Source organism: Meles meles, chromosome 1, assembly GCF_922984935.1.
Source record: "Meles meles chromosome 1, mMelMel3.1 paternal haplotype, whole genome shotgun sequence".
Classification (NCBI taxonomy): domain Eukaryota; kingdom Metazoa; phylum Chordata; class Mammalia; order Carnivora; family Mustelidae; genus Meles; species Meles meles.
This window is the reverse complement of record NC_060066.1, coordinates 22,059,683-22,131,771: the sequence shown is the minus strand read 5'-3', so window position 1 is coordinate 22,131,771 and position 72,089 is coordinate 22,059,683. Positions and strand designations below refer to the sequence as shown.

Here is a 72,089-nt window from a genome sequence, read left to right as displayed (position 1 = left end):
AGGGATTAGGGAGAGTGCAAATGGGAGGCCTGAATTATTTATGAAAACTGTTAACAGCAAGTACGGTTGCCAAGGGAATGAGGCAGTGTGGCCTCAGGTAGATAGCGTACTGCCAGAACTCCAACTTCTTTTTCTTTGATTCTTTTGCTAATTCTAGTGATCTTTTCAAACTTCCCTTTTTGGTGATAGATCCCTAAAGACGTGTGTGTGTGTGTGTGTGTGTAATGTGGCAGAAAAACCTGCAAACACCTTCAATAAACCTGAAACACAGCAGCTTACAAATTAGAGCTCAGGCAGGAGGAGAAGCTGTTTTCTGGATTGAGAGTAGGAAAAAAAAGAGTAGAAAAAAATACTGGGGGGACCTCTGTTCAAAGAAATGCCAAGGGACGCCTGGGTGGCTCAGTGGATTAAGCGACTGCCTTCGGATCAGGTCATGATCCCGGGGTCCTCGGATCAAGCCCCGCATTGGACTCCTTGGGGAGCCTGCTTCTCCCTCTCCCTCTACCTGCTACTCTGCCTGCTTGTACTCTCTCTCTGTCAAGTAAATAAATAAAATCTTTTTAAAAATGTCAAATGATTATATCTATATGCTTGTTTTCATAGCTTTGATGTCACCCCATGTGACACTCATGTCCCTTAGAAGAAAGTGAGAAATAAAACAGGCCTCATCAGGCAAAGGATGATTCCCCTTTGGCCTCGGTCTCTCTACTGCAAAATCAAAGTAAGAATGCAAATATAAGGATTGCTTTCTTCCTTACAGGGATATTTTGAAGATGCAAAATTATCACAACAAACTCAAAAATTATGTACTGATCTTAGTATAGTGTAAGCAGAGACATACTTTCAAAATGCAAGTCCGAGCATATCATACATCTCCAGGTTTGGAACATTTTAATGATTCCTGTTTCGCGGGGGTTAAAGATGAAAGTCTCCATTCCAGCCCAGGCCAGGCAGGCCCTGCTTGATCTAGCTCCACCTGAACTCCTCTGAGCTCTCCTTCCTCCAGCAGCACTCGCCCTCCTTCAGTTCCTCACGAGCACTGTCTTCTCTAGGGCTGCAGGGCTGCTCACTGCACAGGATCCCTGATCTGTTCATATAGCATGCTTTTGCCCTCGGACATACTTCTATCGCTCCTCTTCTTGGTAATAATTGTCACCTTATTAGTTCACATTTCTTTGCATGATCTTATGTTTAATGCCTCTCTCCCCACACAACTCTAAACCCTGCCTTTGTTCACCATTTCAACTCCAGAACCCAGCAGTGTTCCTGGTGCATGGTAGGTATTTAATGTGTAGTAAACAAAGGGGGAGAAAAGACAGACAGATGGGAGACAATATTCATGAAAGGATGAAAAAATGAGGGGCGCCTGGATGGCCTAGTTGGTTATGTGTCCAATTCTTGATTTTGGCTCCGGTTATGATCTCAGGGTCATGGGATCGAGCCCCATACTGGGCTCTAAGCTCAGCGCAGAGTCGGCTTGTGATTCTTTCTCTCTCTCTCCTTCTACCTTCCCTCCACACTTGCTCTCGCACACACACTCTCTCTCTCTTAAATAAATAAATAAAATCATTTTTTTTTTAAGATTTTATTTATTTATTTGACAGAGAGAGAGATCACAAGTAGGCAGAGAGGCAGGCAGAGAGAGAGGGGGAAGCAGGCTCCCTGCTGAGCAGAGAACCTGATGCGGGGCTTGATCCCAGGACCCTGAGATCATGACCTAAGCCGAAGGCAGAGGCATTAACCCACTGAGCCACCCAGGCGCTCCATGAAATCATTTTTAAAAAGTAAAGCATTAAAAAAATGAAAGAAAGCAAGGAAAGAAAGAGAGAAAAGAAAGGAAGAAACATCTAATTGGAGAAGAAACAAGGCGGTAAGGTAAGTGATCATTTGATATAAAACAAATTGAGGGGCACCTGGGTGGTTCAGTGGTTTAAAGCCTCTGCCTTCGGCTCAGGTCATGGTCCCGGGGTCCAGGGATGGAGTCCCACATTGGGCTCTCTGCTCCACGGGGAGCCTGCTTCCTTCTCTCTCTTTGCCTGCCTCTCTGCCTACTTGTGGTCTCTGTCTGTCAAATGAATAAATAAAATCTTTTAAAAAAATAAATAAAGAAAAAAGAAAACAAAAACAAAAACAAAAAACCCAAATTGACCAGCACAGCTAAAACTATTTGTTAGTCTTACAGAGGCATTTTTGTTTCTTTTATCTTTGCCAAGGTATCATCCTGCCCTTCCCTAAAGGCCCCCTCCACCAGGCATGCCTACTCTACTCCCCTAGTCTACAAGCACAGTCTTGTTACCGTGTTGTTACTGAAAACCCTGGCATGGATCAACATGAAACAGGTCCTGAATACAGTCAATGAGAGACAGTTTTCCGTAGACTAATCTGGCATTCATTGCATGATGTTGGAACCTCACTGACACATGAATTAGGAGGATCTGTTGTTGTAAAACAGTCAATTCTTTGATGTAAATTATCCCCTATATGACTGGCAAATAGGAAACAATGTTCTTATAATTCAAAAGTAAGGCTGGTTTTTATACATTGTTTCCTAGTCGCTTAATGTTTTAAGGTTATCCAGAGCAAGCTTTGTCACAATTAAAGAAAAAACATAGACGGAAATCTTTAGAAAAAGGCTTTAAAAAATTGACAAAAGCACTTCCCTTTAGTGCTTCAAGAGTATCTTTACACGTGCAGGGATGTTAAGCTCGCTGGCAAAGCTGCCAACACAGTTAAAGAAGCTGCAAAAACATTACTCCTTGAATTAAAACGATACGGATTAATGAAAAAGGCCATACATTAGATCAGATTTTTAGTTTTGGTAAAACTTATTCATATTGGAAAAACTTATTCATATTGGAAAATCCGTATCTTTTTTAAAAATTTTTTTTAAATTTCTTTTCAGAGTTCCAGAATTCATTGTTTATGCACCATATCACATCTTGAATCTCGGATTTAAAGCTTCTAGTGACCAATTAACTTTAAATCAGGTGCGAATGCCGTTAGCGGGTTAACAACGCCTATATATGTAAAAATTTTTAATAGTAATTGTTTTGTTTCCTTAGTGCTCTGCAAATTCCACAGTTTCGAGTGGTCTCTCCTCATTTTATTTTCCCCGTGGGCCCTGTTATTTTTAGTGTTCAATTTTGCAGAATGTAGGGTTTTTCAATAGCGCAGACACTGGCATTATAGCAGAAACACTCATATCTCTGTTTTATGCCACTGTCTCTGGCTACAAAAGAACAACGATTTTGTCTGGCTAGCCGATTATGTTGGGAAAATTTGAAAGCAAAGAAAATATGTGTTGTTTCAATATTAGAACCGATTCTATAAAGGCTAGTCCGGTGGGAATTTAGGACTTCCTCTGGCTCTCAATGAAGATATAACTCTTGTCTTGTTGGCGTAAGATGTTCTCCAAGCACCTCCATACATCTCACTGGAGTCAATATTGTCTCCCAAATCCCTTACTTGGGTCTGTCACAATTACAAATCTTTTCAGGAAAACTGCATAATCTCTTCTCTGTTTCAGAATTAAAATCCTAATATCCCCAAGGCTCTGGACTTCAGACCTCCTGCTCTCCTTCTCTGTTTCTTCTTACTGTTCTGTGGCCCGTGTATGCACATTATGTGTATATATATGCATCTAAGTGCACGTGTATGTATGTATATGTGTATGTACATGTAGGTGTATATGTGTATCCTCTGTAAGACATATACACACAAACATACACATATCTCCTATATATACGTGCATGTATAAATATACACTGCTATAAATACAGACATATATACATATATGTGTGTGTGTGTGTATACAGATATACACACAAATACATATATATAACCTACAGAGGTATGCATATTAGGCCCTAACATGACCTTGCCTCACAGAGATATCTATGCATAGACATCTGTTCACTTGGGGAAGTGTGTTGTTTTTTTCTCCAACTGTTGAGCAAAATTATCCAAGGGTGGATATACACCAGCTTATGCAAATATGGCATAAAAGTCATTAGCCTTGGGTTCCTTCTTAGAGAAGACGATTCCCTTCACAGCACACATACACGTTAATACAATAAAGCCCATGATGTTCATGCAGTGGTAGAATAAAGAAGGAAACCTCTGGAAAAACAGCTTCAAACTCTGGCTTTCTCTTTTTGTGCGACCTTGGGCAAGCTGCTGAGCTTCTGTGAGCCTCCATTTCTCCATCTCTAAAGAGGGATAATATTAAAACCACAATAAGAGAGGATTATTGTGAAAATAAAGTAAACAACATGATGAAAGTGACTTCCTTCTAGTGCCTGGCACCTCGTAGGTATTCAGTTAATGTCTGATAGCTGTATGATCCACAATTGCTATAGAGCAAATATCAGACTGCCTTCCAGGAATGCAGAGATGGAAAAAGGACAGTCTGACACTGAACGAGTGCAAATTCTGATAGCAGATACTGGCAAGTAAATAAACAAAGTCAAACTACTGTGATTGAAGGACACGTGAAGACAAGGGGCCCTCAGGAGGATCATCTAAACCAGACTCAGAAGGTCAAAGGTTTTCCTGCAAAGTCATGCTTGAGCTGGACCTTGGAGACCATGTTGACATAAGCTAGGTGAAGAATGAGGTCAATGTTCTTCTGGGCACAGGAACATGTCCAAAGACGGGGAGACAACGGAGAGCGCAGGACAAGTTCAAAGAAATGCAGCTCAGCAGCAGCAATCCACCTAAAAGATTAATAAATTGGGCAGTACAGGATCTTGGTGCTTATGGCCTCATCTATTCTGTTTTATAATCACCTAGGTGTTCATCTTTCTCAGCTAGGACACAGTGTATCCCATGAGGGCAGGGACACTGGCTATCTTGTCCAGTGTTGGATCTCGAAAAGAAAAAAAAGCACAGTAACTAGACTATAGAGGAACACAATAAATATTTGAAGAAATAAACGAATGTTCCTCACCCCATCTATTTATCTTAAAATATGAAAGCACGGACTTCAAGAGCTTAATCCACTTGGCTAAAAGACACATAGTAGACCTGATCTCCAACTCTGAACTACTGTCATCCTTCTGCCAGGTCTCCTTGACGACCACTTCCAAGGCAAGTGGGTAAGAACTGCTGTTGGACCACATCAGAAATGAGGGAGAACAAGCCATTTAATAGCATTTAGCACAGCTCTCAGCATTTAACCAGCCTGAAATCTCTGAATTAAGAATGCAAATTAATCTTTTCTCAGGTAATCACGTAATTGAGTATTGGAGCATAGGAACACATAAATTGTAAAATTTGTAAATTCTACTCTGGCAACTACAGAGAATTAATACACTTCTTAAAGGTAAGCAGTTTTTTGGTCAAAGGATACAAATTTTCAGCAATGAAATGACTAAGTCATGGGGATCACATGGTGACTGTAGTTAATAATACTGTATTGTATACTAGAAATTTGCTAAAAGAATAGATAGATCTTATGTTCTCACCACTACTACCAAAAGAAAAAGCACACAAAAACTGTGTGAGGTGATAGATGTGTTAATTAAGTTGATTGTAGTAATGTGATTTCACAATGTGTGTGTGTGTCCATATATATGTATATACATATATATGGACACACACACACAATATACAATGTGATATATTATCACATTATACACCTTAAATATATACAATTTTTATTTGTCAGTTATATTTCAATAAAGCTAGGGAGGAGTAAGCAGTTTTTTCTCCCTTCCAAATGATTCAAGACCTTTCACTGAAAAATCTTATTAGATGAGCATCACAAGAGTAATAACCCAGGAGTGGGAGGCAAAGCCATTAAAGTAGAAGTTTCTAGAAACACAGAGTTAAGCCAACAGAGAGAAATAAGCATGAATTCATCTTTAATGTCTAAAGTAGCCCTTAGTATATCCAGATAGAAATAAGACTTTGGCATGCAGACTGTTGCAGGTAGGTAGTATTTATATGGTCCCCTGGACTAATCAGTGTCCTGACTTCAGAAGTCATTTGGCATCAAACCTGTTTTTTTAAGATTTTATTTATTTATTTGAGAGACAGAGAATGAGAGAGGGAGAGAGAATGAGACGGGGGAGGGCCAGAGGGAGAAGCAGATTCCTCACTGAGCAGGGAGCCTGATGTGGGACTCGATCCTAGGACTCCAGGATCATAGCTGGAGCAGAAGGCAGTTGCTTAACCTACTGAGCCACCCAGGCACCGTGGAATCAAACCTGCTAAAAGTGCATATTGTTGTACACAGTGTTCTTCATCAATATGAGAAAATGATTATTTGAGGACTGAACTCTATATCTGAGAATGAGAATATATTTGACTATAGAAGTAACCTAAATATAGTTATATAAGCTATAAATAATATTTAGAATTCCAAGTCTTCCTCATTAGAAATAAGCCTCACATGTCCAAAGGGAATATTTTTCTTTCTGTTTTTTCAGGATTTCTCACTTTTTATTGACACTCTGCTTTGGATTTTGAACCATTTTCTTCTCATTTCATCCTCTCCTGACATGGCCATCTGCATTGATCAAGATCTGCTATGATTGTGCCTCTCAAAGTCCATACTTTTTTTTTCCAGCGTAACAGTATTCATTGTTTTTGCACCACACCGAGTGCTCCATGCAATACGTGCCCTCCCTATTACCCACCACCTGGTTCCCCCAACCTCCCACCCCCCGCCCCTTCAAAACTCTTCAGATTGTTTTTCAGAGTCCATAGTCTCTCATGGTTCATCTCCCCTTCCAATTTCCCTCAACTCCCTTCTCCTCTCCATCTCCCCATGTCCTCCATGTTTTTTATTATGCTCCACAAATAAGTGAAACCATATGATACTTGACTCTCTCTGCTTGACTTATTTCACTCAGCATAATCTCCTCCAGTCCCATCCACGTTGCTACAAAAGTTGGGTATTCATCCTTTCTGATGGAGGCATAATACTCCATTGTGTATATGGACCACATCTTCCTTATCCATTCATCCGTTGAAGGGCATCTTGGTTCTTTCCACAGTTTGGCGACCGTAGCCATTGCTGCAATAAACATTGGGGTACAGATGACTCTTCTTTTCACTACATCTGTATCTTTGGGGTAAATACCCAGCAGTGCAATTGCAGGGTCATAGGGAAGCTCTATTTTTAATTTCTTGAGGAATCTCCACACTGTTCTCCAAAGTGGCTGCACCAACTTGCAAAGTCCATACTTTTTAAGTATAGAATGATCATCAGGTCTTTGCTCAACGTGCCAGTACCACTAGTTCTCTGGAACTCTAACAATTTCAGGAGATGTGAGCTTCCCTGAAAAACTGGATGAAAGCAGGGATTTATTAGGTGGGGCAGAGGTGGAAAGACACAGAAAAGAAAAAAGCCAAGACAATGGTGATCACAGGCACAAATTAAGAGAGGCAGGCACAGATGTCTTGAAGGCCTGGATGGAAGTGGGAAAAAGGAGGAAGCATACCCACAGCTGAGCACAAGGGAGAATGTGGCAATGAGAGGGATGCCTGAATTTAGTGTGGTTCATGGTTTGAGGGGACAAGAAGCAAGGCTGCTGCTTGTTGATCACTCTTGAAATAGGACCTGGAGAACTTGGTAATGCCTTCTCTTGCTAGGTAATCAAACAGATGTCAATGTCAATACTTCTCAAAACTCTAATAAGCTTGACTACATAAAAAACTAATGATGTAATATATGTTGGTTAATTGAACTTAACACACAAAAAAAGTTGCCCCCCCAAAAGATCACCAACAACAACTGTAATAAGCTTGAGTCTAAGACTTCAAAATCCTTTGGCATAATGGTGGTAGCACGTGGAAACACAGAAATTCTAAAAAGGAATATTTGTTTCATCAAATATGATTCAAAATGGAAGACAACTTCACATGTTAATCAAGACCCTTGACTAGGTACAAACTCAGATGTCCTTACTTGTTGCCTTTGAGATTAGGCAAGTTAGTTAACCTCTCTAATTGTCAGTTCCCTCATCCACAAAAGTAGAACAACCAAACCTATCTAGCTATTCAGTTATTCGACAAATATTTATTGAGGGCCTACTATGTTCCAAGCATAGTTCTAGGCACTGGAAAGCACAACAAAGAGCAAGATTTAGAAAAATCCAGACCCTCATGGAGCTTCCATTCTAGTGTGCTGTGGGAATTGGGCTGATAGAAGTAAAGAAATTAGCACTTTCCCTGGCACATTTGGTATATTATGATAAACAATATGTCCTGCAGAAATGCCTCTTGCCAGCTTCTTATTTCTTAGAAATCTGATATGTGGGGTGTGTGTATGTGTGTGTGTGTGTGCGCGCGTGCACGCGCATACGGTATATCTTCCAGCTTTCTGTTCTGTGTGAGGCATCTCTGTCCCTGCCCAGCTGCCTCTGTGCTTTCTCCCCACTGTGGCAATATCTTCAAATCCTTGCTACATCTAGACACTTGCCAATAGCACTCAGATGTGCTACAGTCTCTCTCATTAAAACAACAGAAACAGCATAAAAACAGTAAAAACTTCCTTGACTCACACATGCCCCTCAAGCTCCTGACCCCTGTATCTCTCCCTGTAACAGCAACTGTCATCCAAAGAATAACTTTGCCAATAGCCTTCACTTCCACACATTTCATTCACTCTCAGATGATTCCATTCTGGCATCTGTTTCCATCACCCAAATAGCCTGCTCTTGCTTGGGTCACAGCTGACCTCCCTCCATGTTCCTAAATCCAGTGAAACTTTTCTAATCCTTCCAAATCTTAGGCAGTTTCTCATCAGCTCCCTCCGGCTGGAAATATTCTCTGTCCTTGGATCCACAAGTATATGTTCTTCTAATTCTCCTCTGACCTTTGCAACAACTCAATATTAGACCCCTTTGGAAACTTCTCACATGCCCTCTACATTTTAAATGTTGAAATTCTCTTTGGTCTTGGTCCTCTTTGTATCTTCACTCTTGCTCATCATCACCTTATTTGCATGTTACTTCACTATCATTTACCATCTCACCCTCTCTTCATAACTTCAAGTACAATTAATATTCTGTGTGTCCTTCCAAGACCTTCTTTGGGGCTCTAGATGCATGCAACCAGCTTCCCATCCTAGATCTCCACTGGACTGTCTCACTAGAATCTCAAATTGAATATGCCCCAACTTGCACTTCTTTTCTTCCTAAACACCCATCTGCATTTCGAATATGTTCCTCCTCCATTCTTCAACACCATTCGGCCTGTTGCTCCTGCCAGGAACATGGGGGCCATACTTGGCACCTTCCTGTTCCTTAGTCCCATGGACAGCCCATCACTGAGTCCTGTCCCTGCTACCCCTTAGTTACACCGTGCAACTGTTCACTTCTCAAAATCTCCACTCCGTCCCCCAAATCAAGCCGCCATCATTTCCAAAGAACTTCCTGATGATTCTACTTTATTTACTCTTATTCTGTTCCAATCTATTTTCTACCCAGGAGCCACAGTATTAAAATTAATATCTGATTATTTCATAGTCCTACTTAACATGTTTTTAGGATTTTTTTAATGTATTTATTTGAGAGGGAAAGAGAAAGCACAAGTGGGGGATAGGGGCAGAGGGAGATGGAGAAGCAGTCTCTCTGCTGAGCAGGGAGCCTTATGTAGGACCTGATCCCAGGACCCTGAGATCATGACCTGAGCTGAAGGCAGATGCTTAACCAACTGAGCCACCCAGGGGCCCCAACATTTTAAAGATACGGTACATCTCTTATGAATACCAAAAGTCTTCATATGATTCTTGAAGCCCTAAACAATCCAATTTACTAGACATACTAAAACCTACAAAGAATTTTTGTCCATGTATATGAGATAGGCAAATAAATTTTTTTTTCCCTTTGCAAAACTTGGTATGAGCATCATGTCCTTATTTCAGAGTCAGGATTCAAGAAACAGAGGCTGCAGTTTCTGGAAGAAGAAATAATACAGACAAGATATTTATATCATTTAAATGCTTTGTTCTGACTTTAATGGGAATGCTTACAAAGTCTCACTAGAAAATAATCATGTTTTCTGTGAAAATATATTCTTTCCCTTTAATCTTACAAACTTTAAAATCCACAGGTCAGTAACTGTGTACACGGTCATCCATACGCACACAAGTGAAAACACACACACACACACACACACACACACATCACAGCGTGAATCCAAACCCTACTGGAATTCATTTTTTTTATATATTGAGTATCTGTTCTTAGCTCTTCACCTGTATTTCAGTAAGGGCTTAACAACTCTAACACAATAATAAAGTCTTAATCATCTTGATAGGCCATGATGCTGGAGAATATCAACGGATTCCCACTCCAACCATCTCTCTTTTCCTCACTCCTACTTTTCTCAAAGAAACCATGCTCTATGACATGAGACAGATGAAATCCTCTCCAAGAGTTGTCACAGAGATTTTCTGGGCTCTACTTTTCCTTAATATACAGATCAATCTCGGTGGGAAAATGCCCTTTGCATCTTCACCAATAGAGTCCCAAAAGGCGCAGTCAGGTCTGCTCAACAAGCTTGTGTAAAAAGTTGTTCTTCATTCATACTGTTTCCCTCGGTGTTGATCAATGTGCCTGATGAGACACCCACAAATTCTCCCTTTTGTCCCTTTCCACATTATCATTCTGTCTGTCTCAAAATAAATGTCATGTTTGCTGGTTCATTTGCTGGATGTCAATCTCTGTCCTTCGAAACTGATTGTTTCAGAGAACGACCACCCTATTGTTTACATTTTAGTGCCTCTTACCAATCTGCACATTTGTCCAGATGCTGAGGCTCAGCTGGGCAGAATATTTACCTACTGACTCGGGTGTTTGGGAACAAAAAAAAGACCTAGTTTACAAACAAGTCTTTATGTTGAAGATATATTCCTGTTGTACAAAATCTATTTAAATAAATCCGTTTCTGAAGAGTGGTAAACCACTGACACCATTTATCCTACATGATGGTGTTTCCCAATGGGCCAGAGAGGTTTCAATTATCTTGGAGGGGGACCATTCAGAAGTGACATGATCTATACTAAGTTAGCCTATATTGTCTTTATAGCCGTCATAATGGGGCTATGTTGCGGTGTAATAAAAGTGGCTGGCATTAAAATGACTTGTATGCGCAAACTCCATCTCAAATTCCTGAGACCACCAGAATCTACTCCAGTGCGACACCAATCAAACCACCTGAGACACACTGATTGCATACTGTGCACACATACCACACATACACATACAACTCACAATTAAACATCTGCCCATTAACACACAAACTCATAAGCACTTTCCCTATATCAAGTAACAGTGATAGGATGATAATAAGAAAATTCTATTTCATCGTAGGTCTTTCCTGTCTTTAGTTACAAATTATTCCAAAGAGCAGATGACTTTCTAATGATGGACAAGAGAAAGTGAAGGAAAGCTCCAGGTGAAATGGTGGATGGAACCCTAGGAAAAAAGGGCAAGGTAATATCCAAAGTCACAGACAGACTTGCAAACGATCAGGAAGAATTAGAACACAGTGGTCACTACAAGGAAACATGTGTTTCACAGGATTAGCTGGAGGATGTGGTTCAAAATCAGGAAGGAAAGCCCATGTTGTCCTTTTGGCTTGATGGTTATGTAATGGTGGGGAGTCCTAACAGGAGTCAAACTGGTCAAGAAATACGGATGCTTTATAAAGTCCAAGTACAACACATATGTTTGTAACCTAATTGTTTGTAAGGAATGTAATATGTGTGGCCATCCTGCTGTCTTTAGGTTTACAAAAGGAGTGCCCACTGCACTCTGGGCTCACTCCTGAGCTTGGAAGAAACTAGTATTAGTCACGCACATGTAGTAAGTAATGAGGCTCTATTGTCAGGTTGCAAAGGAACGTGGCCTCACACAGGGTGTCAGTCACCAAACCCCTTCTGAAGACCAACACAGAACCTGTTAACCTGCTTCTAGAATATACAGGCCTGGCTCCTGGCCTACTGTTCCCCTGCTCCCTGAAGTGTTTTTTGTTTTTTGTTTTTAATTTATTTATTTATTTATTTTCAGCATAACAGTACTCATTGTTTTTGCACCACACCCAGTGCTCCATGCAATACGTGCCCTCCCTAATAACCACCAAATTGTTCTTTCGGAAGCTCACCAATGCCCGTAAGGCATCCTGGATTAGCTGGCAGGTCAGCAAGCAGGCTGCAAGGGTTGCTCACTGGGTTTCCTTTTCTGTTTTACTTCCTCTTAGGGGAAAAACAAGCAAACAAACAAAACAACCCAAAGAGGGAGGCCCGGAGGACTGTAGTAAGGGGACTTATAGTTTAAGCACAGGTGTGAGTCTTAAGTAAACAAGTAAAAAGCATATATAGATAAAATTAGCACTGAAAAATATCTTTCTTATAGATATCAAAGTTTGAAAATGACTAATCCCTACTAAAGAAAGAAAGAAAAGAGAACTCTAAAGTTACATGTCAAGGCATAAAAGGCATTATGTTTTGAGGATCATTATAAAATTCCTAGTTTAAGTGAGAGATCAATAGAGACTTTTAAAATATTCCCCTTTATGAAATATTTTGTCCCATTCTATTTTAAAGTCAAGTCTAGGGTGCCTGGATGGCTCAGTGGGTTAAGTAACTGTCTTCATCTCAGGTCATGATCCCAGAGTCCTGGGATCGAGTCCCGCATCGGGCTCCCAGCTCTATGGGGAGTCTGCTTCTCCCTTTGACCTTCTACCCTCTCATGCTTTCTCTCACTCTCTCTCGAATAAACAAATAAAATCTTAAAAAAAAAAAAAAGTGAAATCTAAAACCTTACATTAAGACAGTAGAGTGTAGGGGCGCCTGAGTGGCTCAGTGGTTAAGCCTCTGCCTTCAGTTCAGGTCATGATCTCAGGGTCCTGGGATCGAGCCCCACATCGGGCTCTGCTCAGCAGGGAGCCTGCTTCCTCCTCTCTCTCTCTGCCTGCCTCTTTGCCTACTTGTATTCTCTATCTGTTAAATAAATAAATAAAATCTTTAAAAAAAAAAAAAAAAGACAGTAGAGTGTAGATTTGCTGTTTGAGGGCTTGGGTGGAGAGAGCTAGCCATGAAATGCAAGTCAGAGCGGACGTCACTGGCATGAAGAAGATGTTGAGGTTGACTTAATGTCCTTCCCTTACAACTCCACTGGACACAACAATGGTCCCCAAAGGTCTATAATGGGGGACATTTCAATTCCCTTTATTCTTTCTGTGGTTTCTTACTCTGTATCACTCAAGTCAAAAGGATTCCCCCCCAAATGACAAATTGAAGTCAGTAGCCTTGCCCTTATTCTCAGAGAGAAAGCTCCTAGCTCCAGTGAATCTATTTAACTCTTTCCTTGGTGGGGAGGATATTCAAGGTTATGCAGAGCTTTTTCAGTGCTTTCTCTTCTTCCCATCTCCCTCTGAGATGCCTTGATACACATACGAGTGCACGCGGACACAGGCACGTGCCCGGACACGCGCATGCACATGTGCGCGCACACACACAGCACTGAACTGAGAAGACCAGAGCGTAAAGACCAGCTTCATGCTCCCAAGAGGTAAGGTGGTATTTCTTTTCCTTTGCATGAATGCAGGATTGCTTGGGGTGTAAAGATTAAGCACTGACCGGTAATTAGACACTAGAGTTTAATAAATGTTATGTGATGACGGTGGCAATTATGCTTTCCCCCGGAAGACCATTCAGAACACCAACCCCCGGAAGACCATTCAGAACACCAACCCTCGGAAGACCATTCAGAACACCAACCCTCGGAAGACCATTCAGAACACCAACCCTCCTAAAACTCATGGAGGGATATCAGTTCCAGATGTGAAGTTCCAATCACGGGCACTTTTTTTTTTTTTCTCATGACACGTCTCTGACTGATTTTTTCGCCTTTGTCATCATTGCATTGGCCTTTTAAGAAGGGGTAAACATTCTCAAATTAACTAACTTTCAATAAGGAAAAGAACTTATATACACAATTGTTCTTTTCCATCATTAATCTAATGGAAATAGTGCTGTTGGAGTAAGAGAGGAAATTGCAATCACCGACTCTTCTCAGCTGCTCATTCTTCCTGTGTTTAAAAATAAAACTTTTCCTCCCAGCAAATGTTCTTTACAAAGATATAAGTTGCAGGGTAGGGTTATCTCATGACTTCAAGTAAGTTTTGTCATTCCAAGAAAACACTCTGCGAAGTTTCCAAAAGTGAAGCCAAGCGAAAAGATATAAAGCAGTTCAGATATGACCAAGACAGTTTCTTCCCCTCCTGGCTAACCTTTTATTAAAAACCACACACTTTTATTTCAACATTCTGAGCAGATCCTAGACAACTATGTGCATACAAGTCCCAGAGCAGACATAAAAACCAGATGGGAAAGAGATTTACAAGAACCAATCTCAAAAGAATATTTGCAAGCAGAATGTCAGCTCAACATTGATTTCAGCAATGTACTTTGATTTACAATACAGATGTCTTTTCAGAATTTTCATTTCTCCTTATGTATGAACAAAGTGCAAGGAGGATATAGTCCCAGCTGCTCACTTCAAATGTTCCAACCCCAAACAACAACAACAAAATTATCATTTACTTTTATTCCCTGGGAAGTTCAGATTTTTTTTTAGCAGACTTTATAGGCAAATTATTAAATCAAGCAAGCAGTTGCCCCTATGCTTATGAATATTTTTCTGAGGATACCACCTTGTCCTATCTCCAGGATCGTAACAAGGTAGAGAAAACATAAAGTATTTCTTTTGCTATTCTCTTATTATACAACAACAGTATAGTGAGATTCATTATGGTGGGGATCTTGGGCGCTGTGCTAGGTACTAAAGATTAAAAAAAAGAAGAAAAGAAAAGAAAAGAAAAACCACAAAAATCTCCAAGAGTTCAGAGTCCTTGAGTCCTTGGAAGAATTTTTTTTAATACAATGTGTTGTGAAATTCACAACGAATTACTTGGACACATGAAGGAAGCACCTAACTTTATCAGAAAAGTCTAGGTAAGAAGGAAATGATGTGAGTAATGAGACAGAACTGTCGTCAGTAGGTAACTATAACGAAACTTGACCCTCTAAGGACAGAGGGTTTCTCATCTTCTTTGGTCACAATAAACAAAATAAATTCTTTAACAGTTCAATATGAGAATCATCAGCACACATTTACCGAGCCAATTATATAATGATTTCTCCTTGATAAGGATCACTCACTGCATGGAAAAATGCCTGAAGTACACTTTGGTAGTCCACATAACGAGCTGCCTCTGATTTTTTTTCAATGTCCGAAAAATTATAATATTTCATTTCCACACTGTTCCAGGGAGCTTGATATTTCTACCATATGTGAGTATAATGACTACCTTCAACCAAGATGTACTGAGTTCCTACTGATGTGACTGGATTTGTAACACGGGAAAGGAGAAATGTGGTTAGGAGCAGATACTGATTAGAGCTCAATACAGTAAGTATGTACACACATTCTGGCAGCCCTGTGATCACACAATCTAATTAATTTTTGGAGTATTGTGTGCATCAACTGGCTTATGTTGACTTTGACTGTGCCTTTTATGCAAAAATACTCAAATTTCACTGACACCATTGAACGATAAGCTAGAAATACCTGCTCACTCAAAAAAGAAAGCCACAAAAAACCCTCCAAGATGAAATTTCACTTTTTCTCTTTCTTTGCAAATGGAGAACTGGGTTTAGAAAAATAACACCAGTTAAGGAGCGCCTGGGTGGCTCAGTGGTTAAGTCTCTGCCTTTGGCTCAGATCATGATCTCGGGATCTTGGGATCCAGCCCCGCTTCGGGCTCCCTGCTCAGTGGGGAGCCTGCTTCCTCCTCTCTCTCTGCCTGCCTCTCTGCCTACTTGTGATCTCTCTCTGTCAAATAAATAAATAAAATCTTAAAAAAAAAAAAAAGAAAAAGAACACCAGTTAAAACAAGCAAACAAACAAACAAACAAAAATTGGTGTGCTTCTATTATGTGAAAAGATAACATTCTCCATTTAGGCCAAATGTTACTTGGTTAGCTGCTCCTCATGATAAAGCTATGACACGTAGTATGTCTCTACATTAATGATATTAATTCCACATAGGATACTCATTCACAGATATCATTACAAAGTCAGTCTGAAAACATCTATCTCATGGCTTCAAAGCCTTATCTCCTATACTAGGTTTTACAGTTTGCAAGGTACTTTTGCCTTCTTTATTTCATGAAATGTTTGGAACAAACCTTTGAGGTAGGTAATGTGTTCATAGACCCATTTTTGGATAAAGAAACATCTTCAAAATGCTTCTGTAACTTAATAAAGGTTACACAGCTAGTAATGAATATTCATAACAGTGAACTCTAGACCTCACCAGAATGGTTGAACATGGCCTATATAGTTTGTGCTAATTATCTGGTCTTATTTTATTCCAGTTTGTGGAAAATATGCAGTCCAAGTATGACAAAAGCAGTCACTCAGAATTAACTAGACTATCTGATTAACCCCAAGGCCCTAAAACAGTGTTAACTGAGTTTTTATTTTATTTTTTTTTTTAGAAAGATAGCCCAAATTTGTAAACTTTCTTAAAGAAAACACAGGGACCCTAGGGTAGAACTTTTGGGATGTAAATCTCCAGCTCTTTCTTGAAAGCAATAATTCATGAAAAGGTGCATTTGATGAAAAATTGGACAAGGACCTTGAAGGCATGTGATTATAGTCAGTTTATGCTCCCAGCTTCCAAAAGCATATCCTGGGCAGCCGATGGGATTTGAGAGTGACTAGTCGCTGCGGAGAGTTTTTCTTTTTCTCTGCAGTTCAGCCTCTTTGGACTGATGAATGGGTTTCCTGGCAGCTTTTCTGAACGACATTATTCAATGCTCTGTTGGTTTAATCTGCCAGTGCTGGGTGGGGTACATGCAGGAAAGGGAACTTTTTGATGGAAGGTAAATAGTAGGCAGAGGCTTTAAAGCTTAGACTCCAGCGGAGGGAGCTCTTACTCAAGTACGAACTTGGCCTTACTCCGAGGAGAAACAGGCTCACACTTGTAAGGAAATGCCGGAGTCTGATTACCTACACTAAAGAAAAATACAGGAAGCACTAACCCAGAAGGTTACCCCTGGCCTATGTTTACATATCGTTTGATACAGTACAAGATTTCACTATAAGGAAAAGGAGATTTGGGAGACAAAGTGTCATTTCTCTCTCTCTCTCTCTCTCTCTCTGTGTGTGCGTGTGTGTGGTCTCAATGAGGGCATATTTGACAAACGGTTAGTTTTTTTTTTTTTACTATGAATTATATGACTAATAATTAATTCTACAAATATTTATTATCTCAAGTGAAATCAAGAATTAACTCAATTATCTTGAGCATGGAAGCATAATGAAAAGCATTCGCTTTGATGAGCTTGATTATTACAAATGTTGCATTGTTTTACGTTTAGAAACAGTTTCACTCCTTTTTCCGTTGGAGAGTATTTTCAAGCGTGCTGGAAGTCAAACACTTTTAAGAGATTCTAAAGGAGCTGCAAAGAATAAATAACATTATTCTCCAAGGAACTTAAGAGTCCTTTATAGGCAATGTAGTACTTACAATACACAGGTAGGAGCTCCCTGTAATGAATTCCCCAAGACATGCAATTTGGTTGTAGTGGATCTAGGTAGTAATGAAGGCGTTGATAGCAATGACTTTCCCCGTCCTCTGGAGCAGGGAGTGAAACAGCCGCTTTGCAGCAAACTAACAAGCAAGAGAAAAAAATAAGCCCTGAATCAAGCAGGGGCAAAATGGCGCGTCTGATGCACAGTCTCAGTCTCCTGCCTCTTCTCCTCCCAAGACCTAGTTAAGATTAATGTTTTGGATGAACATGTTTAAGGGGACAGGGGGAAGGAAAAAGAAAATGTAAAAGCTTAAATTATCCTCTTAAGAGCACCCAGCATCCTTTACTCCATCTTGTGCATGGAACCTCAGTGAAGTTTCTCTAAAACTTCTATTGTTAAGCTATACTTCTACAAAACAAAACAAAACCAAAAAGAAGGGATCCCGATTGCCCACAGGAGAAGGAATATACACTTCAAAGGAGACTGAAGTCTCCCCACCCTCGACTTGGGCCCATTCTCCTTTCTCTTCCTGTCCTGCCTTACCTCCTTTCCTCACCCCATGAGCTCTCGGCCCCAATGAGACTGAGTTCCAAAAGGTCTGCTGCCCAGGGGGGCTGTACCCTGCACCTGCTCCAGAATCGTCTCCTGCTCGAGGCCTCATTCAAGGTGGGCACTTTCTTGCCACTCACCATCAGGATCAGAGCAGTATTCCTGGGGACACAACGCGTTGCCAGAACCTGAAGAGGGCGAGCAGGCACTTAAAAAGTTTGAGAGCTTCCTCTGGGATGGAAGATGGATGCCAGCTGCCACAACTTACTTGTGAGCCCCGGGACCCCTAAAATCTTCAGCGAGTGGCGAGTCCGTGCGTGTTCCAAGGATTTCTCTCTCACCCTCTGGAGCGCAGGTGCCCTTCCCTGCACGCCAGCCCCTTCTTGCTCTCCCGGCTTGATCCACACGGCACCACCAGTGTGATGGTCGGATCCATGTGACTTTCTGCGGGATGTCCACAAGCTCCAGAGCTCTCGGGCTGTGTCGGGACTGACAGTGAGAGAGTTTTGTCTTGAGGCAGAACAGTAAATTGAAGAGCATTCTTTTTTCCATATGAGGGGAAATGGTTTCTGGTCCTTTTTCCTGAGCTAAATAGAAAAACACAGTTGCCAAATCGGTAGCTCCGTGATGTACCTGAGCTCTTACTAACCTGCAGCAGCAACAAAGCCACATCACACGCAGCAGCTAAGACCAGGGCAGCAACCTGGCTGATCAGGGCACGGTCTATAGTCATTCTCCAGAACCCATCTGGTTTGTGCGAGGAACAAATGCGATTAATGTAGATATGACAGAAACTACCACCACTGAATCCTTTAGATTTTTAAGTGTAGCATGACTCTCTAGCATCCCACAGGATGCTGGTTTTTCTTGCCCAACCTGAACAAAGCATGGAAGGCAGTTTCAGAAGCTCTCCACTCCGCTATGACAGCTTCCATCTCATAGAGCCAACATGCAATGTGGGAGCTATTCCAAAAACCAGGTGTGTTAATGCCCAATAAGCATCCACGGAATGGGGAAATGACCAATGGGTGCACCCACAGACCTGCTGCCCAACCATAGCTGGAACGTGGCCAGAACCCTTTTTATTATCCTGACTCCCACGTATGCCCCACTCTAATGGAGAAAGCACGGTAACACACCAGGTCACTTGATATTAGTGTCAGAACAAATCCTGGGTTCAACAGGCCTCTGTGAGCTTGGGTATCGCCCCTTTCCCAACATACAGGCACTGGACTAGGCTGTTGGCTCTTTTAAAGAAGGACTGGGGGAACCATCACTGGGTATAATAGAGTCTTTCCCCCTGAGGATCCCAATATTCTCGAGTCAGTGGATCCTAGACTGCAAATTGGCTCAGATCCAGAAACTGGGCAGGAGAATGTGGCTTTGTGTAGGCAATAGACCAAACTCCTGTTCATCAATTCTGGTTTTCTTTTGATTGTGTTGGCAATTCATGTATTTTCCCTTGGGAAAATATAATAACAGTCTACAAACCATCTTCATAGTTCTCTGAGGGTTAGGCTCCCTTGGCTGCCACTCTGATCTCATCTGTGCTCCGGGAAGGAAAGATCTCCCAGGTCTGGTGTTAAGAACTATTTCCTGGCCTCTCCTGTGTTGGAACCCAGTTATCCCCATTGCCTTTACTCAGCCAGTTTCTCTGACAGTCTCTTCTACCTTCATCTCTGGTCCACAGAGGAGTGACAGCACCGAACGCCATGGTGATACTGATGTCCTCTCCAGTGAATTCCTGGTGGCCTTGGTCAAAGTTTGATGTGGGGAACTCCCCCCACGGAACATAAAAACATCTGGCGATTCTTCTCGCCTCATGTAATATGACCATTCCAGCACATCTCTCTCACTCAGTCTTCTTTTCCACTCTCTTGTGTGTATCACTAGGCAATGTTAAGTATTTCAACTTCACTCGGTGAGAACCATTGCCTTATCTAGGCTCTAGGAGCCATCCAAGCCACAGGTTTGCCCCAACTCCTTGGGCCCTTGCCAGGGTATTAACCCCCAAACAAGTGTCCCGAGTCAGTAAACTCTCTGATAAGCAGTCTTTTATGTTTGGACTCCCTTGATCAAGTGCCCTCGGCCTCCAGCACAGAGGTTCAGCCCAGCCCTGCTGATCCCTGCTAGCAGGCTCTTGCAGGTCCTTTGGAGTGTGGTCCCTGTGTTCCCTAAGGTAGCTCCTAAGGTAGTTCCTAAGGTAGCTCATCCCTGGATGGGTTTTGCTGTTACTTAACTCTAGTTGTAGGTCTGGAGTCAGGAAAGCATGTGGGCAGCTTCTGAGGTGGGATCCCTCCTTTCACATCTTCTGGGTTGGCAGGGCATGGGAGTTGGGGAGGCAGACACTAGCTCTTGAGGGAAGAGAGGGGGGGCAACTTCTTCAAGGCCAGAAAAGCAGATAAGTCTGGGAAATCAAACCTTCAAGCCCAATGTCCCCATCCTATACATAGGGTGCTAAGGTTTTCCAACTAGTCGTGACTTTCACATAACGATCTGCCTCGTGGGAACATTCAGTCACCTCTGAAGTCAGCCACTCTCTCACATCTTGTGCTTGATTTCAGCTTTCTCTGCTCCTCTACTGCCTAAGATGAGGGCTTCTTTAAAAGCTAGCCAAGAGACTCAATGCAATTTAGTAAAAATCATACAATTCCATTGTCTTGACAATTATTTCATGATACATTTTAAACCCTGAATGATTGCATTGGCCAGTACATGGCCCATCCCAGCTCAACCTCCCAGCCCACTGTGAGTGAGCACCGTAATGACGACAGCTCCCTCGTACTAGGAGCTGTCTGTGAAGGATGGGATCCTCGTTACTAGCCAGCCAGTGAGTGGCCCGATTCCAAAGCCCCATTTGACCACCTGCTTTTTCAGACCGCTCCTGGTACAACTGTACCATTTTGGATTTGCCAGAAAGGAAGGGCTGAGTCGGACTTTGATGTGCAAATAGTTTCTTAGAAAGTGAACTCCTGTAAAAGGAAAAGGAAGGAAGCAGAATGGGCAGGGGAGCCAGTAGGCTGCGATACAGATCTCACAAGTCTGTCTCAGCCAAAAGGAAAACTCCAGAGCAAGGATTGCTCACTGGGGGAGCCTCGCACTGGGTGGAAATGGTCAGGCGTCACATAGCACCTTGCTCAGCCATTGGCCTGAGACTGCCCAGAGAACAGCAAGACTTTGTCTCAAAGGTCAAGGTGGGTCAGGAGTAAGCAAATGGCTGGAGACCGTCAGCTAACCACACCCTTTGTAGTGGGGCCAGGAGTGGCTTCTGGAAGGGGGAATAAGCAGCACTTCTCCACGTCTGCTGTGTCCAGGCAAATGCCTTGGGGACTGGACAGGCCGAGCTCAAAATCACAAGGTGATTATTGTACTGTGTTCTCAGTAGAAACTCAAAAAAAATCTTTGACATTTTGATCAAAATGAGGAGCAAGAGAAGGAAGTTTGGGGCTACTGAATCGTAAGATGGTGTTTCTCAGCAAGGGCTTTCTGGAATCCTAGGGCTTTCAGATTTGTGGCTGGGGGTTCCACAGTAGATTGTGACCAAACCCCGCCCAACACACACACACACACACACACACACACACACACGCAGATACACATTTTAACTGTGTGCTTCTCAATGCTTACAGAGATAAACAGTGACTGTCTCTGATAGGTATATTTTGATAGCGGTCTTTCAGTTCTGTATGACAGGGCTTGGTAGGACCACGTTCATTTGCTTGAGCCAATTTTCAGTTGTTGATGTAGGATTAAGGAGATCATTGATACCTGCTGAGAATTTTGCACAAAAGGAAGGACAAGAGTGGGCAACGGTGATACCTTCGGCTTACTACACCCAGCCTCCCATCGGGTACTACCAACTGATTAACGAGAAATTTCTATTCTAAAGAAGGAATTTTTCCATGCCATGGTTTAGCTGCCTGTCCCCCGCCACTTAGCTGTTGCTCGTGAAGGTTGCAAAATATAAATCGTGTAAATTCAAGCAATTGTGTTGATAAGTTTTGATACTTTGGGTAATTTTCTCATTTAGTTCTTTTTTATGCTCTGACATTTTATAGGTTGTTAATGTTTGTGTGTTAGAAGCACGTCTGGTGATACAATGTGGTAAGTTTCTAGGGCATGTATAAGATGGAAAAGAAGAATTCTAGTCCTTGGCCTACAAACAAGTCTGATATGTTTACTGATGAGCTATAATCCTCTCAGTCATTTCGCTGTACTAGTGAAACACACGCAGACACACACAGTCTGGCACTACAGGGAAAGCTACTTATCAATGATTTTTAAATGGGCTGGTAATCCAAGTTCTCAGATTTTTTCTGCCTGCTCTATAGCCAGAAAATTAGAATTGCAGCAAAGTGAAAAAGTCATGACTACAAATCATATCCATTTGACAAATAAAAGGGACGATTATTTTAAAGGGCTGCTGGAATTTCAAAACAGAATAAAGCTTTTATTAAAAAAGTAAAACAAAACATAACGTTCAGGGAAAAGTCTCAGAAGCCACATTATTTAGCAGCAGAACTTACTGCCCAGAAAAGTAAAGGTTACACAATTGCTAAGACCCCAATAATGCCAGCATGTTATATTCAAGTGAGTAAAATGCTAGGATATATGCAGTACCACACTTGAAAGGCCCCACTAGTTGTGTAATAAGTCAATATCTTGATGACACTATCAATAATTTTCATATCATAAAAACATCTATTCCAATCTATTTGCAACTTTCATTTAAACTAAATCTACCAAGCCGATCTTTGGTAGCCTACCAAACCTTTTTTTTCTTTTTTTTTTACGTCTGTCATTTATTTCACAGAAATTTGTTATCTTTGCCTTATAAACTTTAAGATTTTGTTAGAAGTAAAGAGGGGAACAATTTCAAAAAAGGTAAGCTGAGTTTACTTACCTACCTGGCTTTTTAAAATTTTTTAAAAATGTTTTTAGTAGCCCTTGACCAGCTTTTTATCTTTCATGAAATATAATATACTAGAATATAATGGAATAGAAAACACCAGAGTTTCATCATAAGGATGTTTGGCAAATGCTGCATATTGCACCGACTGCAAGGAATGGGAATAGAGAGGGATGTGATAGATACACAGTTGGTTAGGACTCGGTCATTTGATGTTTTGTTACCCAGTATATGACGATTGATTTGAATATCTGGCTTTTTTTTTTTTTTTTTAAGAAAGTTTGGCTACAAAGATGTGGAGGTTCCTCAAAAAACTAAAAAACAGAGCTACCCTATGACCCAGCAATTTTTCTAAAGATACAGATGTAGCAAAAAGAAGGGCCATCTGTACCCCAATGTTCCCAGCAGCAATGTCCACAACAGCCAAACTGTGGGAAGAGCCAAGATGCTCTTCAACAGACGAATGGATAAAGAAGATGTGGTCCATATACACAGTGGAATATTATGCCTCCATCAGAAAGGATGAATACCCAACTTTTGCATCAACATGGATGGGACTGGAGGAGATTATGCTGAGTGAAATAAGTCAATAGAGAAAGTCAATTATCATATGGTTTCACTTACTTGTGGAACATAAGGAATAGCATGGAGGACATTAAGAGAAGGGAAAAATGGAGGGGGAGAAATCAGAGTGGGAGATGAACCATGAGATACTATGGACTCTGGAAAACAAACAGAAGGTTTTAGAAGGGAGGGGGATGAGTGGATGGGTAAGCCTGGTGATGGGTATTAAGGAGGGCACAGATCACATGGAGCTCTGGGTGTTATACGCAGACAATGAATCATGGAACATCAAAAATTAATGATGTACTATATGGTGACTAACACAAGACAATTTTTAAAAAAAGATGTTCTTAGTTTTAAGTAGGGACTAACACTATTCTTGTACATGTCATCTATCACATACACATATCACATCTATCACATAGCTCCTCAGCAACTGTGTGGTAGAAATTAGTGATCAGACTGTCAAACCTACTTGGATGGTGTTTAAAAAAAGTCAAGCAAGAATTTAAAAACCAAAAGAACTGACGATTTCCTCCCCCTTCACTACTGACTAACATAAGCATGTGAGAAGGAAGAAACCTACAAAAAAGAGTATCTCAGAAGCTGGCCAAATACACTGATCTAGAGGAAAAAATCTTTTTACACACAGAAGAGCACTGAGAGTTTAGTTGGATTATTATACTTAAAACTTACAAATTACACCAATGTATAGAGGACTAAAGATATAATCATGGCATGCAGGGATTCCGAGACCTGAAAATTATTTCAAGGGTTCTTCTGGGATAACAAGAGTAAGAAAGGATGCTCTGAGGTCTCCCTCATCCTCCCTCCTTTCTGCCACATATAACTTCCAAATCAGGGCGAACATTTCTAAAAACTAAATTTTTTTTTAATGACTTGGGAACAATTGTGTTGATTCTTAGCTGAAATAACAAACATCGTTCCTTCTTAACTATATTAGAGCTTAGTCTAATATAGTTTTTATTATTATTAGAGACCCAAACCACTAACTCAAATACTGGGAAGATAAGAAATATGAATGGTTAAAATGGACAGTTCTCTAGTGAAAGAGACCAAAATATACTCAGGAGAAAGATCTTGGAATAAAATTAAAGTCTAAACTTGGAAAAATAAATTTGGAGGGTTGCCATGGCTGATTTAGAGGCAAGCAAATTAAACTTAGTGAAATTCAAATTAATTTCACAGATGGTATCCAATTCTGGCGTGGCTGGCAGGGATCCAGGTTATATTGGAAACATAAAGAAAAAGCAAAAATCTTATTTCATTTTCTTTGGGGATGTGAGATGACTGATCTTTATAATTGTGTGTTTATATGTATGTTTGTGTGTGTTTGTGCATATGAGTATATGTGTTTTTGTGTGTATCTAGTCAATATGAGACAAAAATTAACGAAGGGAAAAAAGTAACCCAGTCTACTACTAGATGGGTAGGAGATATATTCTCAGACACATGTCAAGGGAAATATCAAGTAAATATTTATTGGGTCTAGTGTTCAGAACTGCCAGATACATCTTGTTATGATATTGAAAAAAACCTTGAACCTTACTCAAGGGGCAGGATTATATACTAGTGGTGTATATATTACAGCTAAAGTCTTGAGCCCATACTTCTTATAAAAAAATGTTTAAAAACCCAGCCAACAGAAATAGATACATAATGTCTTATATTTAATATGCAATATTTTATGTATATGCATTTTACTATGCTAGGATATTATTTATCAATAGTTATGTATATGGAGAGTATCCACCTTCTGATAGGTTCTTGTCCTCTGAGACACTCCACTCTTTTTAGATATTAGCAAGCATGTCCATGTCTGTTATGAGACCTTGGTCACCCAGCGTTCTAAAGTTTGGAGGACCCCACCCGATATTTCAAACATATAAAAACACATTCATATCACATGTTAAGTATAACTTCCCTAAAATTTTTGGAACTTTTTTTTATAATTTTTATAAATCTGAGTTTTCTTAAAGATAATTTATTTTGTTCTTATGGTTTCAACTTATTGTGTTAACATTTAGGTAGAGTTGGATTGAACTGTGCTTAACTATTTGACATGATATTACATCCTACAGAAACTTATTTATACTTTTATTGATTCTAATTTTCCAGGAATAACTTTTTTTCTCATTTTTAAGCTTATGATTTTTTCCCCAGATCTTAAAAAAAGCCTTTGGCAAACTCACAGTCTAGACGCTAAGCCTACAGCAGGCTAATAGATAAAACTGCTGGTTAGATACCACTAATAATGCAATCTTCTCATTGTACCTGGTAGAAAACCAATAATGCTCTGTGTGAATTCTTCTATGTCTTCTCTGGTCCCACTTCATGCACTATTCCCTTTTTACTATGTCCAAGTCATACTGGCAATGTTTTTGTTCTAAGGACCCTTCATGCACTGAAAAGAAAAAGGATAGTAGCTTGAGAAAGTATCAGTTGTTGAGAGAATGGCTTTAGGGTTTTCATCTTTATTCCCATAAGATAAGAAAGACCTGACCATGCTTGTAGGGAGACAGCAAGTAGCTCTGGAAACAACGACAACCAATAAATAAGAAAGGGCCTCTGTCTTTTTTTTTTTTTTATTATTGAACTACTGCCTAGCTTCGTACGTGGGTAACACATGGTAGGAGACCTGAAATAAACTTTTCTGGAAGGACAGTGGGATGCAGTGGATGCGTTGATACCAAAGACAGCATGTTGGTTTTCGACTGCTGGGAAAGGATCTTTTTTCCAAGCTCCCTTACATGGTTGCTGATAGGATTCCGTTCCTTGTAGGCCACTGGGCTTAAGACCTCACTTCCTCACTGAAAGTTTGCCACAAACCACCCTCCGTTTCTTGTCATGGGGGTCTCTCCAGAGGGCAACTCATAATGAGGCAGTCCGTGTCCCTCAGAGCAAGAGAGAGCTAATAGAAGGTGAGCTTCCAAGACAGAAACCAAAGTTATATGTAACTGAGTTTTGGAAGGGACAACCCATTATTTGGCCCATACTATTCATCAGAAGTGAGTCAGTTAGTCCAGCCCACACACAAGGAGAGGCGCTGAACAGGCATGAATATGTGGAAGGTAAAACTCACAGGAAGCCTTCTTACAGCCAATTCACTATCTAGTAGATGATTTGGACACTAAACAAATAACAGCATAGGATGCTGAAGAATAATTTAAAAAGCAAATAACCCACAATATTTATCCCTATCTGGAGCAGAGAAGAAAATCTTCACAAAAAGTAACGTTTGAACTAAGACTTGAAAAAGAATAGAAAAAAAGCATGAGCAGAAGTACAGATGAATAGATGTTTACGGCATGTTTCTGGTACTTCAAGAATTTCTGTGAGCTTAGGAGTGGATCAGTCAGTTGAGTGCCTACCTTCAGCTCAGGTCATGATCCCAAGGTCCTGGGATTGAGCCCCGTATCAGGCTCCCCACTCGGTGTGGAGTCTGCTTCTCCCCCTGCTCATGCTCTCTCTCTCTCAAATAAATATATTAAAAAATCTTTTTTAAAAAAGAGAATTTCAGCAAGCTTGAAGGACGTGTTGGAGAACATGGTCATTGATGAGAGGGAAATAGACTACTGTAGACCATGGGGTTTCCCATCTCTTATGCTGAAGAGTTTAGACTCCATCTTACACTTGAGAATATTTCCAAAAGAGAAGAGGTGAAATTCTTATCTTAGAAAATTAACTCTAGTAATACAGTGTAGAATGACAGAAAATAGGGGAAAAAGGAGGTCAAGCGGGCCATTTAGAAGCATGTTGCTCTAGCCTACACAAAGACAGGACCCACTAGCCTACAGCAGGAGCAATAGATATGGAGAAGTAGTGACACGATTTGACAGATATGGCCAGGGGTTGTTTAAAGAGAGCAAAGAAAGGGTGGCTTCAAAGTTCCTTGCTTACATGATGAGGCAGATGTTAGCCACATGAATCATGGATGGATGGATGAAGGAGGATGAGTTCTGAGTAAACCACAGGACATCGTAGATACAATACACCTAGGCTTTACTTCACAGACAGGAAAAGAGGAAGGAAATAAAGAACAGTCATTATTCAGAGGGAGACTAGCAAGATCAAGTTCACTTTCACCAACATTTGCTGAACTACTATACTCTTGGCACCATAATAAATGTGGTACCATAATGAGTTACGCCTGAGTACTAATACATAGATTATATATTTTTTTAAGATTTTATTTATTTATTTGACAGACAGAGATCACAAGTAGGCAGAGAGGCAGGCAGAGAGAGAGAGGAGGAAGCAGGCTCCCTGCTGAGCAGAGAGCCCGATGTGGGGCTCAATCCCAGAACCCTGGGATCATGACCTGAGCTGAAGGCAGAGGCTTTAACCCACTGAGCTACCCAGGTCCCCCTACATAGATTATGTTTTAAAGAAAAAGTAAAAGATCTTATGAATCAGTAAGTCATTAAGTTCAGATTCACCATTCCAAGTATACTATTTCCAGAGTATAAATTCTGGACTTCCAGAATAAACACAGCAATCAAGGGGAACATGAAGAAGAAAGTGCACAAAATCCGTGCACACCAAGCAACTAGATTTCAATCACACATACCGTTTCCCAGAGTTCGCCTTTTATTGATATTTATTTTCTCTCGATCCAATTAGGGGTTTAGCCTGTAATTTTGGAGCAATTTTACATTTTATGCAGCTGAGTTTCACAGAAACCATTAATAAAATGTAGGAAAGGACAATACTCAATGAATCTCTTAGGTATTAACTTGATTACTAGAATTAAGTTGGCTAGCTCCATTCTGTTTAACACATAACGCTGATGTAGCTTCGAACAGCTTACATTTCACAGCTCGTTAATTAAAGTTTGTCATTGTTAAAATTGTAATTGCACAGTGCCGTAACTGGGGGTCTTTTAAAAATCAAATTATTATTTACCCAAGTGACACTGATTTTTAATGTGTGTGTGTGTAGGGGTGTGTGTGTGTGCGTGTGCACGCACACACTTGTGGGCATGTTTTAACCATACAATATCTAAGACTTTTTGTTCTTTATCAATCTGTTCTTGAAAAAATATATTTGCTATAGCTGTTTAATCTTGGTGACAGGTTTGTGTGTTCTGTCCCCAGATGTCCCCTAACTTACTTTTTCTCACTCCTAACAAGCATAGCTATAGGGTTTTTGCTTATCTTAGGTATCACATGTTTTCAAATCTATCTGTCTTTTTATCGACTTATCGACCGACCTAGATAGATAGACAGATAGATAGATAGATATTTCCCCCTAAAAAGAGAAAACGCCTTAAACTATGTGAAGTGGGATAGCCATAGAATGGCAGTGGAAGATGAATTCAAACACTTCCCCTAGTTTCATACTTTATCCAAAGCAATTATGAAAATGTGCACCTTTTCTTATGTTTAGACCTGAAAAATAGTATAGCAGTCTTAAAAATGCATTTATTTGGGGCGCCTGGGTGGCTCAGTGGGTTAAGACTCTACCTTCAGCTCAGGGCATGATCCCAGGGTTCTGGGATCGAGTCCTGCATCGGGCTGGGCTCTCTGCTCAGCGGGGAGCCTGCTTCCCCTCCCCACCTGCCTCTCTGCCTACTCACAAGTATTGTGATATCTGTCAAATAAATAAACAAAATCTTTAAAAAAATTTTTTAATGCATTTATTTAACTAGCTTTACCTTTATCTTTTTTATTTAGTTGATATTTCCACTTAGTTGGCTTTTTACAGAAATGTGCTTGTAAGTAAAGTTTGCTTCCCTAAGATTCTCTATGAATGCTTGAAACACACCAGTATATATTATCATTTAGAGTCAACCTGATCAAAACTTTGTAGAAGTCAAAGGTTTTCATGAAGAAATGCAAGCACATCAATACAGGAATTTCTCAACATTAGAAGAACCTTGTCTATTTTATTCCCCAATATACACCTTGGACATAACAAAAGGCCTGGCTCCTAGAAGGCACTTGAAAACTGTGTCGATTGAAATAAATGAAGGGTGGGTAAGTGAGTGAATGAATGAATGAATGAGTGAACAAATGAATGAATGAATGAGCTGCACAAGTGAAACATGATCCCGGATTCAAAACATGAGAGTGGAGGAAGGGAGAGTAGACAGATGCTGAATTAGACCTATGGAAGGCATGACATTGGACACATGGGAAGGCAGGCCAAAATGAAGAGATTAGGTGTTGAGATGTTAAGTAATTTGCCCAGGGCCCTACAGCTAGTGAGTATTTCTTATGTGACTTTGCACATTCTTTCATGGGTGAAGGACTTAGGAAAAGGCTTGGAACTCTCTTTTATGAGAGAGACGTAGGAGAAAAATTGGAAAGAGAGGTACGAGGTTGGCAATGAAGATTTTCTAGTAGTTAATGATTGTGTCCTTCTAGCTAGCAATCACCATAGACCTTGAAGGCAGATTCTTACGATGGGGCCAGCAGCTTGGGGATGCACCAAGAAAGGTTGGAGTTTTATTTGCATGGCCCCACCTGCAAGTTGAGAATCACGGTTTTGAACCAATGATGGAGACTTCAAACTCACTTGGTTTTGTCATCAATGTTTTAATAAAAATGAAGACTAGGAAAGAGAAGTCCAAAATCAAATGATTTGGGTTCTATGAATGTCTTAAATAGTTCACTTTCTCATCGCCTGAAAGTTAACTAGTTAATCCGTGCTGACGTGAACTGTAACATACTGTTCTTATCCCTTTTCTGTCTCAAACTGAAAGCACTGTGTTGGTTTCCTTGACTCTGCGTGTCAGTGCTCAAGGAAAGTGGGACCTTGCCCTTAGGTCCCCCATTTAGAAGTACTGCTTCGGGCCTCCTGTGTCCTTTCTTACCCACTGGCATTGCAACCAGTCTTACATTTGCTTTTCACATCTTGGAGTGTCTTCCAAGGGATCCTGATACCACGTGGATTTTCAGGTTGGATTCCCTATACTTGTGCAAGAGACACGAGTCAGGAGCTTCTCTGAAATCGTGTCTCTCAAATATCAGCTTCTCTTCCCACCAATGATCTCAAAGTCTAAGAAATATGAAAAATATTTTTGTATCTCAAAGGACCAATGAGTTTTAAACTAGGTTGTCTGATGTTTAAGTGGTACTCATCCCCAAAGTTTTATTTTCATCAGCTGCCTGCTGACCATCTGTTCTCTTGTGTTTGCACATTCATCTGTCCCGGGGAAGTAAGGAGTTCTGATGACTGATATCTTCAGACCACTGAAATGTATTTCCTAAATTGTTAAAACACTTGAATTACACGTAACTTAATTATTTCCCTATCTTAATAGAAGATATTGAAAATAATTTAATCTTTTGGGCAACTCAGGAGCATGATTTGATATTTCACTACTAGTAATGATATATAAGAGATTATATTAGATTTGAGTCAGGAAACCTGGATTTCCAATCTGGTTCTACCACCTATGGCTCTGTAATCTTAGATAAGTTACTTAATTGCTTTGAGGTGTCAATTTCTTCACCTGTAAAATGAGTCACAGCCCTGCACAACTCATGATTGCTGTGACGGTTGGAAGAAATAATGTGAAAGACTAAAATTCATGATTTCCTATTACTATATGCTTACTTGGTAATATACTATTTATTGATATAATTTGCTTTCATAGAGAGATAGTCCATTTAAAATACTGTGTTTACCAACTGGGATGATACCTTTTTAAATAACCAAGTAACACAACATAATGAACTAAGCACAGGATCCTTAGATGGAAACCTTGAGTTCTGGCATCAGTTCTACCAACAAGCAGCTAATAACTTCCTGGCCTCAGTTTTCCCATCTTGAGAAATGACACACTGAACACGCTCACCCCTTCCAGCCTTTCTTTTCTTCTCAGTAAAATCAAGAATTTTTATTCTTTTTTTTCTTAATTTTTTTTAAATTTTTAAAAAATTTTTATTTAATTCAGATTATTCAAAATCTGAATTTTATTCAGATGCCAACATCATTTTAAATTTTTTCATCTTCCCTTATATCAACCAAAAGTTTTGGCAACTGGAAGACAAAGGCCAGATGCACCTGTATATCTGCAAAAGGTGTCAGTCTTCCCCCCTCTTTGCTCTGGAGGAGCTGTCCATCCTCTCATCTAAGAGCAGCCCTTCCTTGGGGGCACTAGCCTCCATGCCCTTCCTACTTTAATCAGCATTTCTCCCCATTGTCTCCTACATCATCACGTCTTCCTCTTTATTGGATCATTTCCAGGAGCACCCAAACTATCATCCTGCAATTTCTCCCATCTTACTAAATTAAAAAAAAAAGAGAGACAAAATTCTTGACCCTGTACCTGCTTCTAGCTACCCCCAGTTTCTCTGCCTCTCTTTTAGGGGGAAATTCTTGAATAGTCTTCTCTACACTCACTGTTTACAGTTCCTCTCTCCCAGTTAACTCCAAAATATTTTTGCAACCAGTCTTTTGGCCCTTTTTGCTCTAATAAAAATGTTTTTCATGTGGTCATGACCTCCAGTGACCTCCACATTGTTATTCCTCAACTTACTTGACCTGTTAGCCACAGCTGATACATTGATTGCTCCCTGCTCTGAAATATTTTTTTTAAAGATTTTATTTATTTGAAAGAGAGAAAGTGAGTGAGAGAGAGAGCATGAGCAGGGGGAAGGGGAGAAGCAGACTCCCTTGCTGAGCAGGGAGCCCGATGCGGGGTTCGATCCCAGGTCCCTGCGATCATGACTTGAGCCAAAGGTAGACCCTTAACTGATGAGCCACCAAGGTGCTCCCTGGAAATATTTTCTTAATTTGAGTTCCAGGACAAGCTACTCCCCCAGTGTGCCTCCCATCTTTTGTTCCTATTGTCCTTCATCTCCTCGATCTCTTAATTTTATAGCACTGCAAGGATCAGTTGTAATCTTGACGATATTCATGGTATTAACTGTTATCCATATTCTGACAACTCACAATCGTGTCTCTAGCCCAACCCGTCCCCTAAACTCTGGATTCACATGTAAAACTATCCTTATTCTTTTGCAACATACCCTTCTCAGGGCCTTCTCTCCCCCAGTTCGTGACAACCACATTGTTCCTGGTGCCCAGGTCACCAGTTGGCATTCATCCTTGACTTCCTCTTTTCTCTCATTCCACTCAGCCAACCCTGTTGGCTCTGTCTTCAAAATGTACCTAGAGTGTGACCACTTCTCTCCTCTTCCCCTGTCACTACCCTGACCCAATCCTTCAGGATCTTGACTCTGAATTATTTTCATCATCTCTACCATTTTGTTCCTTTGATTTCGGTCTCCGAGAGTCCATTCTATTCAGAGACACCTGTTAAAACAAAAGACCATCTCCGTCCTCCTCTGAAGCCAACCCTCCACTCCCATGACTTCCTCAGAAACAGCACTCTATGTGACGTAGTGACCTCAGTCTCCCTGCCCCCCCCCCAAGTCCCTTGCTTGCAATGAGCTGGCCCCACTAACCTATAGCCTACTTGCTGTGCCTTGAATGTGCCAGGTAGCTCCTTTCTCTGGCCGCCCTACAGAGGGCCCTCACACCATTGTTCTGTAAGAAAGAGCAAACCATTGAAGACTCTCAAGCTGTCTGGCCTGCTCCATACTCAGATAACCCAGAGCCTGATCTCTCCTCTCCTTCAGGTTTGGGCACGAGGATTATCTACCACGTGAGGTACTCTCTGTCTTATTTAAAACAGCACTATCTCCTTTCTCTGACTTGTTTTTCTCCACAGCTCTTATCACCACTGGCATAGTATATATTTCACATTTCTGTTTGTTATTTTATTAATTTATTAGTCTATCATCTGCCCCTGGACTAGAAGATTGAAGCTCACGTGGCCAGCAATGTTTTTCTTCTCTTTTCTTTCTTTCGTTCTTTTTTATTTTTTAATTTTCTTCACTCCTTGAGCCTCAGGGCTTAGAACAGTGTCTGGCACATGCTAGTTACTAAATAAATGTTTGCGAAATGAACACTGACTGAGTCATAGGGGGAAAAGAAAAGCCCTACCCTTTCCAGAAATAACCAAGTCCAAAGACATAAACAGAACTATAATGTTATAGATAGAAAAGAATTCATGAGTAACACCCCTGTGTTTTTTTTAACTCTGAAAGATATTAAGAAATGTTGAGAAACTTCTTAGGAATGTATAAAACTTCTCTGATTTTAGTATGTACAGCCATTAGTCCTCATCTCTTCTGTTGTGAAGCAGAACGAGAGAAAAAAACCTTGTAAGTGAAAGCAGACGATTGATCACACAAGACAGAGAACAGGCTGTTAATGAGTTTCAAGTTGTTACAATGTATGTGTTAAGGTACAACCAAAGGTGCTATTAGATCTTTTCAATTCTATACGATTTTGAACTGTCATCGTTATTTCACTGATTCACTTGATCTCACTAAACACTTTCCCAAAGATTCAATTCATTTCAACAAGCATTTATTGAAGGCTTTTGTGAGCAAATACCTAGAGTGTACTTTTTGATAAAGAGGAGAACTATCTAGAGAAATGAGACTGGGCTTCCCTTTGTAATGCAAATAGAATTCTTCTTCAGTCCCTGGTTTTTGTGCAGATCCGGAAACATTCTGCATAGGTGGTAATACTTTGGGGAGGGATCGTTAGCCTCCTAAGTCAATAAAAGTAAACAGTGCCTGTGTCAAAATAATATGGAGAGGCAGAGAGACACTGGCATAGAATTCAAGCCCAAGAAGTAGAGCGGTAAAGGAGGAGGATTTGAGAGCCCAGCTCCACAGCTTATGAACTATGTGACTTTGCACGTGGTGTTTAACCTTCCTGAGACCCACATGGTATTATAAGAAAGTGATGAATCTCTAACTTCTACCCCTGAAATTAATAATAAAACTATATATTAGCTAACTTGAGTTTAAATAAAATACAATAAAATAAATAATAAAATAAGATAAAATAATTGTATGGTAGGTAGAGTTCCGCTTCCCAGCAAGATGGTATAACTCCTTTCCAGACAATCCTCCCACTCGTAACAACAACAGACCCTAGAAAAGAATCCAAAGGATTTTGAAGAGGAAACAAAAGCAGGCAGATTCTGCAGGGAAGTAGAAATTTGTAGGAGCAACCAGCAGTGGGGGTAAGTTTTGTGTTTTCCTGTGGTTTTTGCCCCACAGCTGGGCTGCAGCTACAGACCTCTACTGTGGCACAGGAATCTGTGAGAGAAGCGCCGCCATCTTTCTGGATGGAAGAGCCAAGGGAAGAGCCTGGGCAACCACAGCTGCCCCTGGAAAGTGAGAAGGAAAATCCCAGAAGGAAAAAGTAAAAGAGTAAACCTCCTAGCTCTTTGTATGAAAACTTAAAAAGGCTCCGTTTGCTGTCTTAACCGTATACAAGTGACAGATTTAAAACAACACAACAAAAGTGTAAAGAGTTGAACTAAGATTTATAGTACTGCCCACAAAAGATAATAAAATGTTATAACTTATGTCATGCCTGGTTAATTGATGATAAAAAAAAAAAGGAAACATCAACAAAATTCCTCAAAGAATATAACAGAATGCAGAGTCTATACAACAACATTTTCAGAATGAGCATGATAGAAAATTACTTAAAATATGAAGAACCAGAAAAATAGAACCCATCCTCAATGACCTAAAATTCTACCTCAAATGTAAATATTTTTAAATGATATCAAGCAATGGACTTGAATCCAAAATATATAAAGAACTCTTTATACAACTTGCCAGTTTAGAAATGGACAAAAGATTTGATAGACATTTCACAGAAGAGCATATACAAATGAATAATAAGCACATGGAAAAAAGTGTTCATCATTTGTCATCAAGAGAAGAAATTAAAACAATGATACACCTTTAAACACCCTTCAAAATAGCTAGAATTTAAAACACTGGCAATACCAAGTATACGGAGCAATGTGTCCTCATAAATTGTTGGGAATGTAAATGGTACAACCACTTTGGAGAACAGTTTAGCAGACTTGAAAAGTTAAACATACACTGTCTATAACCCAGTGAGTCCATCAGCTATAATCCTATTCCATATGAAAACATATGTTCACATAAAGGCTTGTTCATAAACGTTCATAGTAATTTGTCATTTGTAATATTCTAAAACTGGAAATAACCCCAATGTCCATCAGCAGTGAATAAACAAGATATGGTATAATCATACAATGGAATGGTATTCAACAGCCAGAAGGTACTTAATATACGGTGGTACTCTTGAAAGCCATGGAATGACTTCCAAAATTATCATATCAAAAAAGAATTCAGGCAATAAAAGTGTATATATTGTATGTTTGCATTTCTGTAAGTCTCTAAAGTGTAAAAGTCTCTAAAATGTAAATTTGCCTATAATGCTAGAAACAGGTCAGTGGTCCCACGGCACAAGGAACGAAGTGACACATGAATGGCAAGGGGCACAAACATACTTTTGGATGAGCTAGAAATGTTCGGTAGCCTGACTGCAGTCATACTTTAGGGGTATAAGCACACGTTGAAAGTCATCAAATTGTATATTTAAATATGGATCTTTTATTATACATAAATTTTATTTTAATAAGGAGGAAAACTAAAATAATAAAGACCACTTTAAAAATAAAAGATAGGGTGTCTACTCTCAAAGATTTTTATAATCTAGATCTGGAGATGAGATACAGATGAAACAATAAAATAAAAATAAATTAAGGCAGAATAGGACCAAAAAGTAGAGCTACGGACAGTAATTTTGAATTTAATGCTAGTCAATCTAAAATCCAATTTTTAGATGAATAAGCAGGGCCCATTTACCATTTAATGACTTTGTTCACGCAAAGTTAATCCTGAATCTGATTATTAGTACTCAAAGCACAAAGCAAGTATTAGTTGTCTAAGTTTTAATTGAAAAACATTTCAGAACTATGTTTGAAAGGGGACCTTAAAACTTCCCCAGTACTTACTCCCAAGTTCTGCACCTGAGGGCCTTTACTTCTCAATTATTGGAACAATGATGATAGAAAGCACAGCTTCTTCTCCTGAAAAAGCATTATTGTTAATAAAAGTAAGTCTAGAACTTCAACACACCCTGCATCTAAATCTTTGGGTGAAAGGGACTTTGTTTTAGGTGGTCAAGTATTTACTAAATTTTCCTAACGAGTCTGGTACTACACTAGGCACTTTGGGGAAAGAAGAGATAGGAGAAAGGCTTGAGCCACTGTCCCTGCCTTCACCAGTGCAAACATTAACCCCACACACATAAAACAATTAAGGAATAACAGATAATATAATAATAAATGTCAAGTGTGCTTGTAGTGGTCAAACTATAAATGCAAAAGATTAGAAAAGAAATAAACAATGAGACAGATAAAGAAGTGAAGGATTGAGAAAGGTATATGGGAATGAGCAGAAATGAGGGAACCGTTTATTACCATTCATTCATTCATTCATTCATTCAAAGGACATTGAAAATCTACAATGTCGTAGGCACTGCACTAAATGCTAAGAACACACTGGTGAACAAAAATGCGCATAATCCCTACCCGACATATTGCTTCCAGACTAATGGAAAGATCCATTGTCAAACAAATAAACACACAAAAGCATAATTGAAAAATACGACTAACGCTAGCAGAGAATGGAACATGAAGTGCTAAGAATAAAACAGGGATAATATTTCAGATGGGAAGGTCCAAGGAAGTGACATTTCACCTGAGACTTAATTGACGGGAAGTGGCCAGGAAATTAACAGGGTTGAGAGCGAGTAGGATGAAGTAGAGCAACCCATACAGAGAGAAGAATCGGTATGAAAACACAGAGGAGGGAAAGAACTTGGTACCTTGGAAAAGCTTCCAGGATAATGTGCCAATGGGCAGCGCATGACTGGAAGAGAGGCAAGAGCTGAAAAAAGGCAGGATATGAACAAAACAGGCAGGACCCACTAGCCATGGTCAAGATTCCAGATTTTATGTGCAAATTTGTGACCAACTGGTGTAAAACATCATTCCCTCTGAGCTCAAATAATTTAGTGTAGATAGATGGCACGCTAGGTTATATGCTCCGGAAAGGCAAGCTCCCTCCACGCATCCCTCCTAAAACCACTGAGCTTCTCTCTCTCTCTGCTTCTCTTGGGGTTCACTTCTCTAGCTCCCAACCACCCTGTTCCCTTTCACTGTCACCTGATTCACTCTTTACCCCTTCAAAGTCCCAAGAAAGACTACCTGACTGACACAATTCATTACTTTCAGCCTTGTCTGGGCAGAGAGTTTTGTAAAAGGCTGTATGATGCATTGCTGGACAGCTTATGAATGGATTGCCTTTGGGTCACACGTGCACCCCCAATCCAGTGAGCTGTGACCAGTGATTATATGGTACAGAAGTGATTCCCGGAGACTGTCACGGATGTAGGAAGAGCAGTTTCCTTTAGGAAGGGCCGTGAGGTGGCAAGTGCTGTGATTGATCTGCTCCCTACGGTGAGAAACAAGGCTGCTCAAGTAGAGTCGGAACAAAAAATGGGAAGCCTTGAAAAGTCAAAGAAACAGACTTTTTACGGCAATGAAATCCTGTGAAGAGATAAACAAAAATTGACATGATAAAAGCAGTTTCAGAGAGACAGTAAGTTTATCTTAATTTTCCGCTTCTTCTCCCATTAGACCATGCATTGAGATTTAAAGGTCATATAGTATTGCCTTTCTTTTAAACTCTCGGATCAGATGTGATGAGAAATATATACAAAACTCAGAGGAATGAAGATACAACACCCGTCTTCTTATTGATGAAGCTAGAATATAGAATACAGCTTAGCTTTGCCTTCCCCTAGAATTGCCTGCCAGTCCCAGACCCGGTAGGGGCATCGCCTGAGGGAGAAGAGAAGGCACCGCTCTGTGGCAGGGCTAACCTAAGACCAAGGGAGAGAGAGAGAGAGATCCTGAGTCAGGTCTCATCACACAATTACCTCTCTGACCTTGGAAGGTGTGAGTGAGAGGTGGGAGCTGTTTGTCATAACCACTACATTCTGGAAATTTGGCAAGTGGCAAGTAAGTTCTTTCCCCCAACATCATCTCCCTCCTGAACACTTATGATTGCTCATCCCTGATTTTTCTGTTTTGTCTTCTGCTAACATACGAGATGCCTTCCTCTCCCTCCTGACCGTCGTTTGTTACCCCTTTCAAAAATATGCTCAAAATTCAATCTGTGTAGGATGTCCCCCTAAGAGAAATGTCTTGACTCAGCAGACTTTATTGTTTACCTCAGAATGTGTGTAAATAATTAACAACATAGGTCATTTCCACTTTATATCATCACCCTAACTCAACAAAATCAGTTATAAGATGATTCTCTCTGAAGCAATGACATTTTTTTTTTCTAGCAGATGGTCTACTCTGTCTTTTAGATCAGAGGTTCTCAAGAGGATGAGGTGGGAGGAAGGAGAAAATTGTATCAGCATACAAATATATATTTATATATTGCATGAGGCTACGGGAAGCTAAAGAAGAGGCTAAGGGAACGAGAGAGAATGGATACCATCTGAAATAGTTTTCCAGGCATCATCCCATTAGATACCAAAGCAGGAGATTTGGGGTGGCTTGGAGCAGGAGAAGTAGGCACAATATTGGCATTTTTGAACAAGTATCCAATCATTCCAATATATTAAAAAATCTGAAGACTACTCTTTAGGGCTTTAACAAAAATGCAGAAGATATTTCCATGTAGGGCTCTATGAAAAAGTTTGGGGGAAAAAAAACTTAAGAGAAGTTTTAGCGGAGTAGGGGACTGGAAATTCTGGCATTGGCTTGATTTGCTTTTTCTTCTGCCTCGCTTACCACCCATCTTGAAGTGTCAGTAATCACAAAGGTCTTGTAATAATTTTGATTAGCTGGTTTGATGACTACAAAACCTGAAAAGGTGGAATAAAATATTTATTTCTAGCACAACGCAGGTACATCCATTCCTGGGACAAGTGGTTGTGAGAATCAACCACAAACAATACACAAATTCCTGTATAGCCTGATTCCTTTCATCTCACACTATGTTTCTTTAATTAAAGTCTCATGTTTTCATTAATGATATTTACAGATGTCTCCTGATCCTGGCTAAGTGTTTGTGAATACTGGTCTTTGATGCCTAAATAGTCCAAAACAGTTTACCAGGGCCTACAAATTCTCCAAACTTGGGGGAGGAACCGTTCTTAAATGTGAAGTTGTGATTTAATTCATGCATTTCTTAAGTATGGTATCCTAAGTGAGCATTTGTGAAGCAAAGGAAACCTTTACTAATGAACCCTCAGGGACCAGTTAGCGCAGTTTGTTAAATTGGAATACTAATTAGATGTAGGCAATAGTCTAAATCAACCTAAATGCTTGTTAGTTTGACCAATTATAGGTGCCCAATAAGTGTTTGCTTAAATCCAATAATCTATGTCCAGAGGGAATATCCCTGACATGCATGGCTGAATTGAAAAATATAGGCCATTAGTCATGAATAAATTGTGCATAAACTAGGGCATTTCAACATAGCTCCTGGAAGGCCAAGGTCATGGCAGTAATGGTTTGCGCACATCCCATTCTTCTGCGAGGTCCTGCGCAATGAAATTTCCAAATGTACCTACGTTATTCTGAAGCTTCCCATGCTCGTGCAATATAATGAAAAGTGCAAGAGCCTTAGAGGGACAAACCTGGATTATAAGGCAGTCAAAGACCACCCAGCCCTTAAAGACAAAGTTAAGACTGGTACCCATGGCACCGACTTGAGAGAAGTCTTTCTTCCATTATGTCCCACTACATCTTTCTGTAGTCCTTATTTCTTCCTTTCCTACCCCCAAATCCCACACTGTTTTCCACTCAGTATATTCCTAAATATTGACTTTTTTAGGTTCAGACTAACAGCTGTGGCCTATAGCCTTTGATTCAACCACCACAGTGTTCTAACTCCACCAAACCAACCCAGAATGGTTCCACCTCCCAGATGCCAGAAAACAGAAAGGCCAGTGTCTTCCATGACAGCATGACCAAAGCTAGCTCCAAAGCCACAATTACATAAGCTCCCAGGGCATGGCTGGGGATGGTAGACAGACTAGGTCAGAAGGGACTCCAGTTTGCCTTTGGGGTCTTTTAAAACAGAAGTGGTAAATCACTGTGTTAAGAGAACCCACTCTGCTGTGGTTTCAGAAAGAACCACATGAAACGTAGGGCAAGCTCCAAATTGTCGCTTCGGCGGTTGGTACCAGATTCAGTTGCGTGTGACAGAAAACCCCCAAACAGGAGCTTACGGAGCTGCAGCCATGATCACTACATCCCAGCTATTGGAAGAAGGAACTGGAGGGTCTCCTTTTTCCCGCAGATTTGTTGAAACATAATTAGTTTACAAAAATTGCACATAATTAGTATCTCCATTTGGTGAGTTTGGACATGTGTAAACACTCATTTTACCATCACTGCAATCAAGGCAATAAATGTATCCATCACCCCCCAAAAGTTCCTTGTGTCCCTTTGGGGTTTTTTGTTGGCATGGGGGGTTGCGGGACAAGGACACTTAAATAAGATCAATCCTCTTGAGGAACCTGGGTGGCACAGTCGTTAAGCATCTCCCTTTGGCTCAGGTCATGATCCCAGGGATCATGGGACTGAGCCCCGCATTGGGCTCCCTGCTCAGCGGGAAGCCTACTGCTTCCTCTCCCACTCCCCCTGCTTGTGTACCCTCTCTTACTCTCTCTGTTAAATAAATACCTTTTTAAAAAAATCAATCCTCTTAAAAAATTTCTAGGTACACAATACCTCACTGCTAACTCTAGACATTATATTGTACAGCAGATCTCTGGAACTTACCCATCTTGTATAACTCTAACCTTTACCCATTAAACAACTCCCCATATCCCCGTTCCCCCAACCCCAGTAACCAACATTCTATTGTCTACTTCCATACATTTTTTTTTAAAGATTTTATTTATTTATTTGACAGAGAGAGATCACAAGTAGGTAGAGACGCAGGCAGAGAGAGAGGCAGAGAGAGAGGAGGAAGCAGGCTCCCCGCGGAGCGGAGAGCCCGATGCGGGGCTCGATCCCAGGACCTTGAGATCATGACCTGAGCCGAAGGCAGCGGCTTAATCCACTGAGCCACCCAGGCGCCCCTACTTCCATACATTTGACTATTCATTCTACTATACGTTTGAAATGCTTCATATAAAAGGAATCATGCAGTATTTGACTCTGTGTGACTTACTTCACTTAGTCTAACGTCTTCCAGGTCCATCACAAATGATAGGATTCCCTGTTTATTAAAGACTGAATACACACACACACACACGCGCACACACACACACACACACATACACACACTGCACATTTTCTTTATCCATTCACCTGTTGATGGATATTTGGGTTATTTCCATATCTTGGCTATTGTGAACAATGTTGCAGTGAACATGGGAGTATAGATATCTCTTTGAAACCCTGATATCTTTTTTTTTAAATAAGGTAAATATGGGGGTACTGATTTATATGTTTTAACATGTAAATAAATTGAATCAGACATCCTAATGACAAATACATAAAATAAAGTAAACGAGTGCAGTAACTCAGGTTGATTTCTGGTTAATCACTCCTGCTGTCTGGGCCCAGCAGCAAGTAGCTCCTCTGTAACTCCTTCCAACTATGAGATGTTGTACACTAACTATAAATCCCAGAGACAGCTTTAAAAAAGATTTTAATCCTTTTGGGTGTATCCTCAGAAGTGCTGGATAATATGGTAGTACTATTTTTAATTTTTTGAGGAACCTCCATACCCTTCTCTATGGCAAAATTTTACATTCCCACCAACTGTGCACAAGGGTTCACTTTTATCCACATCCTTGCTAGCGCTAGTTATCTCTTATCTTTTTTTTTTTTTTTGAGCATTTACAGTTTTAATGATCTCTTATCTTTTTGACAACAGCCATGCTAACCGGTATGAGAGAAATTCACTGTCTAGCTGGGGAGACAAAGAGTAAAATGAGTAAAGGGTGCTTTTGAGGTGTATTTCCCTGACGATCAGTGATGCTGAGCATCTTCTCATGTGTCAGTTAGCCATTTGTGTTTTCTTGGGAAAAAATGTCTACTTAGATCCTCTTCCCATATATTTTTTTTAATATTTTATTTATTTGACAGAGAAATCACAACTAGGCAGAGAGGCAGGCAGAGAGAGAGGAGGAAGCAGGCTCCCCGCGGAGCAGAGAGCCCGATGTGGGGCTCGATCCCAGGACCCCGGGATCATGACCTGAGTCGAAGGCAGAGGCTTTAACTCACTGAGCCACCCAGGCGCCCCCTCTTCCCATATTTTAATGGATTACTTATCTTTTTGTTATTGAGTTACATGAGTTCCTTATTTTTTTGGACACTAACTCCTTACCTGATACATGGTTTGCAGAAATTTTTTCCCATCCCATAGGTTTCCTCTCCATTTTATTGATTGTTCCTTTTGCTGTGCAGAGGCCTCCCTTCTTTTAAAGATAACTGCCCTTTGTCTCATATTACTCATACCTTGGCTCATTGGCTAAAACCTACTGAAGTGGCTTTGCCAACATGCAAAGAAGACAGAGATACACCGTTACTCTGGGTGGCTTTCTAAAATAGCAGAAAACCAGATGCTCTTTCACAAAAAAAGAAGGCAGAGCAAAGACGAGCTAAAAATTATGGTCTCTCTTTTACTCTCACTATCTATGGGACTTTGGGCAAAAAATTTACTCTGATGAATATTCTCATTCTTTAAATTAAGATAATACTTGCTTTGTGTGAATTATTTTGCTTTGCCTCTCGGCAGCATCTGACACAGCTCGCCATGAGCTCCTTCCTGAAACCATCCATGCTTCCTGAGAATTCCAGGGCAAGACACCGTCTTGATTCTCCTCCAATCTCCCTGGCTATTCTCCACTGTAGTTGCTATTGTTGCTTCCTCTCCCTCTGTCTCTTAGTGTTCCTATTGGCTCTGTCCTGGGGCAACATTATGCCTCACTTCCCACTTTACCCATTCTTCTCATGGTTCCACATGGTGAAAGAAAGTATAACACACATTCATTGAATATTTACTAGATGCCGGGAACTATAAGCTCTTTATACATAGAATCTCTCTTAGTCCTATCTACAACCCCAAAAGTAGATGCCGCCGTTATTCATATCCATGTTTTACATGGAGGTTGATGGGATTTTCCACACTTGGATTGTGCTGGGTGTGCATTTTAGCCCAGGATATCTGTTTTTTGAGCTTACAATTCCATCCTACCCATCAAAACCAAAACAAAACACCATATTCCATGAATATACTAAACTGTTTACTGCAAAGCTCTGCTTGGCCACCTTGCAAGAATTTCAAACTCAAGATGGCCCAGAGAAAACTCACAGTTCCTTCAACAATGATTTATTGAGCACTTACTGTGCATCAGGTGCTGCTCTGGGTGCTAGATCTACCAAAGTAACCTAAACAGTCTCTGACTTCATTAAATTTACTGTCTAGCTGAGGAGACAAAGAGTAAATGAGCAGCATCTGTCGTGATCAGCACTGTAAAGGAAAATGAAGCAGAGAAAGTAGATGAAGAGAGACAGAGAGGGCCATGTGGTAGGAAGAATAACTGCCCCACAAAGATGTTGACCTCACCCACTAAAGTCTAGAAGTGGCAAATATGTTTCACCATATGGGAAAAGGGATTTTGCAGATGTGATTAAGGTTAGGGACCTTTAGATGGGTAGATTATCCAAGACTATGTAAATGGACCTAGGAAAATCACAGGGGCCATTCAAAGTAAAAGAGGAAGACAGAATCATGAGTCGGAGAAATGTGACAATAACAATGGAAGAAGAGTCAGGAGAGATTCGAAGTGTGAGAAGGACTCAGCCCACTATTGTTGGCTTTGAAGATGAAAGAGCCAGGGCAAGGAATGCAGCAGTCTATAGAGGTCAGAAATGGCCATCGTTTACAAGAAGCAGAAAATGGGGACATCAGTCATACATCCACAAAGAACTAAATTCTGACAACTTGAATGAATAGAAAACAGGTTCTCCCCCAGAGTCTCCAGAAAGCAACACAGCCTTGTCAGTACCTTGATGCTAGCCTGGCACACCTGTGCCCGCTGACCTATAGAACCAGCTAATAAATGTGTGTGTGTGTGTTTTAAGACTTTATTTATTTATTTGACAGAGAGAGCACAGAGGGAGAAGGTGTGGGAGAAAGAGATTCCCTGCTGAGCAGAGAGCCCAATGCGGGGCTCAATCCCAGGACGCTGAGATCATGAACTGATCCAAACATAGAAGCTTAACTGACTGAGCCACCCACGCGCCCAAATTTGTGTTTTAAGGAACTAAATTCTAGTGATTTGTTATGGCAGCAATAGAAAACAAATGCAGGCTATTTTATGTAGAGTGGTCAGGGAAAACCACTCTGAGCAGAGCCCTGCAGAGATAGCCGGGGGCGGGGGGGGGGGAGCTTACTGGGCCAAAATGAATGACCCTGGAGTGAGACAACCTTAGAATATCTGAGGAACGCAAAGAGACCGATGTGTCTGGAATAAAGGGAGAGCAGCAGGAGCTGAGAAGGCAGAAGAGGCCAGGGGTCAGCACATGGGAAGCTCTGTGGGTCACGGAGATTTGGATCATATGCAAAGCATGATGGGAAGGCACTTTGGCAGAAGAGGGACACAGGCTGACTTATACCTTTAAAAGGCTGCCTGTGTGTATTGTAATGAGAGTGTACTGAGAGCAAGAGGAGAAGCAAGGAAGTTCACTGAGGGAGCATTTTTTTTTAAAGATTTTATTTATTAATTTGACAGACAGAGATCACAAGTAGGCAGAGAGAGAGAGAGAGGAGGAAGCAGGCTCCCCGCTGAGCAGAGAGCCCAATGCGGGGCTTGATCCCAGGACCCTGAGATTACAACCCGAGCCGAAGGCAGAGGCCCAACCCACTGAGCCACCCAGGTGCCCCTGAGGAAGCATTTTTAATTGTTATTCAACAATCTAAATAGGAGAAGAAGACAGCTTGGACTCAGGTGGAAGAGGAAAAGGCATGAGAAGTGATCACATAGAGTATATATGTGAAAGTTAGAGTCCACTGTATTTTCTGATGGTGAGGAAGGAGAGTGGGAAAGAGAAGTCAGAGGAGAAACTGAGCACATGGTGGTGCCAGCTATGGAGATAGGACTAATCACAGAAGAAAGTTGGGGGGATGATGAGCTAGCTTTTGGACATGGTGAGTTCTAGATGCTAATTAGATGTTCAAGTCACGATGTCAGATAACTGTTAAGTACCAGAGTCTGAAGACAGGGGAAGGGAGGAAAAACTGGGAAGAAATCAGAGAGGGACAAAAACCATGAGAGACCCGTAAGTATAGGAAACAAACTGAGAGCTGCTGGAGGGGAGGTGAGTGGGAGGATGGGGTAATTGGGGTCATTAAGGAGGACACATGATGTGATGAGCACTGGGTGTTACACAACTGATAAATTATTGAACACTACATCTGAAACTAATGATGTACTATATATTGGCTAATTGAATTTAAATAATTAAAAAAATGAAGTTCAGGGGCAGTTTGGGCTAGAGGCATGCGGTATACAGAATGATGCCCTCCACCCTGAAGATGTTGATGTCCTGATGCCCAGAACCTGTGAGTACCTTATACTATAGGCCAAAGGGGGATTAAAGTAGCTGACCAGCTTATTTTAAAACAAAAAGATGTCCTGGATTATCTGGGTGGGTCCAATGTAATCAAAAGTGTTCTTAAGGGATGCCTGAGTGGCTCAGTCTGTTAAGCATCTGCCCTCGGCTCAGGTCGTGACCTTGGAGTCCTGGGATAGGGCCCCACATCACGCTTGCTGGTCAGAGGAGAGCCTGCTTTTTCCTCTCCCTCTGCACAACACCCCCCCATGCTCTCTGTCACTGTCTTTTTCAAATAAATAAATAAAATCTTTGAAAAAAAAAAGGCATTCTTAAATAGGATGAGAGAGGCAGAGGACTCAGAACCAGAGAGAAAACATCATGATAGATTTGACTGACTAGTATTGGCTTTGAAGAATGTGGAACAGACCACAAGACAAGGAATGCTGGAAGCCTCTAGAAGCCGAAAAAGACAAAGAAACAAATTCCTCCTGATAGCCTCCGGAAAGGAACACAGAGCTGATAACACCTAGATTTTAGCCCCGTGAGACTCATTTCTGACTTCTGACCTTACAGAACTGTAAAATAATAAACTTTGATTTTGTTTTTGTTTCTTTTTTAATATTTCATTTATTTTCCTTACAAAGAGAGAGAGACCATAAGGGGAAGTAGCAGAGGGAGAGGGAGAAGCAGACTCCTTGCCGAGCAGGGAGCCAGATGTGGGACTGGACCTAGGACCCCTGGCTCACGACCCGCATGGAAGGCAGACACTTAACTGACTGCGCCACCCAGGCACCCCGAACTTTGATGTTTCAAGTCACTAAGTTCACAGTAGGTAATTTGTTAGAGCAGCAATAGGAAACTAACATAAGTCATAATTTCACCGAAACGTGTTTTTTTCTGCAGTGTACCCTATTGGTAAATGGCATAAACATCACCCATCTGTTCAAGGCAGAAACATGTGATCTTTAATTTCTTCCTCACTTTCACGTCCCAATCCAGCCAACATCAAGTTCTCTAGATCCTGTGTATAAACATTTACTCAAAGTTACCCACTGTACTATTTCTCTAATACAGCTCATCATCAACACCATCTTTCTTTGGGAGGGAAGAAGGAGACAGAACATACCACCATTCTCCATTTAGCAAGCCAGAATAAGCTTTCCAGACTGCGTATTTCTGGTAATTATCCCTCTCTCCTGAAACTCTTCAATGGCTTGCTGTCTCACTCAGAATAAAGCCCAAGCTGTTTGACACGTCTTAGAACATCCTCCAAGGTTTGCCTTGGTCCCCAGCCTTACTTCCTGACACTCATCCTCACACTAAACTTCAGACCCTAGGAAGCATTTGGAGGCCTCCTCACTTGCCCCTGGCTTTCCTTGTCCCATGACCGCCTCATAGAAAAGGCTCCAGTGTTCAACGTCCTTCCCCATTCACCATCACGGCCCAACTTAATCCCTTCAGATTGTTCCTGATCTACTAAATTTTTAGCACCTTGGTATGAGACCTTGAACATTTGCTTCAAAATACTCATCATAATAATGAGTGCTGTGTTCCTCTCAGAACAGGACTTTGCCTTACTTGTCCACTATGCTATCTCCTTTTCCAGCATGCAGTATACAGAATATTTGCCAAATAATATTTGTCAAATAACAATTGCTCACTAAGGAGCTAAAAATCACTATCTTTAAAATCTTGACAACGGGGGGGCGCCTGGGTGGCTCAGTGGGTTAAGCCTCTGCCTTCGGCTCGGGTCATGATCTCAGAGTCCTGGGATCGAGCCCCGCATCGGGCTCTCTGTTCGGCAGAGAGCCTGCTTCCTCCTCTCTATCTGCCTGCCTCTCTGCCTACTTGTGATCTCCCTGTCAAATAAATAAATAAAATCTTAAAAAAAAAAAAAAAAGAAACCTATAATTAAAAAAAAAAAAATCTTGACAACGGTTCTTGTGTAATTTTTATAGCCATTTCTTTTACAAAGTCCTTACTAATAGAATGTTCAGATACTTTTTAAAATGCAGTCCTTTTGTGCCTATCATCATTTTTCACATTCTTGACTTGCCCCCTACTCCCACTTTAGAAATGGAAAATAAAAGGTGGGAGAATGAGTTTATCTTAATTTTTCTTACATTTATGTCACTCAACATGTAGCTACTGAGCACCTTTCATAGGCCAATCATTAAACGCTGAGAATATAGGAAGTGAATAAAATACGCATACTCTCTTTCTACGGAGTTTGGATTCTAGTATGTGTGTAAGGCGAAGGGAAATCAGAAAGTAAACAAACAGAAAATTATATAGAACGTGGACAGTAATAAGTACCAAAGTCAGTAAAGTAGGTAGGCAGGCGGGTGCGTGTGGGTGTGTGCGCTGCATTAATTCTACCCTTAGGGTAATCGGGAAAGCTATTCCAATAAACCGACCCTTAAGGAGGGACCAACAGCAAATGAGGAATCCCTATCGGGTCACAGGTAAGCAGGCAAGGCGAGGAATTTCGTTTTTTTAATTCAAACCGCAGCTTTACCAATTCCAAGTGTATGCAACTAAACAAGTCAAACTAGCCCCTCTGAGTCGGCTTCCTGGCTGTAAAAGGATAATAATAGCGTAGACCTCACAGGCTTGTCATGAGGGCTAGCTCAGTAAGCAAGCTAACACAACACACGCGTTCTTTCAGGAATTCCAAGCACAGACTGAGACTCTAGAAAAGAACTCCGAGGAAGCCCAACAGCCTCACCGCACGAACACCGCCCCCTGGCACAAGTGCTACCGGTGATTGGCTACTCTACTCCTCCGTCCCGCCCCACAGGGGCGTCCGATCCAATCGCGGCCAGCTTTGTGCCGAGGTTAAGTTCCCAGGGGCCACCAAGGGGGCGGTCCCCGTGACGTTAGGATGACGCGTTACGTCACGGTGGGCGGAAGTCCCGGCCGCTGTTTTGAAATCAGGCCGCCGGAGTCTTTGAAGCTTCTTTCATCGCGGAGGCCGGCGGCGTCCCACCGCGGGACGAGTCCCCTGACGCTTACTCTCAGGCCCCGCTGGCCTAAGGCCGCAGCGTCGCCATGTCCACCCCTCCGTTGGCGGCGTCGGGGATGGCGCCGGGGCCCTTCGGCGGACCGCAGGCTCAGCAGGCCGCCCGGGAGGTCAACACGGCATCGCTCTGCCGAATCGGGCAGGAGACGGTGCAGGACATCGTGTACCGCACCATGGAGATCTTCCAGCTCCTGAGGAACATGCAGGTGGGAAGAAAGGCGCGCGCATTCCTGGCTGTGCGTGAAGAGAGCGGGATGCTTCTTGGAATAAAGGGGCGCTGGTTCAGTCGTTGTGTGGGGCCCCTGAGCGTCCGCGGGGCTGTTCTGGGCAAACCTTAATTATAGAATCGCCCCATTTGCATTCAGAAGTGTTCCCCAGTGATGCTCCTGTCCCCAAGATTCTGTGATGTGAAGGTGTTGTCCAGAGAGGACTTCTCCAAGACTGAGGCCTCATTTTCTACATTCGCCCGGATTCTCTAGCTTCTAGGCAAACTCTTGTACCTTTCAGGGTAAAGGTGGGTTTCTCACCATTTAACCGCATTAGACTGTCTTAGCTTTCATCTTGTTCTCAAGCAAAATAGTTTCTGAGGAGTTTCTCAGGAGTTGAAGAATTCAGATTCTGCTTATTTTTTTCTGCTAACATTTTTATTTCGGTATAAATGACATACAATTAAATGCATTTACATAGCTTTGACATATGCATATACTTAGGAAACCATCATCCACCACCACCACCCCAAAAAGTTTCCACATGCCCCTTTGAAATCTTTACTTCTGGCCCTTCCATCCGCAGACAACTTCTGATTTGCTTTCTGGCACCATAAGTTCGTTTGTATTTTCTAGAGTTTTGTATAAATAGAATCACACACTATGCAGTTTTTTGTTTTGTTTTGTTTTTTGTTTTTGTTTTGTTTTTTTGGGGTCTGGCTGTTTTGACACAGGATGTATCAGTAGTTCAGTAGTTCATTCCTTTTAATTGGTAGTGTTCCACTGTGTGACTATGTCACAGTTTCTGTAACTGTTCATCTGTTGATTGGCATTTGGGCTGTGTCCCAACTTTGCAGCCATTATAAATAATGCTACGAACGTCTGCCTAACAAATGTTTGTGTGAACACGTTTCATTTCTCTAGAGTGGACAGATGCCTAGGAGTGGAACTCTTGGGTCATATAGCAAATAACTAACATTTTAAGGAACTTTTCCAAAGTGGTCGCACCATTCTACATTCCCACCAGCAATGTTTGAGGGTCCAGTTACTCCTTATCTTGACAACACTTGTTAGCGAACGTCTTTCTGCTTTACAGATTTCTTCTCCCAGTCTGTGGTTTCTATTCTCTTCATGTGGCCTTTTGAAGAAAAGACATTTTAAATTTTGATGGAATTGAATTTATCAATTTGTTCTTCTACAGATTTTACTTTTGGCATCGAACCTAAAAAATCGTTGCCTCACCCAAAGTGACAAACTTCTTCAATTTTTTTCTTCCGGATGTTTTACAGTTTTGGGTCTATGATGAGCATTGACTTTATTTTCTTACAGATCCAAGTGCATTTTTTTTGCATTTGGATATCCAGTTGTTCCAACACCATTTTGCTTATCTTACTACTTTTCTTACTACTATGTGATGTGGATATCATTCTTGTGTTATGAGGGTTCTGCCAGAGAGGTGCAGTGACTTGTCCAAAGCTACTCGGTAACGGGATAAATTTGAAACCAGTTCTTCAGATGCTTTCAACTCTGATTTCAGTGGGTGCACCATAAAAGTAATTCTGGTGCGTTGAAATCTTAACCGTGTAAATATACCAGTTTGAAACACAATACAAAGGGGATCCAAAAGAAGATATGAAATCGTTAGCAGTCATTTTAAAAATTAATAGATTAATATCTAAAAATGATTAAAGTAGGATTAAATGATTTTTCAGAATTTAGTAAATATTTATTTTTACCCTGCTATATGCAAAGTACTGTATTAGGACTAGTAGATCTTACTGATAACATCTATCAAGTACTTTCCTTGGTCAGGCACACTATTGTAAGAATGGTTCTAAGAAGTCTTTTTACCCTCATTTTACAGTTAAGGAAATGGGCTTAAAGAGAGAACTAAAGAGGAAGAAATAAGAGAGGGAGACAAACCATATAGACTCTTGACTCTGGGAAACAAACTGAGGGTTGCTGAAAGGAAGGTGTGTGGGGGGATGGGGTAACAGCTGATGAGCATTAAGGAGGGCATGTGATGTGATGGGCACTGGGTATTATAAGCAACTAATGAATCATTGAACGTTATATCAAAAACTAATGATGTACTTACTATGCGTTGGCTAACTGAATTTAAATTTTTTTCTATTTAAATTTACCAATACACACATAACTCGTGGTTCTTCCTACTCTCTTTTTAATACTAACTTGCTGTCCAACACTTTGTATGATTAGCAGAGATACAATAATATTATATTATATATTTAATATATATTAAATTTATATTTTTGTATATTATATATACATAATAAATAAATATATATATAAATTTATAAAAGAACCAAACTGTTTCAACAAAGTATTATCAATAACTTGATTACATGTGGACATATATTCAAAACCAATTTGTAAGGGACTATGGTAGTTACTTCTTTGGGCCTCTTATGTTGTGAATTCTGTGGTTTAACTCATGTAAGACCATTTGAGGCGTGTCATAATTGGCTGAAAAAGAACAACAGTGTGACCCTTCATTTCTTAATACATTTTTAAACTATTAAAAAATTTTAAATTATCTTCTATATTATTCATCCAGAACGATAAAGTGCCATAAATGCAAACCACTGAGATTATTTCTAAGTGTTTGTTTTAGAGAAAATGGTTCTTTATTTTTTTAGGTCTCCATGAGCCTCTTGAGAATTTGATGAAAAGTATAGATTCTCTTCTGAAAAGAATGCCCATGTATATATTCTGAGTAAAATTTGAGGGTGGAATATTCTGAGAGGGAATTTTATTCAAGGATTGCGAGGTCCCAGGTTAAGAGTCCCTGAATAAGAAAATACTGCTTTGCTTTTGTTATCCTTTAAATCTTAAAAAAAAATTAAAATATAATCAGAATTCAGAAATTAAAAGAGGAAACATTACAGTGAACTTTATCCCTCCCATCCCTGTCTGCTGGCTGTCTAACCCCTTTCCACAGGCAGTGAATGTTAGTGCTTTTTATTACTATTCTTATGTATCCCTTCAGATAGTCTATGCACATTTAAGCAAAAGTGCATGTTTGTTCTTTCAATTTTTTTTTCCCTCTTTGCAACAATAATAGTGTATTATACACAACACTTTGCACCTTCCTTTTTTTTCCTTTTGGTGTATATTGGAGTTTATTCCTATCTGTCCAGAATATATTTCTTTTTCCTTTTAAAGTATATATACAGTAATACACTGAATGGAAATCCTGAAATTTATTCAACCAGTTCTCTAGGCATTTGGATTGCTTTTTTTTTTCTTTTTTTAGATTTTTACTTATTTATTTGACAGATCACAAGTAGATAGAGAGGCAGGCAGAGAGAGAGAGAGAGGGAAGCACGCTCCCTGCTGAGCAGAGAGCCCGATGTGGGACTCATCCCAGGACCCTGAGATCATGACCTGAGCCGAAGGCAGCGGCTTAACCCACTGAGCCACCCAGGTGCCCACATTTGGATTGCTTTTAATCTCTCACTATTAGGCCACAGTGAATAACCTCCTACATAAGTGTGCAACTATACCTGTAGGATAAATTCTTAGAAACAGCTTTGTGCTTCTGTAATTAGGTAAATTTTGGTGAATTGCCCTCCATGGGGGTTGTACCACCTTCTGCTACCATGTCCTAACCAAGACCAACAACCAGGCTCTGACTAATAGAGAGTTATATTTTTGGACCTTGGATCATGTGATAGATGAAAATCTACTTTCCATTTCTTCTAGTTTGAGTGAGTTTGAACATCTCTTCATATATTTATGAATCATTTATATTTCCTTTTCTGCTAGCTGCTTATTCGTATCTATATAGATAGATCAACTTTGTAAGATTTGGCTATTTCCATATCAGAAAAACTTGCTCTGTGTGATGGAACTTGCAAGTATTTTTCTCCAGTTTGTTGTTTGCCCTTTGGCCCTGCTTATGGAAGTTCTGCCATACATATGTACTTTTTAAGGCAGCTGAATTTATCAGTCTCTGAGGACTGTCATGTTCTCTGTCTAGTAAGGAACGACTTTTCCCATTCTATAATCAGAAAGATTTCTGGGTTTTGTTTCAAATTGTACATCTAAAACTTAGACGCATATGGAATTTATCCTTCTATAAAGTGTGAGGTATGGCCCCAGCCCTGCTTTTTTTTAAAAGGGTGAGTAATTCGCTTTCCGTCCTCCATTGATTTCAGATGCTACTTTATATAAACGAATCTATTTCTGCATGCTCTATTCCATTTGGCTGCCTGTCTTTTATGTAGTAATCCCAAACATTCTTACATTTATTGTGACTCTATAATGTGTTCACACTTGTTTCCAAAGTTTCCCTGGATGTCCTTATTTATTTTTCCACCTGTACTTTAGAATTAGCTTGATTAGTTCTGAGAAAAACCTGTTAGGGTTTTATTAGGTTGATTGAACCTAGAGAGACTTTACATCAGTGTGATGTTGAGTCTTACTAACCAAGAACACAAATCTCTTTTTTTGTGTCCCTGTGAAGTATTTTAAGTTTTCATCTATATTTATATAGATATTTATATAATAATAATTTATGTAATACCTATTCTCCTGCAGCTGTTTCAAAAAATAGAAACAGAAGGGAAACTTACAAACACTTTCTATGAAGCCAGCATTACCCTGATCCCAAAACCAGGCAAAGAGCTCATCAAAAAGAAAAATTTCAGACCAATATCTCTGGTGAATATGGATGCCAAAATTCCCAGCAAGATCCTAGCTAATAGGATCCAACAGTACATTAAAAAGATTATTCACCATGACCAGGTGGGATTAATCCCTGAAATGCAAGGGTGGTTCACCATTTGCAAATCAATAAATGTGATAGAACTAATCAATAAGAGAAGAGAGAAGAACTACGTGGTCCGCTGATTGATGCAGAAAAAGCATTTGACAAAATACAGCATCTGTTCTGATTAAAACTCTTCAAAGTATAGGGATAGAGGGAACATTCCTCAACTTCATAAAATCTATCTATGAAAACCCACAGCGAATATTCTCAGTGGGGAAAACCTGACAGCTTCCCCACTGAGATCAGGAACATGTCAAGGATGCCCACTCTTGCCATTATTTTTCAACATAGTACTTCTAGTACTAGAAGTCATAGCAACAACAGACAACAAAAAGAAATAAAAGGTATTCATATTGGCAAAGAAGTCAAACTCTCTCTCTTGCAGATAACATGATACCTTATATGGAAAACCCAAGGACTTGACCCCCAAACTACTAGAACTCATAAAGCAATTCAGTAATGTGGCAGGATACAAAATCAATGCACAGAAATCAGTTGCTTTCTTATACACTAACAATGAAAATACAGAAAGGGAAATTAGAGAATCAGTTTCATTTACTGTAGCACCAAGAACCATAAGATACCTGGGAATAAACCTAACCAAAGAGGTAAAGGATCTGTACTTAAGAAACTACAGAACACTCATGAAAGAGATTGAAGAAGACACAAAAAGATGGAAAAGCATTCCTTGCTCATGGATCAGAAGAATAAACATTGTTAAAATGTCTACACTGCCCAGAGCAATCTATACTTTCAATGCCATCTCAGTCAAAATTCCATCAGCATTTTTCAAAGTGCTGGAACAAACAATCCTAAAATTCATTTGGAACCAGAAGAGACCCTGAATTGCTAAGGAAGTGTTGAAAAAGAAAAACAAAGCTGGGGGCATCATGTTGCCTGATTTCAAGCTTTACTACAAAGCTGTGATCACCAAGACAGCATGGTACTGGCACAAAAACAGACATATAGACCAGTGGAACAGAGTAGAGAGTCCAGAGATGGACTCGCAACTCTATGGCCAAATAATATTCGACAAAGCAAGAAAAAATACACAGTGGAAAAAAGATAGTCTCTTCAGTAAATGGTGCTGGGAAAATTGGACAGCTATGTATAGAAGTATGAAACTTGACCATTCTCTTACACCATATACAAAGATAAACTCGAAATGGATAAAAGACCTCAATGTGAGACAGGAATCCATCAAAATCCTGGAGGAGAACATAGGCAGTAACCACTTCCACATCAGCCATAGCAACTTCTTTCAAGTCATGTCTCCAAAAGCAAAGGAAACAAAAGCGAAAATGAACTTTTGGAACTTCATCACGATCAAAAGCTTCTGCACAGCAAAGGAAATAGTCAATAAAACAAAGAGGCAACCCACGGAATGGGAAAAGATATTCAGGAATGACACTACAGACAAGGGGCTGATATCCAAGATCTATATTTTGAAATTTTTAAAGTCTACTAGATATTTTATCTTTATTGCTGCTTTTGTAAACGGCATCTTTTTCCTTTCTCATTTTCATTTGTTTCCATATTTGAACACAAAACTGTTTTCTCTATATTAAATTTGTAGCCACTCTTGATTACCTTTGTTGATAATAGCACCTTATCATATCATTTATATCATATCCATAAATAGCGATAATTATACTACTTCCTTTTTAATGTTTCAGCTTTCTCTTTTTTTTCTAATTGTTTTGGCCACTGCCTTCAGAACAGTGTTCACTTGTAGTATTCATGGTCTTCGTAGACTTCCTGTTCCATTCCTGACTTCAGTGAGGATGCTTTTAATGTTTCCACATTAATCATGGTAATGACTTTTTAACTGAGATAAATATATTTTATAGCGCTGGGGGATTTTTACTCAGTATTTTATACTTGTTTTAAGACGATATTGAATTTCAGCCTTTTGGTGTCAAGGGGTGTAATCATACATTTACAGATCTTTATTAGGATTCAAGAGTAAGATGATTATTGATGAGCTTTTCAGCTAAACAAGTATACTGCAGGTTTATATCAGGAGATCTTAGGCACTATTACAACGTATATTCTGAGAGGTACCTGGTCTCCCTCGTGTTCATTACTGTGCTATAGCTTCTAGATCAGGGAATTTGGAAATGATAGAAAAGAAGAAAATAATTATTCAAGCCGATCTCCCTGTTATATCTCCTATCAACTATATAGGCCTTTCCAGTCTTTTTTTCATGTTTACGGTTTATCTACTTGTAATGATAGTGTTTTCTGTTTTCTTTTTTTTCCAAGAACTGTACCATGCACCTTTGTTCACATTCCTACCCCATCTGTTTAGGGAAAAAAAGGAGTAAATTGAAGTTTAGAAAAACAAGCTGATCTTCTATTAGATAGTAGTTCGTATATTGGTTTTAAGGCACTTTAATCCTCAAGTTAAGAATATGAGTGAATGGCATCAGGGAAATACAAATCAAAACCACAATGAGATACCACCTCACACCAGTCAGAATGGCTAAAAGTAACCAGTCAGGGAATGAGAGATGCTGGTGAGGATGTGGAGAAAGGGGAACCCTCCTACACTGTTGGTGGGAATGCAAGCTGGTGCAACCACTCTGGAAAACAGCATGGAGGTTCCTCAAAGAGTTGAAAGTAGGGCTACCCTATGACCCAGCAATTGCACTACTGGGTATTTACCCTAAAGATACAAACATAGTGATCCGAAGGGGCACGTGCACCTGAATGTTTATAGCAGCAATGTCCACAATAGCCAAACTGTGGAAAGAACCTAGATATCCATCAACAGATGAATTGATAAAGAAGATGTGGTATATATACACAATGGAATACTATGCAGCCATCAAAAGAAATGAAATCTTGCCATTTGCGACGACGTGGATGGAACTAGAGGGTATTATGCTTAGCGAAATAAGTCAGTTGGAGAAAGACAACTATCATATGCTCTCCCTGATATGAGGAAGTTGAGAGGCAACGTGGGGGGTTTGGTAAAGGAATAAATGAAACAAGATGGAATCGGGAGGGAGACAAACCATAAGAGATTCTTAATCTCACAAAACAAACTGAGGGTTGCTGGGGGCTGGGGGGTAGGGAGAGGGTGGTTGGGTTATGGACATTGGGGAAGGTATGTGCTATGGTCAGTGCTGTGAAGTGTAAACCTGGTGATTCACAGACCTGTACCCCTGGGGTTAATACTACATTATATGTTAATTTTAAAAAATTATTAAAAAAAAAAGAATATGAGTGAATACTTACAATCAGAGCATCCCATGTACTAGAAAACGTGGTTTAAATATTGTTAATTCTAATGGTAGGATGATTTCACAGATCAAATTGTGGGAATAAAATGCTGTACAGAATATTTTGATGTACAGATATGTACAGAGAAAGGAATATTTTGTTCATGAGGTTCAGCAATGCACAAAAGCTGTATTTGGTTACAAGTTCTAAATAACAGTCAATTTCCATGTGTCTGTGATTTTATCATTTCAGTACATACTTTTGGCTTTTTTTTTTTATATAAAACTCCTGAATTAAAAACATACAAGCATCCAGGACTGAGCTACGATCGTAAGCAGTTACTTATAATAATTTATTAATGGCGCTCAAGTGCAGATTGATTTGCACCTCTCTCTCCTGCTATTGATTTCTTTTTACAGTAGAACTTTTGGTGACAGCTTTGTGTTTTAGTGCATGTCTTGAGCATCATAATTACCTTATAATTAAGGTATTTTGAGATTATTTTGCTATAGCAGCAGTATACTGTTCCTTTCTTCTGCCAAAAAGTCCTCATCTTTACTTTTTACTTTTCTTGTGCTGCTTCTTTTTCTTTAAACTCTATTTGGTTTTTAACTTCCCAGTTCAGTTCAGCAGCTTGCTGCCTTTTTGTAATAGCAATATGAAAACTGTGGTGTTATTTTTTTTATAATTTTTTATTTTTTTATAAACATATAATATATTATTAGCCCCAGGGGTATAGGTCTGTGAATCACCAGGTTTACACACTTCACAGCACTCACTATAGCACATACCCTCTTCAATGTCTATAACCCCACCGTCCTCTCCCTCCCCTCCCCCCACCCCCGGCAACCCTCAGTTTGTTTTGTGAGATTAAGAGTCTCTTATGGTTTGTTATGTGGTGTTATTTTTAAAGTTATAATTACTTCAAAAATTAGAGGGGAAAGTATTTCCACTGGTCGGAGAGGCCTATCGTGAAGTTTTCTCTGGGGCTGTCTTACAGCACCGAAACACTTCACGAAGGAGCTAACAAATGACTGAGTATTACTCTTAAATCCTTCAAAAATTACTCTTGATTAATTGTAAAGAACAGTTTGCTTTTACGCAGTACTTAAAAAGAATTTCTGCTTCGCTAGCTTTTACTTCTAGAAAATCTTGATTGTCGTTACTTCGTATTTTTCTTGTTTTTGTTTTGCCTGATCAGCTGCCAAATGGTGTCACTTACCATACTGGAACATATCAAGACCGACTAGCAAAGCTCCAAGACCATCTTCGCCAACTTTCTATTCTCTTCAGGAAGCTGAGACTGGTCTATGACAAATGCAACGAAAACTGTGGAGGGATGGATCCCATCCCAGTGGAGGCAAGTTGTAGTGGGAGAGGGAGGGTGAATGTAAGATGCCAGACATTTGGAATTTTTTCCTTTTTCTCCTTCTCTTTTCACAATATTTTCAGATTTTGATGTATATTGCTTATTTACTTTTGATGAGAGAAGAGGAAACTATGATATATATACATAGAATTAGTACTATCTTGTCACATTACTACTTTGTAGATTTGAACATCCAACCCTGTAGTGAATTTTTGTTGTAGGGAGGAAAGAGTGGTCTATGGCAGATTTTATTATTGCTGCCAGGGTCTAATTAATTAAATCAGTGCGTGATTTTTTTTTTTTTTTAGTAAGAGTTTTAATAGCATTGTAAAATACTCTTAAAATGGTTTTCAAGGAAGTTCTCTACAGATGAAATACTATGTTTTCATCATTATTAATTTAGACTAGCTTAGTGGAATCACTTTTGTTTGAAAATATATTTCTTAAACTTCATCTTGGGTTTATAGACATGTTTTATTTAGTTCACTGGGTATATGATATTTTTAATAGGTGGCCCTTTCCTATTGACAAGTTCTGTCTCTGCCCACAAAAGTATCAGGGAAGATTTGGATGTTTTCGCACTACATATGGAGGACAATTTCATGGGACAAGTGCTTCCGTTCTGTGTCATCAGCATGTAAGGGATATACAGAGGAAAGAATATACTGCAAAATGGCCTGAAAAGTAGTCAAAGATATAGGAGAAAGATAAAAAATGCGGGTGACTGTCAGATTCTGGAGAGGATGCAAGGAAAAAAGGAATGAAAATTGTCCAGTAGATTTTACTAGAGGAAAATTGTTGGTATATAGGAGCAGAGCTTTGTTGATATGTTTGTTAGCAACAAGAAGTTAGGTTGCAATGGGTTGAAGATTAAACAGCAAGGAACTGGAGCTAACAAGTGGATATCCATCTTTCAAAAAGCTTTCATAAAGAGAGGAAAACAGTAGATGGAAGGAGGGTTGGTGTCAAGGGTTTTGGGGAAAGGAAAGGAAAAAAGGGGAAAGGTAGAAAAAAGTTTAAATGAGAGACCAGACATGTTTAGGTTATAAAGGAAGAAAATAGTGGGGAGACGTTGGGAGCAAGAAGATAAATATTTAAAACAGGAGGATGAAGAAATCAGAACATGGGAATGGAAATTAATCATCTTCAGGAGGGAGGATAGCTCTGCATTGACAGGAAGAAAGTGTGGTTGTGATGTGGACAAGTTCATATTTGTCCCAAGAATCTGAAGAGGTTTGGCCAGATGACCCCTGCTTGTACCATTTGCTTACCTCTGGCCTGTTCCTGTATTGTCGATGTAAGATGGTAGAGACCAAATGATTCCTGAAATCTCTCTAACATTTATGAGGGGCTTCAAATAAACCTTATCATAAACCATACATATTTCATTATAATTCTGCTAGATGTTCCATTACTATATAAATTTTTTTCTCCTACAAAAAACTTTCTCCCAACTAAAAGAAGTTAAGACCTCTTAACTTAGAAATTTGCATGAACACTGAGGTTCTAGATAGCAAAGTAAGTGACATTTATATAATGCACATCCGTGAAGTTCTTTTCTTTCTAGTATAGATGAAGAGAAAAGCCTGTTCTATCAATGGACTGTAGGTTTTTTAGGGGCAAGTATCACATCTTATCATTTTTGCTGTATTAAATATTTGCTGATTAAATGGATAGGGTATTGCTTAACTGCATGTAACAACTAATGTTACAAGATCGATTTTGCAAAAGAAACCTGAAAATAATGTATAGTATGTACTGAAATGATAAACTTGTAATGCTGTTATTTTAGATCATCACCTGAATTACAATTTATTTATATACTACTAAAAGAAAAGGATAAAAATTAAACTTAATCAGAGAGACTTTGTATACCAGTGTAATTGGAAACTTTGCATCATTTTTCTGACTTTTAAGTCTTGTCTGTCACTCCCAGCAACTAATTCCTTATGTGGAAGAAGATGGCTCAAAGAATGACGATCGGGCCGGCCCACCTCGTTTTGCTAGTGAAGAGAGGCGAGAAATTGCTGAAGTAAATAAAGTGAGTTATTAGCCTGTGTATTTTATATTTCATAATTATGGATAAAAATTACTAGGGAGCCTAAGTAATTCAAAAACAGTTTGAATTCTAGAATTACACGAAGTTGTTTCTGTGGCAAATGTAACCTAGAGTATAACCAAGAACTGAAAAGGTAAGCAGAAATGCCGCTTGAATAATCAAAAGAGAGATCGTAGAATTCATGCCATAAAACTCTTAGCAAAGCTTCAGAGGCACTCAGACACAACTCATTTACTTTTTTCTTTTCTCGGTAGAATTCTAGGTTTCTGGCTTATAGCATATTTGGAGCCGCAAATGATAAAAATTTACAAATAGAAAATGTGAATATCTCAACACCTGAATAAGAAATTGAGAGTTATCAAAGCATTAGCCAACACCACCCTCCATCTTGCAAAAGTTCCTAACTTGAATGTATTTATTATAAATACTTTTGGAAATTTAGAAGATAATGTTCAGATAGTTCTTGTGAAACAAAGAGATACAAGGAAAGTTATCAGTTCATTCTATGGAAATATGGCCCACGCGTATCAAAACCTAACAAAGAGTACAATAAATTAAACTACCAGTCTCACTAACTCACTTACAAATACACACCCCTCTGCCACTGCTTTGATCCTAAAATTCTTAATTCTAGTTAATAGAATTCATCAGAGTATTAACAATCCATCGCAGCTGAAAAGGGTTTTTGGAGGTAGATGAGGATAATTTAGTTTATGTGTATAATATGTAACGTCAGTAGATTAAATTGGAAAAAAAATTTTTTCTCAGATCTAGAAGACATTTGATGGAATTCAAATGTTACTGATTCAGAGAACACTAACTTATTTCAGATAAATAGGCAACATTTTCATACAGGTGAAATAAAGAACTAGTTCTGTTAAAAATGGGCCTAAAATAAGATGCCTTACACCACTGTTTATTATTACTTTAGAAGCTATAGTCAGAACAAAAAGATAGGAAACAGAAACAAACTTTGGGAAACAGGGGTTATAGTATAGCACACAAGCTTGTTAAGTTTGTTCATAATATTAGAACTCAAGCTGGTTTAAGCTCAAAGAAAGTTGATTAACAACTAGAATCATTTAGAATTTGATAAAAGGGCTTGATATGAATGATACCATTTTCTTTATAATGCTGTAAACCAATGAGATTATCAATGATATATGTGAACTAAACTTATTATGATACATAAAAGAACTTTTGAATAATTAAAAGAACACAAAAAGTTCTTGTGTGGGCAATAAATATTCTAAAAATGCCAGTCTTGAGTATGAATTCTCTTGGAAGTACACAAAATAATAAGATTTTAGGGCAATACCAATGAAAAAACAAATCCAAACTGGAATTTTTATGAGTGTGAAACATACTAAAATATCAAAGAAAATGCTCATGAGAGTAATAAAACAGAACTCTTTGCTTCAAAAATTAAAACACAATGTGGAGAATATTATAAAAAGCAATAATTGTGAAATAATGGTATAAGAATAGACAGATTAGTAAAATAATGGCCAGAAAAATAGTCTTCCTCTTGTATATGAGAATTTATGTCAGAAAAGAGACTGTGTGGAAAATTTGTCTTTAAAAATGAAACTTTGCAGGGGTGGGGGTTAGGGGAACCAGGTGGTGGGTAATAGGGAGGGCACGTATTGCATGGAACACTGGGTGTTGTGCAAAAACAATGAATACTGTTACGCTGAAAAAATAAATAAATTTTTTAAAAAATGAAACTTTGGGAGGATATTATCAAGCTTTTATATTATACCCTATGTCAAAATTAATTCCAGAGTTGAAAATAGACCTGAAAAACAAAATATTGGAAAATTAAGAGAAAAAATGTATATCAAAACACAGGAGAAAGGAAAAAGCTGGATTTTAGAAAATTTTCATTTTTTTCATAAAAGGAAAAAATACAAATTAAGACTATTTCAAGCAAATTTGACAGTAGTGAATGAGCATAAAGAACTTACAGTAAGAACTTCGTAGGGAATGAGGAGGGGATTGGGAACTTTTATGTCTTGAAGAATAAATGGTGTTCAGTAGTCTAGAGATGAGGCATTCATTTCTTTTAAGTGTTACAGGTTTCTGTTGATAATCTATGCATTAATTCACAATAGATGTGCTCTGTTATTTTTCTCTGTAATAAGGATATTTTGTATAAGATACAGTGAAATATGTATATAAATAAAACAGTGTTATAGTGGTAACTTTGATTTCAGAGCATGTGACATAGTTCTCTATCATAGGAGATTTTATGCTATTTTAGGAAAAAAAGTCCATGTAAATTAAGAAAGACAAAATTTTTCTAAATATATGTTTCATTTCACCTTTTGTTTCTCTGAGTTCTTCCTTTTTTTTCCAGTATGATGGCTTAGAAATAACTCACTATTTTCTTTAATAGACCTTTCGTAGAATCAGAATAGAACAATACTTTGAGAGTGTATAATCAAAAAAAAAAAATCCCATTAGCTATTGATTTAGAATTTTGTGAAGGGTAAAATTGAAGGGTATAATTGATTCAAAGGAGAAGATGTATAAAAAAATTTCCTTCCCCACTTGAGGATTTAGCTTTCTTTCAGTCTCTCTCTTCTGGACCCACCTATATACTTTCCTCCCCCTGGTCTTTTCAATACAGTTATATCATAATTGGGGTTCAATAAATATTCTGTTTGTATGATTAAGGCACATAAATATTGTTTATTACTTAGCCACATAGTAAACTAGGGTCACATTTCCTTGAACAATTTTTTGTCCTCCTGGAGTTAATAATTTCTGTAATTTTTTAAAAAATTGTTGGTTCTTTATGCATCTGGGATAGCATCTCAGCGCTTTCTTCTGACTTTTCTACAGAGTCAAAATTATCAAGCAATTTAGTCTCCCTAGAGTCTTCCATCTTCTCGCTAGGTCTGATTAAATGCTCTCTAGGTGTGCTGTTCAGTACCGTGCTGGGGCTTCCTTCACCCCTTCTGTTGGCTTCACTGTGTCCTAGACCTCATATCTTCCTTTTCTTGGTTTCCTGCTTTATTGGTAAAGGACATACATCAGTGCCTTCTTCAGAAGGAATATATGGACTTACGTTGTAGTCTTCCCATAGCTGTCCACTTGATAGTTTGGCTGGCTATAAAATTCTATGTTGCAGATTAATTCCCTCAGAAGTTAGAAGGTGTTCTTCCATAATCTTCTCAAATAGGGTTTGGCAAACTTTAAAGGACCAAATAATAAATAGTTTAGGCTTCGTGGGACATAATGTGATCTTTGCTGTGATGGAAAAACCATCCTTAGCTCACAGGCCTTACAGAAACAGGTCATGTGCCATAGACTGCATCCCCTATCTACTTCATTTTGTTGTCTTTCCAGATGGAGGCTCTGAAAGATCTGATGAACTCTGATGCTTCATCGTGAGCCATTTATATTTAAGAATGAGACACTAGAAAGTGCTAATAATAACAGGTTTTGTGAGTGGACTTAATCATGTTGAGTTTGGGAAGCAAGTTGGCTTTTTTGGAGGGGGGAGACCCCCAACTATCATTTTCTGAGGGGTTTTTTTGTTTTGTTTTGTGTGTGTGTGTGTGTGTGTGTTTTTAAAGGCTGTTCAGTTTCTTCAGTAAAGAATCTTCCAGTGTCCTACACAGAGAGATATGTTCTTGTCTTCTTGCCTTCTGCTATACTGCGGGCACTGAATCCACAGCCATTGTGGTTAGTTTCACAGGAAACAAACCTTTCCTAATCCTTCGAGGTGAGGCAGGGCACAGGGAGAGAGCTCTCAGTCACCTGTTCATGAGGAGTAGGAGTGAGCACCTGGTGCTCTTGCTCGTCCCTGGAGCACTTTCAGCTGTTCCTCCAGTTTTTATCCCCGGGCCTCACCTGGAGCTGTTGCCATGGCACCCGTCTTGTCTCCATGGAGGAGCAGCCCTGTACTCAGCGGTGCTGTCCCTGAATCCACCTGGGCTGTAGTGTTCCCCCCAAGTCATTTACCACTCCCCTTCTACTTTTCCTCTTAAACTACCATCTTGCATCTGCTACTGTCTCCTTTCTGATCATTTTTCTCCCCATCGGATTATAGGTTTTTCCATTTCTCTCCTGCCGTTTTATTAGGGTTTTGAGAAAAAGAAGAGATAAACACATGTATTTAGTCCACAGTGTTTATCGGCAATAAGTTGGTATCAATACACAGAATAGATAGACAGTATTTCTGAAGATTTGTCTATTTATGGGATAAAAGCCCATATTTAGATTTTGTGTTCCCATTTATACTTAAGGCATTTAAGGACTCTTTCTTTGATTAAGTCATTTGAATCTGCTCATTTTGCTGTTTTAAGTGCTTCTAAGTTGGAGGTAATACTTGTTTTAGTTAACATATTGAATTTAAGGTTATTACAAAGAAGAAAGAATCTATTTAATGTTTTAATTGAACAGACTTAAAGCTTAGCCCTGTATTTCTGTAAGATTTTTTTTTTTTTTTAAGAGAATTTAGGGGGAAAGTATCTTGAGTAGCAGGGGAAGTCCTCATTTGATGGCCTCATAGCTCCCTCTTACTTCCTAGGAACTGTTAATATATTTTGAAACAGGACTAAAAAATTACATAGAAAACAAGAGGTTTTTAAAAAAAAAAAAAAAGGAGGGGGGGACTAAGAGTTGGTTAACACAAACTGAAATCCAAAAAATAAAAAGACAAAAGAGATTAAATAGCTAAAAACCATGCAAAGTGTTTTTTTTTAACCTGAAGATGTTTTTAACTCATTCCTTAAATAAAACATCGTAAATGTGAATTGAATGTAACACATATTTTGACTCTTAATAAAGTTATGTATAATTCTTGCTACTAACATTATTTATTCTTTTCTTCCAACTTTGTACTTCCCTTCTAGAAGATTAAAATATATAATTAGAAATTTTTATAGCACTGCGTAAGGTCATGACCAATGGATATATTTTTCTGCCTTGATGGCTCACACACCTGTATGTTTCTCTGAAGTATGTTTTCTTAGTAACTACCTGCAGATGGTAAAATGTTGTCCTAATCTATTAAATCACACAGATGCTACTAAAAATAAAAGTTTAAATTCTTTGATTTAATTTTCAACTACTTATCAATATCTGTATTCATAAAGTTAAATTTTTATATTCCTTTTGTCTATTTTTATCAATTCTCTTCCCTGTTACGCAGATTTTTTAAATTATTAGGTAGTGGTAGAACTTTAAGGTTCACAGCAATCTGAGCTAGTAACACACATCAAAGTAATTTGATACAGAATATTAAAATGAGTAATTTTTAAAGGTAGCCGTATATATATATATATTTTTAATACCAACAGACCATATTTAACTGGAAAACAAAGAACAAGCTTAAAAATGATTGCTAGGGGCATTTTTTTTCCTTGTTTGTTTTTTCTCTTCTGGGATTTAGAAAGCTTTTGATTTGGCTCTTGGGGGTTTTTTTTAATTGAATATTACAATATTCATATATTTGAGTACCTGCTCTGTGCCAACTCTCATTGTAAGTGTGGGAGGTTCTGCCATGAATCAGATGTGTTGTCTACCACTGTGCACATTTCCCACAAATGGATAAGTGTCTCCTCTGAGGATAGAAGACACAGAAGACTCTCAAGCAGCCCCCTTTCATGTACCCATTTGTTGTGATGGCTATTTACCCCCCAAAAAAACCCTCCCGCCCCAAAAGACACTGGAATTTAAATAAAAACTTTAAAAAACTCAGACCATATTTTTAATACATTGATATTTGCTTATTTTAAATGATTAAGTTGCTTTATGGACCGATATAACAGTAATACAATTGTATTCTTGGCATTCAGTTAAAAATACTCAAATATTTATTACAATATATGCATTATTTTCATTCTAAAAAAGCTGCATAAAATAAGTAGCTTTAGGTACTCCTCAGTTAACTTTCATTCATTTTCAAAATATCATTACATCTTTGTGTACTTAAAATTGTACAGAACAACACACTGAGAGTGTGTTTACTATTTAAGATATGGTCTGACTTCTAACAACATACCACCAGTACCTACCATAGGCCATGATATTTGGGGGCACAGAATTTTGTCATCAGTATTTGATAAAAATCATAAGATTATAGGATGTCCTAGTTCCAATAGTCAGATTTTTGGCTAATTTAAATACTTCTCATTTTCTCTTCATACATTCTGGAATCTATAAACCCTAATACTCAAAAAGACTAAACACTTGTTTGGGACTGTATATTTGAAGGGGATTAGAATGAGTTCTGTTTTGCTTAAACTCTTCTCTTTTGTTGATGGAAAAATGAAAGAGGTATGTGGGTATTTTGTACAGGGCTGACATATAATTGAGTCCATGCGCTTAGAAAGTAAAGCATTTTTGACCAACGGTCACAGACTTTATATGAATATTAAATTACATGGCACGATAACATAAATATATTTTTTAAGTGTCTGCTCTATTACACATTCGCCTGTTAATGTAACAAATTAGGCACAGCTGATGGGTTTTGATAATAGCAGCTGTCAACCTCTGTTAAAATCAATCAGGGGCAAGACTGTATATATTAAATCCTGTATCATGTCATGAAAATTTATTTACAATTTAACCACTAATAAGCATAACTGTCAGCTTTGCTGTTGACAGTGTCATGATGTGTTTTGGCTCTAGGTATCTTACTTGTATGCTAATTTTTTAATTTAAAACTTTGTGGCATCTTTGAGAAAAACTTTCCAAGTGCTGTAAAATACATATTTTTTAAATTACTATTACCTAGAGTTGAATATTACCTTGAAAATACCCTACACTTTTTATTTCTCTTACTTAATTCTTTTAAGAATGAGACTAATTTTTTTAAACAAGTATATTAGAATTTATATTTCCAAATGAGTATTATTTTAAAAGCAGTCCTATTGGTTAAATGACCCATTTATGCCAGTGATACATCCATTATGGAAACCATTGGACCGGTTTTGGTATTGACTTTAAAGTATATTTTTAACTACACAAAAATATAATTTTATTGCTTCTAAAATTTATACTGAAAATTGACCACTGAGCTTATTTCACTAGATTTGGCCTTTGAATGGTTTTCAGTTTTTAAAATTTAAATCAATCCTCCTTCTTCTTTTCCATGGACACAGATTTTCACCACCAAAATGATTCAGGAGAATCTCTCCCACACATTTGTCCAGTTAACCTGTCTCATTCAAGATTAAATCCTATTTTTTCTTCGAGAATTTTAATGGGTCCCTATTGCCCACTACCAAGCTCAAGTTTCTCCCCCTTCCACTATTGCTGACCACCAGTTTTTTTAGGCCCTGTGTTTGCTGACCCTACCAGTAAGAGGCAGTGTTTCTCTTTTTGGGTTACACAGCATCGGCATTACCAGGTTATACAATCTGGTTATGTGGGCATTATCTTCCTCCTCCTTGATGCAGACTTTCTTCAAGGCAGGGACTGTTCCTCATTCATTTTCCTCTCCTCACAATGCCTAACCCAGAGCCTGGTACATAATATACCCTCAGTAAATGTAGAACAGAAAGTGTTACAGGCTTAGAATTCCATTCCAAAGAAAAGCTGTGAAACTTTAAAGTTTAAGTGTATTCAAAGTATGTCAAAAGGTACCAATTCAAATAAGACTTCTTTTTTTTTAATCTCATATTGTTTCTCTTCCTTTTATTCTTACTCAGTAGCTCTTTTCCATTCTTCCTAAAAAGTTAGGTTTGACAGGGAGGTCGCAGGAGCTGCGGGCTCTCACAGCTAGCAGGGCAAGTGATGGCGCACTGGGACGGGCAGCTGACTCTGAACCGTGTTGACGCCAGTAATTAGTTCACTCAACTAAACGTAACTGCTTTTCAGCACATGTGTCTGCATAACTGACTGTCCTCTTAGGTCTGGGTGTACACAAAGTAGAACCGGCAGGGGCCCCGTAAGTTGTACATGATGCCATCTCATGAGAAAACCGAGGAGGAATTTTAGAGGCAAAGTTAGAACTGGGACTGAGGTTTCCAGCCCCCCAGGAAACGGTAGAGCGCCTCCACTCTTCCAGCCGTCTCTGTGCGGGTACCCTTGCCGGCTGGCAGAAGGATCCCTCTCTGGCTCTCTAGGATGCAGAGGACCTCATGGGCTTGGTACTGGCCATCTGGTCATCCCTCATCTCACCCAGCTATGAGGGTCCATTTGATTAGCTTCTGCACACAGTGGCTTCAGTAACTGCCACATACTTAAGTATCTGACAGCAGAGCCCAGAAGATGGGCCCTCTGAAGGCTGAACAAGGAGACTGGGTCACAAAAACTCCAATGGTATCTTCCTCCCTGAAACAGGGTGAAAAGGAGCTTCACGAAACGGTACACTGTGCATATGCCTGTTGTCTTATCTGTGTTGTACTAGTTATCTGTACTAGTTCCCTTCCCAAATAGGAATCAAATTTAATACTGAACATTACAACTTATGTAAATTGTTTTTCTGTTTTCCAGTAAGAGTTTCTTGGTCCTTTAAGCTACTTCCTATTACTTCTCTAACTCTAGATAAAATAGGAGTAACTTCCTTCATCTTAGTTGGCTCTTTAATGAAATCGAAATGAAGATTTTTTGGCCTCTCTGTAATGAACATATATACTACTTTATCTGGAGGTATTTTAATATAGTATCTTTAGAATTATCTAATGAACGATATTATTTCCTAATGTAATGTTTCTAAAAGGTTAGTGAATATTATTATTATTCTAATAACTAGTAAGTACTCTGACCAGAAGTTGTCTGTTTTGTTTTACCTAAGCAGACATTGGCCACATGGGATTTGAAGGAAGGATGCTTAAAGAGAAGTTTATAAACCGTGGTCTGGTAGCAGCCCAGATACAGAGACACAGAGCTGTGGGCCGCGGGCTGTGGGCTTTCAGGGAATCCAGCATGTCTCAGTTTGTGAACAAGACTGTGCCGCTGGGTCTGTAGTTTTCGGAGTCATAAGTGGATCACACTTCATGCTGTGGCCAGTGACTTCTGCCACATTTTTGAAAGCCCAGTTGCATCCGGGATTTTCTTTTCATACAACTTTATTTCCTGTACTGACAGTTTTTTTGCATTCGGTGTCTATGAGGAACATTCGTTGAATGCTTCCTTAGATGCCAGGCCCAGTTTGCACAGTTATGTCATTCAAATGTTTTAATCCTCTTAGCAACTTTTGTGAGGTAGGTTCAGTTATTATCACTTCTTTGATGTGGAAACTGAGGCACAAAGAGGTTATGTAATTTGGCCAGCATCACACATTTAGTTACTGACGGAGAGGAGTGTAAACACAGAGAGAATCTGATTCTAGAGGTTATGCTCTTGACCATTATGTCACACTGCATCTTGGAAAACCTCTGTCTTGGGTTTTATAACAGTGAAATGTTTAACTTACTTTCTTTTGATGGTGGGAGTGGAGGCAGAAAGGAAGGGTTAGGGGCTGAAGCAGAAGCCTCTGTGGGCTGAATTAGAATTCAGTTTGTCTTTCAGAGAGTGTTTGCGGCCAGAAAAGGATCGAGGCCTTCCATGTTAAGGAAATATTCAACTTAATTTCTGTCTGGATCATTAGAGTTCTAACTTATGACATTTTAATCTTCATAACTTCATGGTCTATAATTCATGAAACATTTTTGATAAATTCTCTTGTTTCTACAGAAACTCAAACAGAAGAATCAACAGCTGAAGCAAATTATGGATCAATTACGAAATCTCATCTGGGATATAAATGCCATGTTGGCAATGAGGAACTAAACTGATATTTAAATTTCCTGCTTTACTTGTTATGCCATTCCCCACCCCCAAGTGTTTTTTTCCCTTTGAAGAAGATTATTTATCTGCTTCTGTTCTACTCACTAGAATTAAAGTTCCTATTTTTACATTGTAATTTTACATTAAAGTATTCATTGGCAGCTTTTTTTAAGCTATTGATTCTATGAAAGATTATTATAATAAACTTTGATAGGGCTTATGTTTTGGTTAATTTTCATGAATTGAACTTTTTAAGCAAAGTAATTAAGTTTTGGAAATAAATTTTTCAATTTGATCAATGGTTGTTTTGCTCATTTTATTACCCTTTTAGGAGACTTAAAGGTTTAAACATTTTTGCAAATGAAAATATCAAGTACAGTCTATCTGTGGTACAAACTAATTAAAATTAAACATGTAAGTCTCCATTTCAGCTCAATTTTTTTTAAATGTAGAGTCTGAAACAGGGTAAGATGAGAAATTAGTTAACCTGTATATTGCTATAAATAGATGAAAATCACCTTTACCGTGTGTTTCTTGTGCTGTGTTTCATTTAACTACAATGACCTGTCTCTAACAGGACAGAACGAAACCATTTGAGTCTGGCACAAACTGAAATCACAGCTGTGTGCTTCTGTGCTCCCTGCTTTAGCCCAAGAAGCAACACCCAGAAGCAACACCCAACCTGATTCTTCAGGTTCACCCTAAAGTAATCTTGAGCGCCTTTTGCAAACAGTAAATTTTTAAGAGTTTTAAACGCGATAGCGCTAAATGACAAGGGCTTTTGTAGACTGTTGTTGGTCTATCCCACGCCCTTCACAGGTCTGCCTACAGGAGCTAGTCTCTCCCATCATAATGCATCCTCATGGAAGGGATTCAGATCCTCAGACTGATCCAGAAGCCCCTATCTCTCTTGCCTGGCTCTGACTCGACCATAAATACTGCTATTCAACTTCTCCTGTATAAGGACACAGTTTCTCGGGAAGGTTACACGAGCCCCTGGAAACCAGCTTTCTCTGGGGAGGGGACCCTGGGTGGTTGAGGATGAGGGTAAAGAAGATGCTTACTTCTTCACCGTATGCCCTTTGGTACCTTTGAAATTTATGGCATGTGAATACTGCCTATTCAAAAAATAGGTGAAATTTCATTTTAAGTTATAGAGATTCCCACTTATACCAAGCAGAGGCATAAGAGAGTAAGCCTAACCGTGTGCACGGGCATCGTCAGACCCTCTAGTTTACATCCGTCAAAGCAGTTCTGAGTAAGGCCAGCGTTAGTCAGCTGAGGAGGTAACTGCCCACCCCGGGGCGCACTGCCGTTTCAAGCAAAGGTAAAGGCATACGAAGGTAGGACGAGGATAAGAATTGGGATCGGTCATTCAGTCTACCTCAGACACCTGCTGTATCCGAGGGTATTACAATATTTAGCCCAAGGCCCACTGGACATGCAAGGTTGTCACAGATGTTCATTACTAGTACATTCTTTGCATGGGAGTGTGCTGGCTACTGTCGCAAATTTGGTGCCTGGGTATTGACTAATAAAGCAGTTATAA

The 72,089-nt window shown here is 39.5% G+C and overlaps 1 protein-coding gene across 2 annotated transcripts; it reads left to right on the top strand.

The window, feature by feature from the left end:
* Positions 1–49,041: 49,041 nt before the first annotated feature.
* Positions 49,042–70,838, top strand: MED30 (mediator complex subunit 30). Of its 2 annotated transcripts, none has more exons than XM_045989512.1 (4): positions 49,042–49,357; positions 58,582–58,740; positions 60,686–60,794; positions 70,448–70,838. In XM_045989512.1, exons 1-4 carry the CDS (start codon positions 49,181–49,183, stop codon positions 70,546–70,548), a joined length of 546 nt encoding a protein of 181 aa, XP_045845468.1. In that variant the 5' UTR covers positions 49,042–49,180; the 3' UTR covers positions 70,549–70,838. The 2 variants fall into 2 exon arrangements, with proteins under 2 accessions (XP_045845468.1, XP_045845554.1); XM_045989598.1 differs by having other exon boundaries at positions 60,686–60,790; positions 70,448–70,829.
* The last annotated feature ends 1,251 nt before the right edge of the window (positions 70,839–72,089 follow it).

What these genes read in the sequence shown, in the direction of transcription:
- MED30 (XM_045989512.1), top strand. Translation starts at nt 49,181, where the DNA reads ATGTCCACCCCTCCGTTGGCGGCGTCGGGGATGGCGCCGGGGCCCTTC. An exon ending in TGGATCCCATCCCAGTGGAG is followed by an intron (nt 58,741 to 60,685) that starts GCAAGTTGTAGT and finishes TGTCACTCCCAG; the next exon opens with CAACTAATTCCTTATGTGGA. An exon ending in TGCTGAAGTAAATAAAGTGA is followed by an intron (nt 60,795 to 70,447) that starts GTTATTAGCCTG and finishes TTGTTTCTACAG; the next exon opens with AAACTCAAACAGAAGAATCA.